The sequence below is a fragment of the Manihot esculenta genome, chromosome 10 (assembly GCF_001659605.2).
Source record: "Manihot esculenta cultivar AM560-2 chromosome 10, M.esculenta_v8, whole genome shotgun sequence".
NCBI classification, from domain to species: Eukaryota; Viridiplantae; Streptophyta; class Magnoliopsida; order Malpighiales; family Euphorbiaceae; genus Manihot; species Manihot esculenta.
The window spans coordinates 20898903-20970991 of record NC_035170.2 but is presented as its reverse complement, the minus strand read 5'-3'; the positions used below and the strand labels follow the sequence as shown (position 1 = coordinate 20970991).

General features: G+C 36.8%; 2 protein-coding genes and 1 long non-coding RNA gene across 3 annotated transcripts; all 3 read right to left on the bottom strand.

The window, feature by feature from the left end:
• Nucleotides 1–36248: 36248 nt before the first annotated feature.
• On the bottom strand, nucleotides 36249–36598 carry LOC110624621. The gene is made up of 2 exons (XR_002489448.2): nucleotides 36419–36598; nucleotides 36249–36318 (listed from the first exon to the last, which is right to left on the bottom strand). It is a non-coding gene; the product is annotated as an uncharacterized LOC110624621 (long non-coding RNA).
• A 214-nt stretch (nucleotides 36599–36812) lies between these two features.
• Nucleotides 36813–39086, bottom strand: LOC110624220. Its single transcript, XM_021769334.1, has one exon. The coding sequence runs from the start codon at nucleotides 39084–39086 to the stop codon at nucleotides 36813–36815; it is 2274 nt and encodes a 757-aa protein (XP_021625026.1).
• Nucleotides 39087–49280: 10194 nt separating this feature from the next.
• Nucleotides 49281–51564, bottom strand: LOC110625203 (adenylyl-sulfate kinase 3). The gene is made up of 6 exons (XM_021770781.2): nucleotides 51105–51564; nucleotides 50856–50996; nucleotides 50616–50765; nucleotides 50141–50344; nucleotides 49974–50020; nucleotides 49281–49556 (listed from the first exon to the last, which is right to left on the bottom strand). The coding sequence occupies exons 1-6, from the start codon at nucleotides 51337–51339 to the stop codon at nucleotides 49458–49460; spliced, it is 876 nt and encodes a 291-aa protein (XP_021626473.1). The 5' UTR covers nucleotides 51340–51564; the 3' UTR covers nucleotides 49281–49457.
• Nucleotides 51565–72089: the final 20525 nt, after the last annotated feature.

The following is a 72089-nucleotide window of genomic DNA, read 5'->3' as shown; positions in this document are numbered from 1 at the left end:
ATATTAATTCACCATGGATTCTAATTTCATTTTTTGTAGTTGGAGAAGAAGGTACCAATAAATTACCTCTCATTATTCAAATTATTCAATTAATTTAAAATTGTTCAAACTAAATGATAACGAATAAAAAATAGGACCCATTAAAATCATGACACATGTATATGGAGTTTAGAAGGTCGTGTGAGTCTCTCCATCTGGTCCGATGGGGCAATAGAAAGCTCGACCTATAAGGTATGAAAATTAGACTACCAATACCCATGATTCTGCTAAAGTCCGTAGCGAACGGGCAAATCTCTTCAAAACTCAGCGGTGAAAGAGGGCGCGACCGACCTCAGTGATCAGAAGGAACTCACCTCTATATAGATCGGTTAAGCCAGGCACAACCCGATGAAACCAAGATAAGGTGCCGACCTCCCACACGTTGGTTATATCCTCGGTATATCACCAGAGTCATGAAAGTAAAACAGACTGACGTGACGTACACGATAGACATGGCATGGGTTAATTGGTTCCGCATTTATTAGCCAACGGCCTAGCCGTCTGACATGCTTATAGGCGGACATCCCCCTCCAGTCCGATGGGATATGACGCAAGGGGTATCAGAATGATTAACTAGTATATATATCGCTGATCTTAGCCAAAAAGAGGGGGGGGGCTCTCTCTCCTAGACTCTCCTCACACTCTCGCACATACCATCAGGAACTTTCTCCTTCTCCTCAATACTCTATTCTTATTTTCTCTTTACTCCATTAAAAAAGTCTAGATCTGACTTGAGCGTCGGATGGTCTTTACCGAGTCATCCCTGGTAGACCTCTGATCCCTTTTTCTCATGTTTTGCAGGCTTCATCCTTAAGATCGAGCATGGAAGAATCCATATGAAATCTCAAGGGCATCCACTCCTTATTGAACGAATTGCAGTTCATTGATCTGCCCAGTAAATCAAATCACAGTCCAGGTATCCGCATCTGGTGATCCCACTGGATCTCACCTCATCAATTAGCGTCGTCTATGGGAATGAAAGAGACTATCCTGTTGCTGGAGTTTCCATAAAAAATCCATTGAGATCCACATGGCAAATCAAGAAAAGCTGATAACAACAACATAAGGGTCTAGGAGGAAGAAAGATGGTGAAATGACCTGATTACAGGCTAAATCTAGAAACCACACAGAAGGTGTTGACTTGACAAGGAGCACAACATGAGGACTGTAATACCCGACTAGACTCTGGTATCGGAATTCCTACCGTCCGGTGGAATCTCGGATGTCGGAAGCCTCTAGTAGGGTAGAAACATGTTTTCATAAAATGTTTTAAAGCATTTCATGGTTTTAAGTATGAAAATTTAATGAGTTTTTGCATGAAAAGTCTTTGGAGGAGAACCCAGGTTCGGCCGCCGAAAGTCAAGTTCGGCCGCCGAAGATGCATGCGTTTTGGAGGCACGTTAGGCCCCCGAAAGCATGGGTGAGGGAAGTTCAGGTTCGGCCGCCGAAAGTCAAGTTCTGCCGCCGAACATGGCATGCGTGCGGAGGCACTTTCGGCCCCCGAACGTGGTCTGGCCAGCCACTATAAAAGGGGCACTTAGCCGAAATGGGCGAGCTTTCTCCCATTTTCGGCCACAGCTAGCTTCCGACCTCCCTCTTCCAGATCTAGTGTTCTTCCACCAAATCCCCACCATTTTTCTTGAGTTTTAAGCTTGCATTGAAGGTTTTAAACTTTTGAAACAAGTTTTGGAGCTTTGGGAACCCAGAAGCTCATTTTCGTGGATCTCCAAGTTTAGGTCGTCTCCCTCTCGATCTTCAAGAGGTAAGAGCCGATCTTAAGCTCCTTATATGTTTTAAGTAAGTTTTAAGTTGTTTTTATGGGTAGAGATGCATGTTTAGGCTTGTTGATGAGTTTATGGGTTTTGATGTTTTGATGATCAATGTATGTTGTTTGTGTGTGTTGAAGTGTTGTAGTTGGGGTATTTGATAGTTTGGGACCCCTAGGTGTGATGTATGGTGTTTATGCATGTTTTAGAACAAGTTTATGCATGATTAGGAAGTTTGGGAACCTTGGAGGCAAGAGGAGCCGAGTTTCTGCCCTTTGGCAGAAACCAGGTTCGGCAGCCGAAGGGAGTTTCGGCCGCCGAACATGGCTTGAGAGGCAGCTTTAGGCTGCCGAAGCTTGCCCCCGAAAGTTGGAGTTTCGGCTCTGTCCGAGACTTTCGGCCGCCGAAGGTGCCGCCGAACATGCATGAGTTTCGTCTCTGTCTGGGAGTTTCGGCCGCCGAAGGTGCCACCGAACCTGCCTGACTTTCGGCTCTGGAGGGACTTCCGGCCGCCGAAGGTGCCGCCGAAAGTGCCCTGTCCAGCCTTTTCTTGCATGTTTTCTAGGGGTGTTTTGAGGTGTTTTTAGGAGGTTGTTGGGGGTATGTTTAGAGTCTTGTTTATGTTTGTTTGGTACCTCATCTAAGTCCACCTGTGTAGGTTCGGACCCGAGGAACCGAGACCCCCGGCAGTGAGGTAGCTGCCTTTGAGTTGTTAAAGCTTCAGTCACCAGGTGAGTGGGATAATTCCCTAAGTTTAAAGTAAAGTAATTGAATGAATAAATGAACAAATGAATGAATCATAAAGCATTGCCCATGCATCATTAATGCCATGCAATATTTCAGGATGTTTGCATTAGAATTCACGAATATGCTGCATTGCATAAATTGATGTTGATGTGGATGGTTGATTGGATGATCCATAGTCCTCGATATGTTATGATGAGATATGGCATGTTATGTATGAAAGTCCAGGTTGTACCCATTCTACGTCCCTGGCACAAAGAAAGAGAAAGACCGGTTGACCCATTCTACGTCCCGGCATATTGGAATGTTATGATATGATGTGTTATGTAAGAGAAAGACCGGTTGACCCATTCTACGTCCCGGCACTTTGGAAAGGAAGAGGACTAATGGTGACAATACCATCCTTGATGTGATTAGCTGTGATGTGTTGCATTTCATGAAAGTATGAAAAAGAAAAAGAAAAAGTTAAAGAATATGATGAACTAATAATAATAATAATAATAATATCAATAAAATGAATAATAATATACCTAAAAATGGAGGAATTAAAGCAAATATTTTTACTTTCTGCTCACTGGGCTTTTTAGCTCACCCCCTCTCCCCTAACCCCAGTCTTGCAGGTGCTGAGTAGATAGAGAAGTCAAGAAGAGTAAGAGAAGTTTATGTAATAGCATAGTTGTGGACATGGTTTAAATGTAATGTAAAGTATTGTAATGTAATGAAAGTTTAGAAATGTGTTTAACTAGTGTTGTTTTAATCCCTTGTATACATGGTTTTCGTTATGAGATATAATGTTTTTATGATGTTCATGTAACCCAAGCCTGCCATATGTTATGTACCCCATTGGAGTATTTGATGAGGACTCCAATGAGGGGTTTATGTTATGAGGTGCATGCACAGGTTAGGCTTGGTAAAGAAAAGTTTTAATTTTTATGTATGTTGTTAATCATGTATGGGATTAAACAGGTTTACAGGATGTATGTTTGGCTTGCTACGGGTCCCGGCGGCCTTAAGCCGACCTGGATCTTAGCGCCGGTAGCGGTCCGGTTTCCGGGTCGTTACAAGGACGGTCAACTAATCGTGAGAGAAAGGTGATGTACGCGAGTTAACTAAGCTGTGCAGTTACTTCTTTAGTTCAAAGTATTTTTGTTATCATGACTTAGTTACAAAAATTAAATCTTAAATGAAATCCTTGCGTATATAAGCATGAGCATGATAGTATCTTAGAGTAGCTTAAAAGCTCTCATCGATAATTAATATTAGAAAAGGATTATTTGTTTAAGCATGCTGCTATGTGATTTGAAAACTGTGAAAGAATTTATGCATGTGAAACATTATTTATTAGATTCTTTGAATCGTATGAGAGGATATAGTTGGTCAAAATTAATATTTGCATTCATTTGAAATGTGAAGTTAAGTATCTTGCATACCACAATATTGAGATAAATGTATTTGATCAACAACGAGCATTCGTTACATATACTCTATGCAAACTTTTATTTTGCAGATAAATTTTAAAAGTAAAAGAAAGACTAATAAGCCCTAAATCGCCAATAAGGCCACAAGTCTGAATCTTTGAAATTACTAGTAAGACCACGAGTCTAAATCTTTGAAATCGCCAATAAGGCCATGAGCTTGAATCTCAGAATCGTCCGTAAGGCCACGAGCCTGAATCTCTGAAATTGCTAGTAAGGTTACGAATCTGAAATCGCCAGTAAAACCACAAGCCTGAATCATCAGAAAAAGAATCAGGACTAAGAGTTTGAAAGCCGACCAGAAAGCCAAAGAGCTCAGATGAAAAATCAGCGCAAAGAGATCAGAAGATACCTAAGAGCCAAAATGGTCAGATGGAGACCCAAAGCTAGGAGCTTGGAAAAATACAAAGAGTTAAAAGCGCTCAGACAAAAACAGATGCACAAGAGTAAAATTGGAAGAATACTCAGGGCTAAGAGTCTGGAAGACGTATAAGAGCTAAAAATGCTAGGAAGAAGACTTAGAGCTAGGAGCTCGAAAGAATACAAAGAGCTAAAAGCTCTCAGAAAAAAACTTAGGGCTAAGAGCCCGAAAGATGCAAACAAATGAAAATGCTCGAAAGAAGACTCAAGCTAAGAGCCTGGAAGACGCATAGAGCAAAAAATGCTCGAAAGAAGACTCAGGGCTAAGAGCTTAGAAGACACCCAAGAGAAAAATGCTCGGAAGAATACCAAGGGCCAAGAGCCCAGAAGCCACCTAAAGGTAAAAATATTCAGAAATAGAACTAGGGCTAAAAGCCCGAAAGACGCTTAAGAGCAAAATACTTGGAAGAAGACTCAGGACTAAGAGCACAAAAGACAACAAAGATCCAAAAGCACTCGGACGAGACCTATGGCTAAGAGCCCGAAAAATGACAAGAGCCAAAGTGCTCAGATGGAAATCCAAGGCTAAAAACTCGGAAGATAACCGATCAAAAGTTTGCTCAGATGGAGACCTAGAACTAGGTGCCCAAAAGATGAAAAAGAGCAAAAGAGCTCGAACAGATTAGGGCCAAAAGAGCCCGAAAGAATACAAAAAGCTAAAAGCGCTCAGACAAAAATTAAGGGCTAAAGAACCCTAAAGATGATATATATACCAAAAAGCTCGGAAAAACAATTCAAGTCCTGAAAAGCCTAGAAGGCCCTTTCTAAAAGAACTACAAATTGATAACACGAAAAGAACAAGTGAAAAAAGTCACAACCTTTTGAAAATTTTAAAACACAGATCAAAGATTCCATACAACAACTTGTAATAGTTTTGTTATGATCTTTATCAAATAGTTTGTCTATTACTCTTTTCGCTTATATGAATCTTACGTATCGTTATCTCGACACCCCATTAGGGTTAAAACAAGTCATAGATGACTTGTCGACCTAACGAGATATTAAGATCTCATATAAATGCAGGGCTAAGTATGCACAATAAGAAAAAGTCTAACAGAAGAGCAAAAAATATCAAACATTGAATAACAATCAAGAAACAAAAGCAATTTCATTAAATAAAAAGATAAGTGTTACAAGAAATTAAAACCCTTTTACCAACAAGGGCAAGGCAAAAACAAGCATGCTACATATTTACAATTACTCTTGAACTTCCTCAGATGAAACAAGTTCACCAGCCAGGTTAGGCTCAACCCCAGAGATGGCAAAAGTAGCACGGCCAGTCTCGACAGTCGTGTCCATAATAATAACATCTCTCAAGGGATAAACTTGCGTATTTACGGCCTCTGGAATAGTGGGATTGACAATCATCCGACTAGCTAGATTAATATCTTTCTTTGGGGCACCTCGAAAAGAAGATACAAAAGTCTTAGAGGTAGAGGTCCTTAAGGTAGGAGTTTTAGTAGGCTTCATAATTGGCTAGTTGAAGAGCACTGAGAGGCTTGCTTAGCTCATTACGACGAGCCTTTAGCCCTAAATTATACCCATTCGACCACTGAAACCCCAGAACCCATTATTTGATTTGGTGATCTTAAAAAAAAGGCCTTAAAAGGAAAGATCTCCCTAAAAAAAGAAAGACATCAAAGAGGAAGGTACTAAAAAGGTCAGGTCGAAAAGGCAAGACCTAGAAGGGCAAAGCACAAAGGTCAGACCTTTTAAAAGGAAGACCTAGAAAGGCATGACCTATAAGGGCAGACCAATAAGGTCAGGTCAGAAGGAGAAGGCCGGAAGAGAAAACCACCGAGGTCAGACCTCCCAAAAGGAAGACCATCAAGGCCAGATCTTCCATAAAGAAAACCCAAAAAGGCAGACCACTAATGTTAGGTCGGAAGGGTAGACCACCAATGTCAAACCTTCCGAAACAAAAACTACCAAATGAATAATTGGTGTCAAATCAACATATCGGATTCCTTTCACCAATTGTCATAAAAGGCATCTGATAACGTATAAAAAATAAGAATCGTTAAGATCATGATACGTGTACATAGGATTCAAAAGGGTCGTGTGAATCTCTCCATCTGGTCTGATGGGGCAGTAGAAAGCCCGACCTATAAGGTGCCAGGATCAGACCACTAACACTCCTAACCCTACCAAAGCTCAGAGCGGACAAACAAATCTCTTCAAAGCTCGACATTGAATGCGAGCGCAACTGACTTGAGTGACCGAAAGAAACCTACCTCTATATAGATCAGGTGAGCTGGGCATGACCTAATGAAACTAAGGTAAGGTGCCGACCTCCCACACGCTGGTCGTCTCCTCAATACATCACTAGGATCATCAATGTGCATGCAGTAAAATAGATTGACAAGACGTACACGTACACGATAGACAGGATATGGGTTAACTAGCTCCGCATTTATTAGCTGACTGCTCAGCCATCTAACACGCTTGCAAGTCCAGTCCGGTGGGACATAATGCAAGGGGTGTCAGAATGATCAACCATTATATATATCATTGATCTAACCCAAAAGGAGTGGGCTCTCTCTCTTTCAGACTCTCCTCACACTCTCGCATATACCATCAGGAACTTCCTTCTCCTCAATCCTTTATTCTTATTTTCTCTTTACTCCACTAAAAAGTCCTAAATCTGACTTGAGCGTTGAAAGGTCTCTACTGGAGCATCCCCGGTAGACCTCTGATTTCTTTTTCCCATGTTTTGCAGGCCCCATCCTCAAGATCGAGCATGGAAGAACCTATATAAAATCTCAAGGGCATTCACTCCTTATCGAGCCAATCGCAGTGTATTGATCTGTCTAGTAAATCAAACTACAGTCCAGGTATCCGCATCTAGTGACCCCACTGGATTTTGCTTAATCACTAAGTATTATCTTTTTTTTTTTTCAAATTGGAAATGTTCTTTTTAGAATTGAAATTAGACTATAAGTTTATAACCTATCTAGTGATCTGAGATTAAGTTAGTTAAGGAGATGTATACATGTGGAAAAAGGCTTAATTCCACGAGGAATTTAATAGATATAGATGGGTGGTTGAAAATTAATAAGGTTGAAAATCAGATTTATGGAGATTGAGATTTGGAGAAGGATCTATTTGTTTGGTGTATCGGTGAAGCTAAAAATCTATCCTTGAATGTGATTGGTGCAGAGGTATTTATACCCTGATCATCTTGGTATATTCTGGTTGACATCCCTTCAGATTAGAAAGTAACGTGTTCTGACTAATATGTTAGGCGACTCATTAATGGTGGGTAGTCGGCTAATAAGTGCCGAGTCGATTAGCCCATGCCCTATCCACCACGCGTGTCATGTTTGTTAGTCCTATCGCATGCGCAATCAGGACCCTAGTGATATCCCATGTGCTTCAGAGGGGTCTACTCGTTGATTCTGGGCTTTGAAGTGGTCGGCCTGCCTAGTCCGGGCGATAGTAAGGTCTAAGGTGATGGGGGTTTGATCTTTATATCCCCTGGTCTGGACTTTCCAATGCTCGGTCGGACCGGATGAAATGGTGCATAGAGTCTTTTCGTATCCTATGTCCACATGTCTTGATCTCAACGAGTCTTGTTATTTCTTATATTATCAAATGCTATTTTGCTTCTCTGAGGGTATTTACGACGGTTGGAGGAACAAATCGTATTTAACACCTTACTGCCAAGTGTAAGACCATTAATTTTCTTTGAGTTATGATGAGCTGTTATAAGTACACATGACACATGCGCACAACGTCCCAGAAGCACTTTAATGGCTGTCGTCATTTGGGTTACCAAAATGTGGTGCTTTGAATGCTCATTAATGCCTGATTTCACGTACAAATAAATGGTTTGCCTTTATTATCCCACTTTCGTTGCTTCTGCATTTTTGCTTGCTATTCTAGAGTCATCCTCACTTCTTCCTTCTTCTTCCAAGCTTTCCGAGTTAATGGTATGCATTCCTCTTCTGATGGCTCCTCTCCTATACCTTCGGGTTGAGAAAATGGTTTCTAGGATCACCTCTTCCTTCCTTTTGGAAACTTTCCCTGAGCATTCCTTTCTACAGAGACTCATTACATTCGAGCTCCGAATTCCAACAAACAGATTGCCTTATTCTTCTTCCCTCTTCCTCCTGACCTGGCAGACGCCCAGTCTAGGAGGAAACTCGTCTTTTATTTGAAGCAGATTGACTATGGTTTTTCTTTCCCCTTTTCTAGGTTCGTTCATTCTGTTTTTACTAGGTCGCGCCACGAATGCTGACCCTTAATGCGATCTTATTCATGAGCACCTTTGAGGTAATGTCTGGAGGTTGGGGCATTGCTCTCTCCTTAGGCCTATTTTAGGCTTTCTTCAAGATTTCAAAAGCCAACAACGGTTTCTTGAGCTTCTGTAGTAGGAATGGCTTGGGCATATTCATCGGCCACAAAGACTCCATCAAGCATTGGGTGGAGCATTTTGCAATAGTCGGAGCCAAGGGGAGCTTCGACTGGGGCTTAGAGTTAGGATGGGGGGTTGTTGACACTTTCTGTAACTCTTTCCCTTTTTTATGAGTGGGAACAACTGTATTTTACTCAAATAACCTCCCTGCCTTTCAAATATGATTTCTTCAAGTGTTTGGATATCCGCCCGGGGGAGGGTTGTTATTCTATTGGTACTGATCATTCTTCTTGGTGTTGCTTTTTTATTGGTTTTGTCATTCTATGTTTCTTATTTGTTTTTGGTGCTTTTTGCAGCTTCCATAGTTCCTATGGAAAAAAATTTCCACACCTCAGAACTTCTCCCTCAAACGGGATGTTGTCAAAGCTTTTAAGACTAGGAAGACTATGGATGTGGTGGTGGAGATGCTGAGGATGGAGTTGATTCCAGCCTAAGCCGTACTTCCTTCGTCTTCTGTTGGGGCTAATGTGGAGTTGACCTTAGTTAGCTCTAATCAGACTATGGTCGCGCCTATCGTGGCTAGGGATGCTCCTACTTTTGAGGGTAGCTTGGAGGTTGCTATTGTGAGAGCAGTGGTAACCCCAGACCAGTCTTATCCAACTGAGGAGGTTGGTGAGAGTTTGAAATGAAAAAACTCTTGGTTGGTTCAGGAGACAACTACTATTGCTACAGGGACGACCAGCAAAAAGAGAAGGCTAGTGAAGGAGTTTGAGCTGGTCTCCTCTCGAAAAGGAACTTCGTCTTTCTTTCCTTCAAGAAAGCCTTCATCGAACAAAGCAAATAAAGGCAAACTTAAGGAGAGCTCACCTCAGGAGACCAGTGGCGATCTTCCAACCGCCTTGATTTCCAATGAGTTAGGGGTACACTTTCAACTGAACCCTAACTCTATGCCTACCTCTATTGCCAAGCTGTTTAGCAATCATATCTTTGAGGCATCACCGAATCTGACTAATCCTCATATGGTGAGCACAATTTTCCATGTAGTTCAGTCCATTGAGTAGTCAGCTTCATTTGCTACAGGGACAGAGGGGGACCTTTTCAACGCATCTAAAAGACAAGTCCTTCTTATGAGTTTTTCTTACTTTTTTCTTACTTGGAGATTTTTAGTCATTTTTTGATTAATCGTTTTGTCCTGTAGCTTCTTGGTGCCCTAACGGAGCTAGAGGGAAAAATGGCTAGATCTTGGGAGGCTGCTCTCCATGATATCGAGAAGGCTAAGGAAAAGGAGGTTGTGCAGGTGACTGCTGCGTTAAAGAGTCAATATGAAGGGGAGATGAATCGACTAGAGGGGCTTATTCAAGACAACTAGACTTAGGGTGAGAAAATTGCTCTTTTAGAAGTGCAAATTATTGAAGAGAGATCTGCCATAGAGGCTAGACATGCTTAAGAGAAGGCTTTTGCGGATTAAAGAGAGAAGAGCCTTGCTGCCTGGTCTGCCCAGCTTAAGGAGGAAATGCAACGGCCGTCTCGAGAGTTGGGGAAGTAAAGTTGGAGTTGAGCAGGGCTCGAGGGGACTTGTGTGCTTTTAAAGTTGTGAAGAGGCAACTCGAGAGCGAGGTCCATGATCTTACTGTTTGATGCAAAGATTATGAGAAGAAGATTATGGATGTTCAAGGAAATGCTGAATTGGTCGTCCGGAGTTAGATTAACAAATATCTCAAGTCTGTCGAATTTAAAGGTAAAGTTTTTTAGCAGTCTACTCGCTTCTATGTGACGGGCTTCAATGATGGCATTCGAAAGGCTTGAGAGTCTCATGTTGTCCCACTCAGTATTCTCCATGCTATAAAGTATGATTCTGATGGTGAAGAGGTGCAATATGATGACTATGCTTTCCCCAAAGTTCATCCTCCTACTCCTCAAGGGACACTAGCCTGTTTGGCAGCTGAGTTTGATCAGGGTACGAGTCAGATTGGTGATGGTCCACTTAAGCTCGAAGCTGCAAATGCTCATATGGATCCTTCTTTGGAAGGTGATATTATAAAAAATCCAATTGTCGCGATTGCTAATGCCCAAAGAACACCTTTGAAGTTGAGCCTGACCTGGTTGGTGACCTTACTTCTTCCTGGGAGAATTGAAGGCTTTCTCCTTTTCAAAAAATTTTTTATTTGTAAATATGCGACAGGCTTGTGTTTCCGTTGCTCCCTTGCTCTTAATTCTTTGTAACACACATTTTTATTTTAATGAAATTACTTCTGTTTTTTATTACAATTTGATGCTTGATACTTTTTGCTCTTTAGTTTGGACTGTTTCTTGTGGGGCATACTTAGCCCTGTCTTTTATATGAAATCTAAATGTCTCGTTAGGTCTGCAGGTCATTTACGACTTGTTTTAGCCCTAATGGCATGTCGAGATAACGATACTTAAGATTTATTTGAACAAAAAGAGTAATAGACAGACTACTTGATAAAAATCTCTTAAAAAACTATTGAGTTACTGTATGGAACCCTTGGTTTGTGTTTTTAAAATTTTCTAAGGGTCGTGAGATATTTCGCTTTTTTCTTTATTTACGAGCATTTTGCCCTTATTGTTTTTCAGGCTCTTTAGCCATGATTCTTTTTATGAGCTTTTTGGGCTCTTAATAAGCTTTTGAGCTTCTTTAGCCTTGATTTTCCTGAGCACTTTTGCTCTTGTCGTGTTTCGAGCTCTTAGCCCTAGGTCTTTGTCCGAGCACTTTGCTTGCGAGCGTCTTCTAGTCTTCTTCTAGGCTTTTTGCCCTTAAGCGACTTTTGGGCTTTTTGCCTTTAAGCGTCCATTGGGCTTTTAGCCCTAATTCCCCGGTATGCCCAGCTTGAGAAGGAAATGCAATGGCTGTCTGGGGAGTTGGGGAAGCAAAGTTGGAGTTGAAGAGGGCTTGAGGGGACTTGAGTGCTTCTAAAGTTGTGAAGAGACAACTCGAGAGTGAGGTCCTTGATCTTACTGTTTGATCAAAGATTATGAGAAGAAGATTGTGAATGCTCAAGGAAATGCTGAATTGGTCGTCCGGAGTTAGATTAACAAATATCTCAAGTCTGTCAAATTTAAAGGCAAAGTTTTTTAGCAGTCTACTCGCTTCTATGTGACGGGCTTCAATGATGACCTTCGAAAGGCTTGAGAGTCTCATGTTGTCCCACTTAGTATTCTCCATGCTATAAAGTGTGATTCTGATGGTGAAGAGGTGCAATATGATGACTATGCTTTCCCCAAAGTTCATTCTCCTACTCCTCAAGGGACACTAGCCTTTTTGGCAGTTGAGTTTGATCAGGGTACGAGTCAGATTGGTGATGGTCCACTTATGCTTGAAGCTGCAAATGCTCATATGGATCCTTCTTTGGAAGGTGATATTATAGAAAATCCAATTGTCGCGATTGTTGATGCCCAAAGAACATCTCTGAAGTTGAGCCTGACCTGATTGGTGACCTTACTTCTTCTTGGGAGAATTGAAAGCTTTCTCCTTTTCAAAAAATTTTTTATTTGTAAATATGAGGCGGGCTTGTGTTTCCGTTGCTCCTTTACTCTTAATTCTTTGTAACACACGTTTTTATTTTAATGAAATTACTTCTGTTTTTTATTGCAATTTGATGCTTGATACTTTTTGCTCTTTAGTTTGGACTGTTTCTTATGGGGCATACTTAGCCCTGTCTTTTATATGAAATCTAAATGTCTCGTTGGGTCAGCAGGTCATTTACGACTTGTTTTAGCCCTGATGGCATGTCGAGATAACGATACTTAAGATTTATATGAACAAAAAGAGTAATAGACAGACTACTTGATAAAAATCCCATAAAAAACTATTGAGTTACTATATGGAACCCTTGGTTTGTGTTTTTAAAATTTTCTAAGGGTCGTGAGATATTTCGCTTTTTTCTTTATTTACGAGCATTTTGCCCTTATTGTTTTTCAGGCTCTTTAGCCATGATTCTTTTTATGAGCTTTTTGGGCTCTTGCTAAGCTTTTGAGCTTCTTTAGCCCTGATTTTCCCGAGCACTTTTGCTCTTGTCGTGTTTTGAGCTCTTAGCCCTAGGTCTTTGTCCGAGCACTTTGCTTGCGAGCGTCTTCTGGTCTTCTTCCGGGCTTTTTGCCCTTAAGCGACTTTTGGGCTTTTTGCCTTTAAGCGTCCGTTGGGCTTTTAGCTCTAATTCTTCTAAGAATTTTTCTTTTGGGTTTCTTTTGAGCTCTTAGCCCTTAAGCACTCTAAGCATTTTTGTTTTTGGGCGTTGTTCGAGCTCCTATCCCTAATTCTACTTTCGAGCATTTCTACTCCCATGCTTCTTCCGAGCTTTTAGCCCTGAGTTTGATTTCGAGCATTTTTGCTCTCGTGCTACTTTTGGCCTCTTTTTCCCTGAGTATGCTTCCAAGTATTTTTGCTCTTGCGCTTCTTTCGGGCTCTCAGAACTCAGCCATGAGTCTGCTTCTGAGCATTGTGCTCTTGGTGCATCTTTCGGGCACTTAGCCTTGAGTCTGCTTCCGAGCATTTTGCTCTCGTTCATCTTTCGGGCACTTAGCCTTGAGTCTACTTCTGAGCATTTTGCTTTCGTGCATCTTCCGGCCACTCATCCTTGAGTTTTCTTTCGAGCATTTTTCTCTTGGTGCATCTTCCGGGCACTTAGCCTTGAGTCTGCTTTCGAGCATTTTGCTCTCATGCATCTTCCAGGCTCTTAGCCTTGAGTATGCTTTAGAGCATTTTGCTCTCATGCATCTTCCGGGAGCTTAGCCCTGAGTCTGGTTCCGAGCATTTTGCTTTCGTGTGTCTTTCGGGCTCCTAGCCCTGATTCTTCTTTTGAACATTTTTGCTTTGCTTTTTTTGAGCTTTTGACCCTTTTTAGCGTCTTTTGGGCTCCTAACCATGATTCTTCTTCTGAGAGATTCAGACTCATGGCCTGACTGGCAACTTCAGAGATTTAGGCTCATGGCCTTTGATACAGATCCAATAGGGTAAATTTCTAACAATGGAGTGGAACAACCTTATATCATTCAAATGGGTCTAAAAGGAGTTCAAAATGATATTCATATGATCTAAATACACTTGAGGTATCCTTCAATTCATATGAGGCAGATTTGGTGCAACACTTACAATCATAGGCTTAAGGAGCCTAATCAAGCCTATGAGCCAAAACTACACAAAGGGAAGCCTAAAATGAATATTAAGAAAGGTTTTTGTGAAGATTCAGGTTTGTCATGATGGGCTTGCTTTGTTTTATTTTTTAAACACTTGCTTTATTTTGGTTTTGTTTGGACTTGTATTCTGGCCAGATTTTATCTTTTGAGTGTTGGGTCATGTTTTGAACTTATATTTTAATACATATGAGTTTGATGTGTTATTTTAGTGTGTGATTGAGCTTGGGCCTTGTGTGTGGTTCGACCAACCTTAAGAAGAATGTCTTAGGATTTTAATTTTCTGCTTACTATATAAGGATAAGGAACACTTATAAGAGGAAACTTTTGAATCAAAATTTTTAGAATTATTCTTCATGCCTTTGGCATGTATTGCTTTGAGTGAGAATAAGGATTTGCTTTCATCAATTGCATCAAGAATCTTGGCTAACTTATCAACTATTCATTGTGGCGTTTGTCGGATTCTCATCTAAACTCTTATATCATTGGTGTTTCTGTTTCTCTAAGTGTGGAGTGCCATAAGAGGCGGGTTTAGCAAATCTTTAGATTTCATATCTACTCGTTCGTGTAGGTTTGAGGCTTATGCTATAGGATTCCATGTCAGTGGGTATCAGAGCACGGTGATAGATAAATTTCTTATTTATCTATTTTTATTTGTTTCGTAATTTTTTTTTATTTTTTTTCAAATTATCTCATTATTTTGTTATTTGAGTTTATTTTACAATTTTTTTTATAAAAAAAAGAGAAAAAAAGAAAACAAAGTTTCATTTCAGTTGTGTGAGATTTAAAAAACGAGTAATAAAAAGAAGAAGAGTGCCTTAGGATTTTAATTTTCTCCTTACTATATAAGGATAAGGAACACTTGTAAAAAGGAACTTTTGCATCAAAATTTTCAGAATTTTTTTTCATGCCTTTGTTGTGTATTGCTTTAAGTGAGAGTGAGGATTTGCTTTCATAAATTGCATCAAGAATCTTGGCTAATTTATTAACTATTTGTTGTGGCGTTTGTCAGATTCTCGTCTAAATTCTTCTATCATTAGTGTTTCAGCTTCTCTAAGTGCATGGTGCCATAGGAGGTGGGTTTATCAAATCTTTGGATTCCATATCTAATTGTGCGTGTGGATTTGAGGCTTATGTCACAGAGTTCCACATATCAGAGGCAAAGTGAGGTAAATTCTAATTTATCTTTTCTAGGGTTTTTTTGAGTTTTTCTTTCTTCTTCCTTGTTGATTTCAGTAAAGTTTCATGTGTCCATGGCTATACCTTTTTGATTGTTTGAAATCATTACCTAATCTCATTTTTGGAAGACAAATTTAAAATTTACAAAAAAAGAAAAAAAATTCCAACAATTACTCTTGTATGGCCAAAAGATTGTGAGATCTTCTTTTTGTGTTTTTTTTTTTACTGAAATTGTGATATACTTCTTATTTCATCTATATCGTCTTATCTTTCTCAATTGATGGATGAAATTTAGGGAAATTAATTTTGAATTTTGAATTGATTTGAATTCAGATTGGAAAATAAAAGAAATTCTGCATATTTTTCTAAAGTACTCATTTAAGACAATTGCACCTAAATTGATTTGATATCAAATCCTTTTTTTAAAACTAGAAAATTCATCCATAATGTTAAAGTTGAGTGAAATTTAATTTTTTTTATTCTATTTGTGGGGTTTTGATACTTGCCTTTTTGGGTAGATTTAAATAGATTCATATTTAATTTGCTCTGAAGTGAATTAAATTCAAACTTTTTGTTCATATTCATTTCCATTTGAATTCTAAGTTTCTGTTTTTTGTTTAAACTTGCTTTTACTTCCTTCACATTGGTAGAGTATTGTTTGCTTGTATTTATACTCTAGGTGATAATTTTCAAGTAGCATAAAACCTTGTTTGTGTGTTACTTTCTAAATTGTCAGTTTCTTCTTTCTGGTTTTTGCATGCTTCCTTCTTTCTTTAAGTTTTCTTCTTTATTTCTTTAAACGCACCTTATCGTTGGTTGGTTGACCTTAGTTTTTGAAGTGTATTGAAGAATCAACAAAAGAGTGGAAAGAGTGCAAACACTTGAGTGCTTTTATTTCTAACAACATATTTACTAGTTCTCTTTGTTCTTTATTAATTTAAGGCATAATGAGTAAAGACAAGAATGTAGTGGATAGTGATGATAAAAATGAACTGGACATGGCTAGTGATTATAAACTCTTCAAAAAGTCAGTTGGTGATGAGTTTAGAAGGCACTATAGGACTCTTGAGAGGTTGACCGAAACTATGGAGAGTTTGAAAGTGTAACAGCCCGGAAACCGGTACCCCTCTTGTAACGGCCCCAAACTGCTCGGCACTAGGATCCAGATCGGCTTAAGGCCGCCGGGACCCGTAGTAAGCCTCTATACATCCTGAAACTTTAGGTATAATCCCGTGCATGATCAAACTTTTCATAAAACTTAAAGCTTTCCATATCCCAGGCTTACCCTGAGTATGGCCTAAAACTGAAAACTGTTCTTATAACTTTACCAAGCTTAACTTTGTGCATGCTCTTGCTCATACCTTATCCCCACTCTGGAGTCCATAAAGGCTGCTCCAATGGAGAATCATTAAGCTTGGCCAACATGAAAACGTTTCATAAAACCATGCCTGCTTTGGGTCAAGGGATTGGAACCCTTTCTTCCCTCACGGGCCATTCAAAACTCATAACATTAAAACATCTCATATAACTTGAAAACATTCTTAAAACATTTCTTATTGATCATGCAAAACCAAGGGATTTACCAACACTAGGCAAAGCACAATTCTATACATCTCATGCTACAACACATGGCATATCTATACTTTTCTTACTTGGCTCTATCTCTTTATAACATTACTCTTTCTATTCTTTCATATTCTTTATATACATAAGGACCATACAACAAGTCCATCTATCATCATGTCCATATATCATCATGTCCACAACTAAACTGTACAAGCATACAAGCATTCATAGCATTACATAACATATCATCTCTTTAGCAAATTACATTACATACTATCTCTATAAACATATACAATAAGCAGCTAAGCTATTACAACCAAACATGGCAACCCATGCTTGAACCTCTTCTATCCCATAGCTCTTTCTGACTTACTCTGGCTTACTTACTCTGGCCCTGCAAAACTGGGGTTAAGGGAATGGGGGTGAGCTACAAGAGCCCAGTGAGTAGAAACAGAGAAAAACATTTGATTTAGTTCCTCCATTTTTAGGTATATTATTATTCTTTATTATAAAGACATTTTATTCTTCTTATTCATGCATTCATGAAATGCGTCATAACACAGAGAAATCACATCATCTTGTCCGTCTCGGGGCTCATGCTATAATTATTCCCCACGGACCCTGGTTTCTGAGAGTCTGTCTGTTTGCATGCATCTTTCCTCTCAGAGGATGGACATGACATCAAAAATACCCTCTGTCGGTGCCCGGCTCCCCCATAGGAGCTCACAAAGGCCTGAAACATACAGGACATGGTGTTTGGTCCACAGAGAGCTCACAAGGACTTTCCTACATGTACTTGTCCGGCTCCCAAAGGACTAAACAAGACTCGTGACAGATATGGGCTATTGACGTCGCCTCGGTCCACCCTACCTCAGCATCAACATCAAATAATGCAATGCAACATATTCGTGAACTAGTGCAATCAACCTACTATACATAATCATGATGCATGCTCATGCTTTAGGCATTAGAGTTTGTGCATAAAAGATTAAGTTAGTTCTACTCACCTGAAGCCTCTGCTCAACAAACTCAGGGTCAACTAGCACTGAAGCTAGACACCTCTCCTCAGGTCCAATCCTACACAGATGGACTCACATGAGGTACTAAACACATTCTAACAACTCATAAGCAACTCCCCAAAAACCCCTCTAAACATCACTGAAACATGTATAGAAAACAGCCATGAAAAGGCTGGACAGGCACTTTCGGCGGCACCTTCGGTGGCCGAAAGTCTCCTCCAGAGACGAAACTCGGGTAGGTTCGGCGGCACCTTCGGCGGCCGAACCCTCACTCCAGAGACGAAAGTCAGGCACTTTCGGCGGCCGAACATTACCTTCGGCGGCCGAAAGTCTGCTTTCAAGCCACAACTCAACTTTCGGGGGCAAGGTTAGGCGGCCAAACCACGCATCCATAGGCACGTTCGGCGGCCGAAACCACTTTCGGCGGCCGAACCTGAGTTCATCAGAACTCAGCCTTCGTGCATACCAGCCTCCTAAACCTCACAAAACAACCCCAAACCTCACATACTCTCTCCCAAGCATGCATACACACTCCCACAAGCAAAGAGAGCAAAGGAACTAACTTAAACTCCTCAACACATCATCACATAACATACATTGGGCATAAAACCCACATAAACCTTAAACATGCATATCTACCCATTCTAACATAAAACCTTCATAAAACTTACTTAAAACTTCATGAAAACTCAAGGGAAACCAAGATCTACACTTACCTCTTGAAGATCGAGGGTTGGTGCGATCCCTAACTCGGAGGTGTGGAGAATCCAAGCTCCAAAAGCTCCAAGCTCCCAAAACTCCTTTTAAAGCTTTAAATCTTCAAACACAAGGGTAGATCTTATGAAAACTTGAAGGGTTTTGAAGAGAAGACACACAAGCAACCAAGGGAGGGCAGAAACTCACCTGAGTTCGAGAATGGGGAGAAAACTCGCCCATTTCCGATCTGAGGGCCCTATATAGGTGGCCTGGTCATCAACCTTCGGCAGCCTAACGTGCCCCCTAAACTCATGCATGTTCGGCGGCCGAACCTCACTTTCGGCGGCCGAACCTTGGCTTGCTCCCACAAGACTTTCGGAGGCCAAAGGCGCTCCCGAAGCCTTCACATGTTCGGCGGCCGAACTTCACTTTCGGCGGCCGAACCTGGCAAACGCCTCCTTGGTCTTTTCTCTTCAAAAACTCAACTCTTTTCTATTTAAAACCATAAAACACTTAAAAACATTTTAGAAAACCTTTTCCTTTACCCTTGCTCTACCCCCCAAAGAGGATCCGACACCCGAGATTCCACCGGACGGTAGGAATTCCGATGTCTGAACGAGCGGGGTCTTACATTCTTCCCCCCTTACAGAACATTCGTCCCCGAATGTTCAAACAAAAACACAAACAAACAAGTAATCAAAACCTCAAACTTGCGCTTGAACGCCACAAGCTTCTGCTGCGCTACTCTGATTCTTCACTCTTTTTCCTCTTTCACTGATCTTACTTTTCTCTGCTATACTCTTACTCTCTGCAGGTGCCATCCCGAAAGGAAAGAGAGAAATGGTTATGGGTACCAAGCACCACCTCTGAACCAAACTCTACCTCCCTGATTGATGGCCAACCTGACACTAGCCTGAAACCTCTGAACACTCGCTCTATCTATGGCACTAGGGCTGGTTCCTAGACCTGCCTGCTGCCCTCTCAAACTCAACTAAAACTCTCTACTAACCATTCCCATACACTCTACGAGCCTGACAGCTGTCATCAAACTCCTAGGCATCCTACTTGGTCCCCTCTGAAGTCTACCTCAGACCCATCCTGCATTTCGATCCCGACCACCTTGCGCTGCAGACGCAAGTATTACCAGTTCCACAAGTAGAAAACCAATCCATCCCCCGGCTGACATCCAGACACTCAAGTCTAGGACCTCATGCACGGGTGGAAGGCATCTACTCTCATCGGACACTGGCCTGAATCTCAGCCACAGATGGATCCTATCCGGTCTACTAACCCAAAGAGAACACTCTACACCCAGAAGCTATTAACTCAACCTCTCAAAGGCTCCTAGAGCCACAACAGAAAAGGGAAACACACTAGAGCACAAACACACACATCAGAACATGAACAAGTGAGCGTACCTGGCATCACTGCGTTCGATGTGTCTGCTCCCCTTCCTGGAACACTGGCTTGAGCCACAGCACCTGAAGCTCGCTGCTGGGACCACACCCTCCTGGGCGCAGTAGGACAATCACATGCGAAATGCCCTTCCTGTCCGCACCTGAAGCATGCCGTTGTCCCAACTCGACAAGGCCCTCTGTGCAACCTTCCGCACCTCAAACATCTTGTAGGACCTCTGCCAGAACTCGAGCCATCCTCAGCATCTAGCCTAAACCTCTTCCACAACCTACCCTTTCTAGTCTTGCCCCATTGCTTAGGGGCTCTGGCTCTTCCCCACTTTCTACCTCTCTTGGTAGCTGTACTCAGCATGGAGGGATCAACTTCTCCTGAACTTGAACTCTTAGAAGCCTTAGACTTTTCCATACTTTCCTCATCCATGTTCACTTGCAAACTAACATCCCTCCTCTGCACCATAACTTCTCTGCAGACTTCTACAGACCCTTCAGGGTCTCTTGCTCTGTCATCTCCACCTGACCTTGCAAAGGGAAAAGGCTCACTTTCCCACTCAGATGGATCTGACTCCATAGAGCTCCTAGCACCTTGCATCTCAGCTTATCTGAAACACAACAGGCACACAAGCACACATAAGCATCACATCATATCATGTGGTCCATGACAAACACATGAACTCACAACACATAGCATAGCATCATATCATATGGTCCATGTGATAAACACATGACCCCTCAAGCAACATATATCATGGATGAACCTGTCACCTACAACCTACAACATAGCAAGACATGCCATGACCAACTGTGCCAAGGGCCATACCTGGTCTCTCAGCTCATCTCATATCAGTACAAATCATGCCATCTTGTAGCTAAGGGACTATCAACATCCATAATACAACATAAATGCACATGCATCACACATGGCATTACACATCAGCATGCAAGACAGGACTCCTCATCCTATCCTAGTGGACATGATCTTACTCTCAATCTTTCTTAATGTGCTTGCCCTCCTAACATCTAGCACAACCTCTTTCCGATGTCTGAGCACCTTCGCATCAAAACACCGTACTCTCGAGGAACCGATGCTCTGATACCAACTGTAACAGCCCGGAAACCGGTACCCCTCTTGTAACGGCCCCAAACTGCTCGGCACTAGGATCCAGATCGGCTTAAGGCCGCCGGGACCCGTAGTAAGCCTCTATACATCCTGAAACTTTAGGTATAATCCCGTGCATGATCAAACTTTTCATAAAACTTAAAGCTTTCCATATCCCAGGCTTACCCTGAGTATGGCCTAAAACTGAAAACTGTTCTTATAACTTTACCAAGCTTAACTTTGTGCATGCTCTTGCTCATACCTTATCCCCACTCTGGAGTCCATAAAGGCTGCTCCAATGGAGAATCATTAAGCTTGGCCAACATGAAAACGTTTCATAAAACCATGCCTGCTTTGGGTCAAGGGATTGGAACCCTTTCTTCCCTCACGGGCCATTCAAAACTCATAACATTAAAACATCTCATATAACTTGAAAACATTCTTAAAACATATCTTATTGATCATGCAAAACCAAGGGATTTACCAACACTAGGCAAAGCACAATTCTATACATCTCATGCTACAACACATGGCATATCTATACTTTTCTTACTTGGCTCTATCTCTTTATAACATTACTCTTTCTATTCTTTCATATTCTTTATATACATAAGGACCATACAACAAGTCCATCTATCATCATGTCCATATATCATCATGTCCACAACTAAACTGTACAAGCATACAAGCATTCATAGCATTACATAACATATCATCTCTTTAGCAAATTACATTACATACTATCTCTATAAACATATACAATAAGCCGCTAAGCTATTACAACCAAACATGGCAACCCATGCTTGAACCTCTTCTATCCCATAGCTCTTTCTGACTTACTCTGGCTTACTTACTCTGGCCCTGCAAAACTGGGGTTAAGGGAATGGGGGTGAGCTACAAGAGCCCAGTGAGTAGAAACAGAGAAAAACATTTGATTTAGTTCCTCCATTTTTAGGTATATTATTATTCTTTATTATAAAGACATTTTATTCTTCTTATTCATGCATTCATGAAATGCGTCATAACACAGAGAAATCACATCATCTTGTCCGTCTCGGGGCTCATGCTATAATTATTCCCCACGGACCCTGGTTTCTGAGAGTCTGTCTGTTTGCATGCATCTTTCCTCTCAGAGGATGGACATGACATCAAAAATACCCTCTGTCGGTGCCCGGCTCCCCCATAGGAGCTCACAAAGGCCTGAAACATACAGGACATGGTGTTTGGTCCACAGAGAGCTCACAAGGACTTTCCTACATGTACTTGTCCGGCTCCCAAAGGACTAAACAAGACTCGTGACAGATATGGGCTATTGACGTCGCCTCGGTCCACCCTACCTCAGCATCAACATCAAATAATGCAATGCAACATATTCGTGAACTAGTGCAATCAACCTACTATACATAATCATGATGCATGCTCATGCTTTAGGCATTAGAGTTTGTGCATAAAAGATTAAGTTAGTTCTACTCACCTGAAGCCTCTGCTCAACAAACTCAGGGTCAACTAGCACTGAAGCTAGACACCTCTCCTCAGGTCCAATCCTACACAGATGGACTCACATGAGGTACTAAACACATTCTAACAACTCATAAGCAACTCCCCAAAAACCCCTCTAAACATCACTGAAACATGTATAGAAAACAGCCATGAAAAGGCTGGACAGGCACTTTCGGCGGCACCTTCGGCGGCCGAAAGTCTCCTCCAGAGACGAAACTCGGGTAGGTTCGGCGGCACCTTCGGCGGCCGAACCCTCACTCCAGAGACGAAAGTCAGGCACTTTCGGCGGCCGAACATTACCTTCGGCGGCCGAAAGTCTGCTTTCAAGCCACAACTCAACTTTCGGGGGCAAGGTTAGGCGGCCAAACCACGCATCCATAGGCACGTTCGGCGGCCGAAACCACTTTCGGCGGCCGAACCTGAGTTCATCAGAACTCAGCCTTCGTGCATACCAGCCTCCTAAACCTCACAAAACAACCCCAAACCTCACATACTCTCTCCCAAGCATGCATACACACTCCCACAAGCAAAGAGAGCAAAGGAACTAACTTAAACTCCTCAACACATCATCACATAACATACATTGGGCATAAAACCCACATAAACCTTAAACATGCATATCTACCCATTCTAACATAAAACCTTCATAAAACTTACTTAAAACTTCATGAAAACTCAAGGGAAACCAAGATCTACACTTACCTCTTGAAGATCGAGGGTTGGTGCGATCCCTAACTCGGAGGTGTGGAGAATCCAAGCTCCAAAAGCTCCAAGCTCCCAAAACTCCTTTTAAAGCTTTAAATCTTCAAACACAAGGGTAGATCTTATGAAAACTTGAAGGGTTTTGAAGAGAAGACACACAAGCAACCAAGGGAGGGCAGAAACTCACCTGAGTTCGAGAATGGGGAGAAAACTCGCCCATTTCCGATCTGAGGGCCCTATATAGGTGGCCTGGTCATCAACCTTCGGCAGCCTAACGTGCCCCCTAAACTCATGCATGTTCGGCGGCCGAACCTCACTTTCGGCGGCCGAACCTTGGCTTGCTCCCACAAGACTTTCGGAGGCCAAAGGCGCTCCCGAAGCCTTCACATGTTCGGCGGCCGAACTTCACTTTCGGCGGCCGAACCTGGCAAACGCCTCCTTGGTCTTTTCTCTTCAAAAACTCAACTCTTTTCTATTTAAAACCATAAAACACTTAAAAACATTTTAGAAAACCTTTTCCTTTACCCTTGCTCTACCCCCCAAAGAGGATCCGACACCCGAGATTCCACCGGACGGTAGGAATTCCGATGTCTGAACGAGCGGGGTCTTACAGAAAGTCTCACAGGCTTCCACTTCTACAAGAATGCCTCAAAGAACTCTTAATTCCAATAGGCCTCAAGTTCGAGATGAAGAGTTGATGCGCCAGAGATTCATTCCTTCACACTATTATAGGGATTTGAATAATAGGTTGGCAAGACTAGTGCAAGGAGAGAAGATGGAAAAAGAAAAGGCTAAAGTTTCAATCTCAACGTCTATAGATATTAAAATTAAAAAGAAAGTTGTAATGCATGAAGTTAATATAGTTACTATTGAAAATTTCATCAATGAGCTTATAAAGGAGGTTGTGAATGATGGTGTATATGGGAAGGTTATGATCGATGAGGTGGAGGAGGCGAATGTGGTTATTTTGAAAGTTATAGAGGAGAATGGGTCACATTCACAAGATCTTTCTATGACTAACATTGTTATGCCTAGTTTATTTGTTTTTAATGTGCAGGCTGTTGAAAACATCCATAACAAAAGTTTCATGCTATTGCCACCTATTCAAGAGGAGGTCTTTGAAGATTCATTAGTTCTTAAAGCTTCCATTCCTGACATGAACATGAGCAAGATTCAAGGACGAATCTTTTCCAAAGAAGGAGGGAATGATACGAATCCAATAGGGTAAATTTTCAACAATGTTGTGGAGCAACCTTATATCATTCAAATGAGTCTAAAATGAGTTCAAAATGATACTCATATGATCTAAATACACTTGGGGCATGCTTCAATTCATATGGGGCAGATTTAGTGCAACACTTACAATCATAGACTTGGGGAGCCTAATCAAGCCTATGGGCCAAAACTACACAAAGAGAAGCCTAAAGTGAAGATTAAGAAAGGCTTTTGTGAAGATTAAGAAAGGCTTTTGTGAAGATTCACTTTGTCATGATGGGCTTGCTATGTTTTATTATTTAAACACTTGCTTTATTTTGGCGTTGTTTGGGTTTATATTCTGGCCATATTTTATCTTTTAAGTTTTAGAGTGTTGGGCCATATTTTGGGCTTATGTTTTAATATTTATGAGTTTGATGTGTTATTTTAGTGTGTAATTGGCCTTGGACCTTGTGTGTGGTTCAGCCAAGTTTAAAAAGAGTGTTTTAGGATTTTAATTTTCTTCTTACTATATAAATATAAGGAACACTTGTAAGAGGGAACTTTTGAATCAAAATTTTTAGAATTCTTCTTTATGCCTTTGGCGTGTATTGCTTTGAATAAGAGTGAGGATTTGCTTTCATCAATTGTATTAAGAATCTTTGCTAACTTATCAACTATTCGTTATGACATTTTTCGGATTCTCATCTAAGTCCTATTATTGGTGTTTCAGCTTCTTTAAGTGTGGGGTGCCATAGGAGGTATGTTTATTAAATCTTTGGATTCCATATCTACTCGTGCGTGTGGGTTTGAGGTTTATGCCATAAGGTTCCATGTCAGCCTTACTGGCGATTTTCGATATTTAGGCTCGTAGCCTTACTAGCAATTTCAAGGATTCAGGCTCGTAGCCTTATTGGCGATTTCAAAGATTCAAGCTTGTGGCATTACTAGCGATTTTAAATATTCAGGCTCGTGGCCTTATTGGCAATTCTAGAGATTCAGGCTCCTAGCTTTACTGGTGACTTTAGGGATTTAGGCTCCTGACCTTGCTAGCGATTTCTGAGATTCAGGCTCGTGGCCTTATTAGCGACTTCAGAGATTCAAGCTCATGGCCTTACAAGTGGTTTCTGATATTTAGGCTCATGGCCTTACTGGTAATTTCAAGGATTTAAGCTCGTGGCCTTACTGATGATTTCAAAGATTCATTCAAAATTTATTATACAAAAAACAAAACTTGTGCACTATATGCTTTTAGGATAATATTCAACTATATTTATATAACTCGTTCCATTTGGGAAGGATTCAGAAGACTTTTTATTTCTTATAAATCCCAAAGTTACACATAGTACCTTTTAAGATGTTGTGCATTCTAGGCTTGCAGTTCTCTTTTTCCATTTAAGTTTTCTAAGCGAAATACTCTCGGCCTAACTACTTTGACGACTTTGAATGGCCATTCCTATGTGGGGGCGAGCTTCCCCTGACCTTCTCTTTTGCCAGTCGTGTCTAACTTTTGTAGGATCAGGTCTCCTGCTTTCATGGTTCTTTCCTTGACTTTTCGATCATGGTATTTGGCCGCTCTTTGTTGGTAGGCTGCATTTCGGATGCTTGTGGGTCCTTTCGTTCTTCTAAGACATCCAGATTGATTCACAGCTTCTCACCATTGGTTAGCTCGTAACAATATTGTACTCAATGAGTGGGGATCTTCAATTTTATTGGCACCATTGCCTCAGTTTCATAGGCCAAGGAAATAGGCGTTTCTCCCGTTGCTACCAGAGGTGAGGTCCTACAGGCCCATACTATGCTTGGAAGCTTGTCTGCCCATTCGGCCTTTGCTCCATTCAGCCTTTGCTCCATTCAGCCTCTTCTTTAGTCCCGTCATAATTGTCTGATTGGTGAGCTCAGTCTTCCCATTAGTTTTGGGATGAGCTACTGATGCAAATCTGTGGTTTATCCCCATGTTCTTTGTGAATTTCTCGAACTATTTGCAGTCAAATTGGGTTGCGTTGTCTGAAATGAGGACATGAGGTACTCCGAAATGACATATTATGTTGCCTCAAACGAAGTTGATCGCGGTTGTCGAAACCGGTCAAAAATAACCTTTCTGGTTATCAACAATTTACAACTGCAGATAGTGGTGAAAGGATCGAATCCACAGGGAATTGAATACTTACCTATTTTTCTTATCAAGACCAAGAGAATTAACTGAAACAAAAATAAAACTGAAAGAGAAATAAACTGAAAGCAAATATAACTGAAAGAGAAATAAACTGAAACGAGATAAAATTGAAAGCAAAAATAACTGAAACGAGATAAAACTGAAAGAGAAATAAACGGAAAGCAAAATAAACTGAAATGGGATAAAACTGAAAACGAGATAAACTGAAAGCGGAATAAAAATAAATTGCAGTAAAAGTAAAATGGGGGGCTTGAGATTGATTTGATTAATAAACTACTGAAAGCAATTAAAATAAGCGAATAATAAAATAAAAGAGAAATAAATAATAAGAAAGCTCTAGTTGAAGAATGAGATCCACTTCAGTTGTTGGGATTGATCATTGACACTTAGTTTCTTTTGATTGATTCAATAGATTAGTTATGAGATGGAAGACGCTTCTCACCACTATGTCTCTCCTTATGATTAAACCAATTAGGGAATGTCCTCTAATTAATTACTAATTAACAAATTGCCAAGGAACGTCCTTGGGCCTTAGGCATCAAAACAATTGTTAATTGCATGAAGAGATAGAGAGATCCAATCCTAACTATTCAAACGCATGAGATGTCGTTAGATCATATAATTTCCTTAGTTTTTACACCAAGTGTTCTTATGTTTAAATAATCTAAGCAATTACGGACTTAAATCATCCAAACTAATATATCATTACTTTGCAATCAAGAATCAACGTAGATCTAAACAACAAAGCAATATTGAAATCAAGCATGAAATTGCACAAATATTGAACAACCAAAAGTTAAACAATATTTGATCAAGTCTCCCAATCCATATAACAACTAAAGTATCACCTAATCATCAACTAGAATAAAAGATTTCAGCCTCTCATGGCTGAAACAAAATTAAAAATAAAAGAAAAGAAGAAAGGTAGAAGAAGAGATGTGAATCTCATAGGTGTCTCCAAGGTGGTATGTAAAAGCTGTGTGGAGGCTCCTTATGTGTCTTTTTATAGTTGAAAGTGTTGCCCTAGGTCATACTTGCTTCCTAATTAGTGAAGAGGCTATCCAAAGTGCTAAAAAGGAAAGAATCGTGTTGCAAATTCTCCAGAAGAAAGGAGGCGCGCAGATTGCAGAAGTGGAAGTGGAGCGCAGTCATTGAATGCAGAAGGAAAAGTGAATCTGTCTAGTCTTTCCTTTTTAGGTGGAGCCTTCGTTTGAATTTTAAATGCTGAACGTAGAAGAGGCAAGTGCGTCTTCATGAGATCTTGCTGCCTAAATAGGAAGATATGACTGCTGCAGTGTGTGCACATCTTTGAATGAGGAAAGAAAGATCTGCGATTTGAATTTCAAATAATCTTCTGACTGAGCTTTCCTTATTTGCTTTTGCTTCTGCACTTCCCTTATTTGAGGACTCTCCTTTTCTGAAAACTTTCCTTATTTGACACTTTCCATATTTGAAAACTTTCCTTTTTTGGCACTTTTCATATTTGTCACTTTTTGGCAGTTTTAAGAGTATTTTCTCCAGATTGTCTCTTTACACCTAATATCTGCAAAACATAATTAAAACCACAAAATTAGGTAGAAAAGGTGTAAATAAACATCAATAAGATCATGATAATATGGACTAAAATATGCTCTATCAGAAGTCAATCAATTGACGCCGTGATGCTTCTAATTGCTTCAGCCTCCGGCCATTTAAAGAAGTATTCCACAACCACTATCATGTACTTCCTTTGTCTAGTGGTTTGGGGCATGGTCCAATGATATCAATTCCCCATTGGGAGAAAGGCCACTATGTCGAGATGCTGGTCTGAGTTGTCGCGAAGGTGTTGATTCCCCTCCCATATTGCTGATATGAAACAGCCTGGCCCAAACTGACCCAAATAACTTTTGGACCCACTTTTCACTTGACCCAAAATGGTTAACCCAAGTTATTTAGTAGTTTCGTGCTAACTATTATATACAATTTCAATTTGCCGTAAACCGCCGATGTGGGATTCTTTTCCAAGCAGATAGCTGAATGTCACATTCTCCCCCGCTAAATCTATGACGTCCTCGTCAGCTCCCTAGATCAGAAAAATTGTGCAGAGCTAGTGGGACCGTGAGGAAAGGGCTACCCGTGTGAGACGAGATGGAGCTGCCCAAGGTGCTAGCGAACTACAATACCCGAGGGTTCGGTTCTGGCTTAGCAATTGTATCCGATACAGTTGCGACGAGGACGTCGCAGATTTAGCAGGGGAGAGTGTAACATTCAGCTGCCTGCTTGTGGGAGAAAAATCCCACATCAGAAAATTACTGATTCAATTGGTAATGTAAAATCTTGACCTAATACTACTAAATAACTTGGGTTAACCATTTTAAGGCAAGTGGAAAATGGGTCCAAAAGTTATTTGGGTCCAAAAGTTATTTGGGTCAGTTGGGCAGGGCTATTTCATGATAGATATCACATTTTCGCACAAATTTCTCTACATCTGCTTTTAAAGTCGGCCAGTAGTATTCTTGTTAGAAGATCTTATTTGCCAGGGTCGCTGCTCCTTCATGGGTGCCACATATGCTTTGGTGAATTTCTTCAATGATGATGGAGGCTTCTTCCTACCCTACACATCTGAGCCAGGGTGTAGACTTTCTCCTTTTCAATAGTACCCCATCTTTGTACAGATAATTTCCGGTTTTGGTTGAGATTTTCTTTGCCTCATTCTTGTCACTGGGCAATTCTCCTTAGTCAAGGTATTTGACAAAAGGGTCCATCTAGCTGGACCCAGAATGAACATTCATGACAGGCGTTGGCCTTTCAAAGCTCGACTGCAGTAAGGTTTCCACGAGTGCTTCTTGTGGCAATTGCTCTAGCTCTTCTTGGGTTGATCATCTCAATAGATCGGCCTCTTCATTCTGGGTTATTGGAATGAGGTCTACTCAGAGGGGGATGTTTTTTATCATGAATTTACATTGCAATTCTCATACCCGGGCCAAATATAATTTCATTGCTTCATCTCAAGCCTCGTATATCCCTTGGACTTGGTTAACGACTGGCTGTATATTGCTGAGTACGTTTAGGTCATTCACTCTTGTCTCCAAGGCCAACTGCATTCCATTGATCAAGGCCTCCTACTCAGCCATATTATTGGTTATAGGAAAGGAAAAATGTAGGGAATTTGAGATGACCAACCCGTTTGGTCCCTCTAGTACTGCTCCGGCTTCGCTCTGGTTTGGCCCGGTCGCTTCATCCACATGTAAGGTCTAGAGGTATAAGTGATTGTCTTCGCTGACCCCTTTCGTCTGTCCTTCCCCTTCTTTTGTCTCCTGGCTGAGCTTTTCATTGCCCTTTCCTTCACTGAATGAGCACTCGACTATGAAGTCTGTTAGCACCTGAGCTTTCATCGATGTATGAGGCCTATACTTCAAACAATAGGATCCCATCTTCACTGACCATGCTAGCATCCGACCTGACATTTCTAGTCTATGCAAGATTCTCCTAAGAGGCAAGTCTGTAACCACAATCCCCTGATGGTTCTCTAGGTATACTTTGAATTTTTGGACAATTAAGAAGAGTGCCAACACTACTTTTTTAATATTGGGATATCTGATCTCCGCCCCCTTTAGTATATTGCTCACATCGAAAATTGACAACTAGAAACTGAACATATTGGGTCCGAGTGGTGGGCGGTGTGTTAGTGTATTTGCCTTAGCCCATTATCTTGGACCTTTTATATATCATTTTATTTATTAATAAAAAAGGTTTTATCATTATTATTATTTGTTTGCATGCTACATAATAATGATTAACATCCCTGGTTACTTATTATTATAATGATAATAATAATATATGACTAGTATGATTATTGATTGATAATTATGAGATGATTATGTGTATATTGATATAAATCAATAATCATAGATACTTGTTAGAGAACAAAGTATTGAATGGACCCACATTGAGATCGCTACATGGGCTATTGTCATAAGTGAATCTCAAGATAGTTATATTTTAATCTTTTGACTTGAGATTGTCATAATTTCCAACATAAGGACTGTTATGTTTTAATATAACCAAACATTGTTTTTAATCAGATAATTATAAAGGTTATGTTGAGTATAATAGAAATTATGTAGAGGATATTGAACAATCAAGATAGAATTTGTCTATCTCTTTGAGAGAGATATCTTCTGGGCCTTTCGATAAGTGAGACTAAGAAATGCATGGTCGTTCTCAAATGACTGTTATATTTTTGATATAACCAAACATTATCTTTAATCAGATAATCATAAAGGTTATGGTTGAGTATAGTAGAAATTATGTAGAGGATATTGAACAATCAAGATAAAATTTATTACTCTCTTTGAGAGATATATCTTTTGGGCCTCTCGATAAGTGAGACTGAAAAATGCATGACCGTGCTCAAATAAATTAATAATATGATCAATATCATTTGGTTTTATCCGTCTATTTAGAGATCGAGAAATCATAAGTTTGAACATTATAAGTTTGACATTGACCATCACTTATGTTCAACTAGATATCATGTGATAAAGGGATTAATACATGTTCTGTTTATTAAGATTTATCGCACTATCGATCCTCATATTAATTGGGTAGTCATAACGTCTTGCTAAAGGCCGCTTATGATTTATGGGCCTTATTGGACTAAACTTATTGCCGATTAATGTGGGCCTATTAGGTCACAAACAATAGAACATCGTTGATGTATTATGTTATATTAATAGGCTAAGAACCCATTAGTATAATTAATAATATTATTAATAAAGATGTTATTATTAATATTAATTATTTATAATTATTATAAGATAATAATATTTGCCGCTGTAACGGTTACAGATAAAAGGTCTTTCCATTTTCTTTTGAAAAAGATTTATCGCACATATATATTGGTATCTGTGATTGTGTGCCTGTTATGATTACCACAACTTTTTTATGAAAAGAAAAGTGTAAAAACGAAAAGTTTTTTTAGAGAAAACGAGTAAATAAAAAACACCTTCTTTGAGAGCTTTACAGAAAGTGTGAGGAGGGTTTTTTGTGATCATTTTCTTCGTTGCAGATTTAGAGCACATAGCTAACCCATCTGTTCAGAGAGTTAGCACTCCAGACGGAAACATTTGTATGGATACTATTGAGTGTGTTCATTTCAGAAGCAATACCATCAGTCCTGATAGGATTTTTGAAACCTAAAAGGTTAGTTTCTTTATCCTTCCTTTCGAATTAAACAAAGCACTCAGATCCTAAAAGAAGAAACAAATATCTTTTATTTTTCTGCTACGTATTTTTGGATTACAGTGATCTCTGGGCTTCCTTACATGGTGTTCCTAGAGTCAGTAACAGTTTGACTTTCCTTTCCACTAGTATGGGCATCCCGCCTATTCCCTTCACTAGGGCCTGGTCTTTTACCTTATCTTTATCAGCTATCTTCATGGCTTTAAACACCCGGTATAGTAAGAGATTTACCTTGCTCCCATCATCCACTAGAATTTTGTGGACTTTAAAGTCGTGAATGATGGCTTCTACCACCAGAGCATCATCATGTGGCATTTCGACCCCTTCCCCATTAGCCGCTGAAAAACTTACTAAGGGATGTGCTTGGCGACTTGCATGACTTCCACCTATTTCAGCTTGCACTACAAGAAAACAGTGATTTAGCGACCAAAATTTTGATCGCTAAAAAGAAAGATTTGGTCGCTATTATGAAATAGCGATCATTTAGCGACCAAAATGAAATGGTCGGTGTTTGGCCAGTCGCTAAAGTTTTGGCGACAATCTGAAAATTAATCGCTAAAATAGCGACCAATCAGCGACCATTTTTTGGTCGCTAATTTGGTGTCATAGCAAATTAAGTATTAGAAATATTAGTCGCTGTGTGGAAGTAAATTGGTCGTTAAATTTTAGTCGCAAAATGGTCGCTGTTTTGGTCGCTAATTTGATCGCAATCTCGTTGTTATTTGATCGCCTCAGGGAAGAGCATTTAGTCGTTGTGTTGAAGTAAATTGGTCGTTAAATTTTGGTCGCGAAATGGTCGCTGTTTTGGTCGCTATTTCGTTGTTATTTGATCACCTCAGGGAAGAACATTTAGTTGTTGTTTGGAAGTAAATTGGTCGTTAAAATTTGGTCGCGAAATGGTCGCTAATTTGGTCGCGAAATGTTCACTAATTTGGTCGCTAATTCGTTGTTATTTGATCGCCTTAGGAAGAACATTTAGTCGCTATTTCGTCGCAAATTAATAGTAAAATAAAAAAATATTTGTTATTTAATTTGCTTTTATGGCTGATTAGTCACTAATAAATGCATTTAAATCTGATTCATATCATTTTTCCAATAAATTCATAAACCTGCTATAATATCAATATGTACACACACATTCCAATATATAAAACATCAAAGACAATATATACACATCAACTTCATTTCATAATTCTGCAATCTAAAAGTCCAAAACATTACTATAGTTCAACATTAAGAAACTTAAAATATCTCAAAATACATAATGGATCCAAATAGTATCAAATTCATATCATAAAATATATTAATTAAGTCAGTGAGAAATGACATCATGCTAATCCATATGTGAATCACCAAGAGATCTATGAGCTGGAGAAATATCAGATGATGATGGCATCAATGAGGAAGACTGCTGTCCCATCTTCGCTGCCTGTAGTTCATCACGCATTTGAGCTATCATCTGATTTTGGTCTTCTACAAGTTTCTGCAAACTATTATACTTCTCTTCAAACTTTGCTTCAATTTCCTTCTTCCATTCTGGTGATTGGGATGATGGAACATTTGTTGATGTTCCCCCAGTTCCTGTTTGAGAGAAGGCAGAAGAGGAAGCACTACCTAAACTATAAACTCGACTTCCTTGCCATCCTCCTGCTGCAGTAATGAACAATTGATCCTCATTAATAGTTCCTCCATCTCCTTCCACATGATCTGATCTCACATACTGGCTTGAATGTTGTTCTTTTAGCTTCATATAATTTTCCTAGAAAATCACAGAATAACAGTTCAATTTGAATACTAAAGTAAAGAAAAATGCTAATACCTACAAGATATGACAATTATAATACCTGCAAGATATCACATTTACAATATTTGCAAGATATCATAATAGAAAAATCAATCACACAACTGAGAATCATAAACAATTTCCTTGTGAGAATCACCTAGATATCAAAATCATACTTGCAACTGAAAATCAATCATACAACTCAAAATCAATCACACAACTGAGAATCATAAACAATTTCCTTGTGAGAATCACCTAAATATCAAAATCATACTTGCAACTGAAAATCAATCACACAACTCAAAATCAATCAACAACTCAAAATCAATCACACAACTGAGAATCATAAACAATTTCCTTGTGAGAATCACCTAGATATCAGAATTATACTTGCAACTGAAAATCAATTACACAACTCAAAATCAATCACACAACTGAGAATCATAAACAATTTCCTTGTGAGAATCACCTAGATATCAGAATCATACTTGCAACTGAAAATCAATCACACAACTCAAAATCAATCACACAACTGAGATATCAGAATCATGCTTGCAACTGAAAATCAATCACACAACTCAAAATCAATCAACAACTCAAAATCAATTACACAACTAAAAATCAATACATAGACATCAAAATCATACTTGCAAGATATTACTTAGAAAGACAACTTGTTTATATAGAAACTTACATAAACAATTTCAGCTCGTTTATCAACAAATTTGTTGCGATCACTCTTCTTTGTATGGGTGTGGAGAAATAACTCAGCTGCTGTTGGAGGAACTTTGTCTGTGTTAGCATTTTGTATGCGTCTAGTATGCTCCTCATGTGTTATGGACTCACCTGTATGTCTAGAAGGACCAGCTCCTTCACCTCCCTTCTCTGTTAGGTGGTTCTTTGAGTACTTCATTGACTTTGCTACATGCTCTAGAGTACTCCAATCTAAATTCCATTTATCCCAAACTTCAATTGATATATAAGCACTCCTCTTTTTTTTCTTCTTTTCATTTGTCAGAAAGTCTTTGTATCGGGTAGCTGCTTTTTTATTCCATGCCTTTCTCACTATTGCAGCACGTCCCTCATCCCAGTGAAATTCTTTCTGTAAATTAATTTAAAAAACACATGTATAATACAACATAGATTATAAGACATTTTATCTTTGTTAGAATGCATAATATATTGCGTACCTCAAACTCTCTGAAATAAAAATATTTTGTGGATTGTGGGATATTCTTCCAGGAAGAACCCTCCTCAACATTGTACTTTTGAAAAATCTTTGTGCAGGCACCAGATGTCTTCTCAGAAGGCATAAGACTGTAATAGTTTAATAATGCGAGCATAATTTATAAATATTCAATATAATTATTTTTAAATAATTAACCAAAATGAAAACTAATAACAAAGATATGTAATACAATGATAAGTAATGTTATACATTATACTTACTTTCTGCTTGCATGCACATAACAGTAGGTCCTAGTAGCATGTGATGAGGATGTATACGAGTAATCTCCCATGCCCGATGCAGATCGACTAGCACTCGATCCAGGAACAGAACTTGAAGAAGTTGGGGCAATGGGGGCAAGTGGAGCAAGTGGAGGGGCTGTAGGGGGCTAAGTATGATACAGGGGTTGTTGGAGTAAGTGCAGGGGCTCTAAAGTCAGTTGAAGAAGGTGCAGTGGCTATAGTGCCTCGACCACGAACAATTTCTGGATCACCTCGGCCTCGGCCTCTACCTGTACCCATTAAAACACCACGATCAGCATTACGTGCATCTTCTTTACCTTTACCCCTGGCCATATCTGCACAAAAAAAAAATATCTAACAGGAGATTAGTATGTTGTAAAAGTAAAAATAATCAACAATAATAAAAAAGATAATTATAGCAAAAAAGTTTACTATACAGCTTAGAGTTGACTAATCTAAGTAATATTCATTATTGTCTGAAGTTGAATAATGATATGTCTCTTCATCTTCTTCTTCTTCTTCAACTAATTCCGAAATAAACACTTCACCACCCGTTGGATCATTTAATGTCTCAGGTAATCCTTCTTCATTTAGGACTAAAGGCTGCAAAGTTACAGTATCTTCTTGATATGCATCTGTTGTTGACGCTGTCGAAGGTACAACAACATTTGGTAATTCAATCACTGGCCTGGCTTTAATTTTTATCACAGATTGCCAATCAGACCTTGCTCGTCTTAAAGAAGGATAAGGAATGTAATAAACTTGTTGTGCCTGGCTAGCCAAAACAAATGGCTCATACTTATGAAATCTCCTTCTTTGATTTACATCCACAATATTATACATTAAATGAATTTTCACTCCAACATTTGGGGTAGGATCAAACCATTCACAGTGGAATAGAACTGTCCGCTTCATAGGTAAAGCCGGGTACTCTACTTCAAAAACCTCTATCAACTTACCATAATAATCACTTGATTGATCACTATAGTTCGTTCCTTTAATGCATACACCACAATTCACCGTCATTCGATTAGCACTTCGTCCCTCAGTGTGAAATTTGTATCCATTTACATAGTATCATGTGTACACATTCACTGTATTTAGAGGTCCTTTGGCTAAATCTTGGATGAGAGGATTGTTCACTGTATTGGTTGGTTCATGTACCTATTACATAAAGTGAACATATAAAATTAATTTTGATTCATTCACCAAAATCAGCATAGTATTGCAAGTATTATAAAGCTTACATATGCTTTGAACCATGTGGGAAAGTTATCCTCCAATGTGATGTCTACCTTCCCATCGGTAATGTTAGGTGATATCCTCCGTAGTTCCTCAATATATATTCTTACATTAGGAGAAATTATACAACTTTGGTTATTTCCATGAATATATATGCATTTTAGAAGACTATTAAATTTATAATTTGGCGGTGAATTTCACTTACTTGATAAATGGCGAAACTTCTTCACAATTTAGTAAGATATATAAATGAGCTGCATTTCTTTCATCCTTTGTCAATATCCTTTTCTTTGATTGACCTATGGGTCTACCCGGATATTTGAATATTGATAAATTTCCTTCAATCTCCTGATCTTCCACTATACCACCATCATCATTACGTGGAACCCGTCGATGCCTTGTAGAAACATGTGACTCAAAATAGTAAGCACAAAAAGAAGATGCTTCTTCTACCAAGTAAGTAATTGATCCTTCAACTTTGGCTTTATTTTTAATATTCTTCTTTAAAATTCCATTGTACCTGTATTACATAATTAATTAGCATACAAATTAAGCATATTAAATAATTGATATATTGAGAAAGCAGCAATGATTAATTATTACCGCTCATAAGGATACATCCAACGATATTGCACTGGACCCCCAATGCGAGCTTCATATGCAAGATGAATCGGAAGATGTTCCATCAAGTCGAAGAAACCCGGAGGAAATATTCGCTCCAATTTGCATAGTATAACCGGAATGTCCTCTTCAAGCCTTTGCATATCTTCCTCCCGTAAGATCGTACTCATTAGTTGCTTACAGAAAATACTTAGCTCGGTAATTGCTTCCCACACTCTCATTGGTAATAATTCACGAAAAGCAATAGGCAACAACCTTTGCATGAAAATATGACAATCATGACTTTTCATTCCAAATAATCTGTACTTGTTCATGTCGACACATCGAGCCATGTTAGACACATAACCATCAGGAAATCTGAGTCCCTTCATCCATTCACAAATAACTTGTTTTGCTGGTTTGTCCAATGCATATATTGCTTTTGGATACCTGCCAGTTTCTGCATTAATCTCCAACTCAGGCCACCGACATATTTCCCTCATATCTTCTCTTGCTTTTGCATTATCTTTTGTTTTACCCTCTATATTCATAATGGTATTGAACAAGTTATCAAAAAAATTCTTTTCAATATGCATTACATCAAGGTTGTGTCTAATAAGCAAGGAACTCCAATAAGGTAAATCCCAGAATATGCTGTGTTTCCTCCATCCACATGTCTTACTAATAACAGCATTAACAACATCTGAACCTGGATCTGTCACTCTCATTAATCCAAGACTCTCTATCTCATGCAAAATTTCCTCTCCAGTCCTTACTAGAGGTGCATGTTCAGTTACAACTTTATTTTTTCTAAACCATGATTTATTCTTCCGCCATGAATGGTTATGGTTCAAAAATTTGCGATGATTGTCAAACCAACATTGTTTGCCACCTCTTGGCAAAGTAAATGCATTAGTGTTATCCATACAATATGGGCATGCAAGCCTTCCTGCAGTGCTCCAACCAGAAAGCATGGCATAAGCAGGAAAGTCACTAATGGTCCATAGCAAAGCAACCCGCATGAGAAAATTTTGCTTCTTATCCACATCATATGTCTCAACCCCCATGTTCCATAATTGTTTTAGTTCTTCGATTAAAGGTTGTAAGAATATATCAATTTTAAATTTAGAATTATTTGGGCTCGGAACTATAACAGTGAGAAACATATATTCTGACTTCATACACAGCCATGGCGGAAGATTATATGGTGTCAGAATGATGGGCCAAGATGAGTATTGTTGGCCAGATTGTCCAAATGGTTGGAATTCGTTAGTAGACAATCCAAGCATCACGTTCCTTATCTCTGATCCAAATAATGGATAACATGCATTGAAGTGTTTCCATGCAGGAGAATCAGATGGATGATGCATGACCCCTTCCTCATATTCATGTTCAGCATGCCATCTCATATGGGGTGTTGTTGCGTCTGATGCATAAAGTCGTTGTAACCTTGGAGTGAGAGGAAAGTAATACATCTTCTTATATGGCTTCTGAACAACTTGCTTTGTCAAGCTGCTTACCGTGCGTTTATATCTAGGAAGCTGGCAAAACTTGCATTCTTGTAACTCAGCATCACCAGACCAATATATCATGCAATTATTTCTGCAACAATTAATCTTTTCCACTGGTAGACCTAAACCCTCAATTAAATTTTTCGTTTTGTAAAAATTATCAGGAAGCACATTATCTTCGGGTGGAACTTCTTTCACAAACTCGACAATCTGATCAAAACATTTTATAGAGAAATGATGCTCCGGTTTCATGTTCATCAAACGTGCCACAACAGACAGTTTTATGTGCTTATTGCATCCTGGCCATAACTCTTCACTTGCTGCTTGTAACATTTCATACAACCTTTGTGCCTCGACATTAGGTGCCTCCATGAATTCAATTTGAGACGGTAAACCAAACCCTTCAAGTACCATTTCATGGTATCGGCCATTAGCCCCAGTTTGAAAATCGTTTTCCATGATAATTTCAGACAATAGCACACTAGAGGTTCCTTGATCATCCCAACATTCACCATGTGCTGTCCACCTGTAGTAATTAGGGACGAAACCATTTTTCATCACATGATATCGTACATCGTCCACACAGAGGAATTTGCGATTCGAACACCTTCTCATACTACAAGGACATCTTATATTCATACCATCCATACATTCAGGATGGGTTGAAGCAAATTGTATGAACTCCTCTAAACCGTTTAAAAATTCAGTATTCAACAACCCATCCTTGAGCCTATTATACATCCACTGTCGATTGGCATTCATTTTCCTACACAAGATATATATATTAAAAATATATAAATTAAATTCATAAAAATGGGAGGAGGAATTGAAGTAAATTGAGATAATTTTGATTATGATTTTAATTACAGTCAATCGGTCAAGTGTTGTTGTGCACAACAGTAGCTCAGACTGCACTTGCAGCAAGTGCTGTTGTGCATAGTGCACTGGCTGCAAATGCATTGCTGGGCAGCATGTGCACCTGGCTGCTGCACTTGCAGCAAGTGCAATGCTGCACTGCACAGCATTTATGCACAACAGATGCTTGTTGTTGCACTTGCAGCAAGTGCAGTGTTGCACAGCATGTGTCGTTGCTGCTGCACTTGCAACAAGTGCAGTGCTGCACAACATGTGCACCTTGCTGCTGCACTTGCAGCAAGTGCAGTGCTGCACAGCATGTGCACCTTGCTGCTACACTTGCATGCCCCATCCCTTTCTTCCACTTAAGGTTGTGCCATTAAATTGATTTTAAGTTAAAAAACAAGAATTCTATATAGAATGCATGCCTCAATATCGGACTCAAGAACACAAGAAGCCAAAAGATCATGAAATTGCCCCCCATCCCAATTTTTCTATTGCCCTCTCCAACAATATTAAAGCACATTGAAACTGAGTCAATTTTCTGAAAGAGTTTTAGGAGAAAACTGGATAACAAAGCTTCATATTCACATGCACCTTACACTGTTGAACAAAAATTTTTATTCAATAAAATTTTTAACTAAACTTAAATTATATACTATTTAACAAAAATTATATACTATTTAACTAAACTTAAAAATCAAATTGAACTTATAGCCAGAATTAACTAAACTAAAGAAAATAGAAAGTAAAACTACAATTATAAATTTTTTTTACTGAAATAGCCACGGTTAACTCTATTGTCAAAATCAACAGCCATATAGTATCGTCGTTCTCTCAAAATTTGATATAGGTGATCTAAATATGAAATTCAAACAAATAACAGCAAGACGCACGCACATCACTAGAAGGGACAATAACAAAGCTCTCGATGATTTTGCGTCTAAAGATGTGTGTATCACTAAATGTAATAATGACAATCCTAAAATATTATCGTTGCTATATGCAAAGCCTCTTGTGAAAAAAAAAAAATTTATTAACAATAGAAATATATCACAAAAAGAAAATTTCCTTCTAACGACAAAGCACCAACAATCTACCAAAAAAACATAATATAAAGAAAAGATAAAGGTCTCTCCATGGAAGCAATGAAGGAGCCACTTGTCAATGGAAAAGTTTAAAAGAAAACAAAAAAAAAAGAAAAAAAAGAAGAAAACAGAGATTGACCCCTGCCCTTAGTCAGGAGAAGACCACCACAATTTAAAAAAGCTATTACAAAATCATGCAAAGTAATCAGATACAGCAACGAACAAAGCCAAAATGTCGTTCATGAACCAATCACCTATTCTACTTCCCTTTTCTCTCTCTGTTCTTCTTAAATTATTTATTTTCTTTCATTGACAATATTTGCTAAAATCATAAAAAAAAATTAATAATAATAATAATTGAGGTAATCCTTTATTTTAATTGCAAATGACAAAGTTTTCTTTCAAATTTGCAATAAACTACTAATTATGCCTTCTATATATATGGTAAAGTTTTCTTTCAAATTTGCAATAAACTACTAATTCTTCTTTCTTTTTAGTTAGACGGCCAAACAAAAACTATAGAAATGCAATATTCCATATGAATAAAAGAATCTCTACTGGACACAACCCTCCAAACCTCAAAACTCCAAAAGAACAAGTACTTCAAAAATATCAGAACCTTGCAAGTATATTATTATTATTATTATTATCGGTCAAGTGTTATGATTCACTAGTCTCTTAATCATACAAAGGGAGAGTGGTTGAAATGTCAATCTGAGCCAACAACTGGAATATTAAGTGAGGTTTATGTAAGATCAACATCCTACCTAAAACTATAATGAATGGCTGAAGTACAGGAAAAAATTATTATTTTCACGTAGAAATAATTTCTCTGTAATGACTAAAATAAACATGAGATGATAATCTAATTGATTTTTTTCTGATTTTTTGGTGTAAGGAGTAAAAAGTTTTAAATTTTATTTTATCTACTTATCTATCTTAAGTTTTATGATAATAACAAATCCACATTTCAATACGTGTAAGGAGTAACAGTATCCAAATAATCCCAATTTTTCTAAAAATCAACAGTGTTACAGTAATCAAATAGCAAATAATTAGATTTTTTAACAATATCCAAATAATCAAATTAATAGTTCATAAATTCTAAAAATCTTTAATAGCAACTAAAAATTCTTTAACAACATGCACATAAAAGATCTTGATTATCAAAAAATTTAATTGCAAACCTGAAGAGAGTTCCAGTCAAAGGAGATGTCGCCGACGCCGATTGGGGAGAGGCAAGGGTTGTCTCCAGCAGTCGTCAGTGAAGTGGGGGAGAGAAGCGTCAATTGAAAAGAGTAGATGTCACTGACTGGGGAGAGAGAAGGAGATGTCACCGATGCCAACCAGGGAGAGGGAAGAGTTGTCTCCGACTGGGAAGTGGGAGATGTCGCCACTGGAGAGAGAGGAGATATCGGGAGAGAGAAGATTTATCGTCGACTGGGTAGAGAAAGGAGATGTCGCCGGTGCCGACTCGGCTGCCGGCAGTCGTCAGTGAAGTGGAGGAGAGAGGCGTCGATTGGGAATTATGGGAAGGGAAGCGGGGGAGAGAGGCGCCGACGGAGAGAGGGAAGTGTGACTCGAGTAAAATAGAAAAAGAAATGAGGGATTAGGGTTAGTTTTGTTAGTATAGCTAATTAGAGATTAGGGATTAGGGATTATGAATTAGGGATTAGGGTTAGTTTTGTTAGGGATTAGGGATTAAGGATCAGGAATTAGGGATTAGGGATTAGGATTAGGGATTAGGGATTTGGGATTAGGGATTAGAGATTAGGGTTTGTTTTGTTAGGGATTAGGGATTAATTAGGAATTAGGGTTAGGGATTAGGGATTATGGATTAGGGATTAGGAATTAGGGATTAGGGTTAATTTTATTAGGGATTAGGTATTATGTTAGATTATATCTTAAATTGTCAAAACGACGTCATTTTGTATACCGAATTGAAATCACTTAATTTAAAATTTTAAATAAAATAAAATTTAATTAAAAATTAAATTACAATTTTAAAAATAAAATGGTCGCTGATTGGTCGCTATTTAGCGACTAAACTAATTAGTCGCTAAATATGGTCGCAAATTATAACATTATATTTCCGCCCAAAAAGTAGTCGCAATTTCGTCGAAAATATCTTGCGCCACTAATTCCCGCTAAATTTAGCGACGATTTAAGATTTGGTCGCTAAATAGCGATCAAATAACGACCAATTTTTGGTCGTTGAGCTTTTTGTTAAATAAAAATATTATTTCATTTATGTAGTAGCAGAATGGTCGCTGATTGGTTGCTATATAGCAACCAAAAATTTTGGTCGCTAATTTTGGTCGCAATTTCACAGTTTTTTTGTAGTGTTGGTGCTCTTTCTCCTTTTCCTGTTAGCCCGGGAAGGTTGCACTGTTTCCTCCCTGACTATCATGTTAATAGTTCTTCTTGATCCATCATTTATGGGCCTTTCCGCCCTTTCTTTGATGAGCTCTCTTCTTTCTTCTAACCTATTCCTGGGTGCTACGTCCTTTTTGACAAAGTTTTTCAAATGTCCCCTCTTGATCAACTTCTCCATTTCATTCCTCAGCTGGTAAGAGTTGTTTGTGTCATGACTATTAGTTATGTGGAATTGGCAGTACTCGTTTGGGTCTCTGGTCTTTGGATCAGGCCGTAGAGGTTGTAGCCATGTTATCAGGTTTTTATCTTATACTGCCATTAGGATTTCCTCCATGGAGATATCCAGAGGGGTAATGTCCCGGTGTGGAAAGGGTCTAGGTCGCCGATTAGCTTCTCTATTATTGTGGTATTTGCCCAGTGCTCCCAATCTTCGGTCAGTCCTTCGATCTACGTGTTCCATCCTCCAATCCTCTAGACGTCCCCTTGTCAAATCCTTTTCTCCTTAGCAAGTCTGCTGGTCATTAGGGCGTCATCCTGCCTAATGTATTTTTCAGCTTGCTACATTAAATTCGCCAATATGGTTGGTGGCTTCCTGCTTAAAGACCTAAAGTGTAATACCCGGCTAGATTCCGGCATCGGAATCCCTACCTTCCGGTGGAATCTCAATTGGAATCGGAAATTTTGATGATGCCATAGTCTTCTAGAGGGGTAAAATGTGTTTCTAAAATGTTTTCACATGATTTTATGGTTTTAATACAAAAGAAATTGAGTTTTGAAAAGAAAAGGCCAAGGAGGAGGAAACCAGGTTCGGCCGCCGAATCTCAAGTTTGGCCGCCGAACATGGGGCTATTTCGGGAGTGCTTTAGGCCTCCGAAAGCTTTGAGGGCAGAAACCAGGTTCGGCCGCCGAATCTCAAGTTCGGCTGCCGAACATGGGAGAGTTTAGGAAGCACATTAGGCTGCCGAAGGTGGTGAAGTTGCGGAAGCAGCTTAGGCCGCCGAAGGTGGTTGACCGGCCACCTATAAAAGGCCCCTCAGACCGAAAATGGGCGAGTTTTCTCCCCATTCTAGAGCTCAGGTGTGTTCATGCCCTCCTTTGGCTGATTTCATGTCTTTTCTTCAATCTTCCAAGGTTTTTATAAGTTTTATGGTTGTTTTGAAGAGTTTTAAAGCTTAGATCGAAGTTTTGGAGCTTGGAGATCTTTGGAGCTTGGATTCTCCATATCTTCAAGTAAGGATCGTACCAACCCTCGATCTTCAAGAGGTAAGTGTAGATCCTTGCTTTCCTTTATGTTTGATAAAGTTTTAAGTAAGTTTTAAGGAAGTTTGAATGCTTGAGTATGGGTAGATATGCATGTTAGGGTTTATGTGAGTTTTATGCCCAATGTTTGTTTATATGATATTATGTTGGGGGTTTAAGTTAGTTTATGCCCCTATATGCATGTGGGAGTGTGTTTGCATGTTTGGGTGAGAGCATGTGAGGTTCTGAGTGGTTTGGAGGTTGGTTTTGCTTGTGACAGATTCGGACCTGCTGTTCAGAGGGGACCAGGTTCGGCCGCCGAAGGTATGTTCGGCCGCCGAACCCTGAATGGAAAGCAGCTTTGGCCGCCTAACGTGCCCCCGAAGGCCAGGACTTTCGGATCTGTGAGAGGCTTCGGCCGCCGAACCTGCCGCCGAAGGTGCTAGACTTTCGGCTCTGGAAGGACTTTCAGCCGTCGAAAGTGCCCCCGAACCTGCATGGCTTTCGGCTCTGGAAGGGACATTCGGCCGCCGAAAGTGCTCTGTCCAGCCCTTTCTTGGGTGTTTTCTATGATTATTTTATGATGTTTTAGGGGGTTTTTGGGGAGTTATTTATGAGTTGTTTAGAGTGTGTTTGGCACCTCATTCGAGTCCACCTGTGTAGGATCGGACCCGAGGGACCGAGGAGGCCAGCAGGGTTAGTTGTTGCAGAGTCAGTCCAGCGTCTGCCAGAGGTGAGTAGAACTAACTCAAATGTTTTAAGCATGTTTCACGCATCATGAATACCATGTATATGTAATAGGTTGCTTGCATTAGATTTCACGAAGATGTTGCATTGCATAATTTGTTGTTGATGTTGCTGGACCAAGGCGACCCCAATAGCCCTAACTATGTTATGTTAATGAAGTCCTGAGGAGCCCCACCGAGGGCCGGGCATAATGAAGTCCTGAGGAGCCCGAAGGGCCGGGCACCATGTTATGTTACAGACAGAGGGAGTTTTGGTGGTCATGTCCATCCGAGATGTGAATTGTTTGTGCTATGACGCATTCCATGATAGCATGATTTATTATTGTTTTCAATGTTCTGCTCACTGGGCTTTTTAGCTCACCCCTTTCCCCTAACCCTCAGGTTTGCAGGTCAGAGGTAGCCCAGGAAGACGTCAAGGGTAAATGTCAGGCTTATGTAATAGATTAGTACTGTTAGTGTGGACATGATGTAATGTAAACCGATATAATGTATTGTAAGATAATGTAATGTAATGAAACATAAAGTAGAGTTATGTTATGGATTAGTATTGTGTTTGGCCCTAAATCTTGGTTAGTCCCTTTTTAGTACATGATGTATGTAATATTTTAGTGTTGAGTTGTGTGTGAACCAAACTTGTGGCATGTGATGTTTACCACGCTAGGGTATTTGATGAGAACTCTAGTGGAGGTTTTATGCTTATGGTTTTTGATGCATGCACAGGTTAGGTTTTGGTTCATCGGATGTGATCCAAGCTTGATGTATGTAATGTTGACCCAGTTAGAGCATTTGATGAGAGTTCTAGCATGGGGTTCTTTTATGGTTTCAGTTATGTAGCATACAGGTCAAGCCCGGTATATAAATCAGATGTTTAAGTTTTTATGTTAATGTTTTGATCATGTATGGGATTTGACCAGGTAATAGGAGGTATGTTAGGCTTGCTACGGGTCCCGGCGGCCTTAAGCCGATCTGGATCCTAGCGCCGGTAGCGGTCCGATTCCCGGGTCGTTACATAAAGAACTTGGCAGAAGTGGTCACCTTCTACATTGCTTCTATAGCTCTAGACTCATCCAAGTTTAGAATCTAGAGAGCTTTTGCATTAAAGCGGGCAACGTACTCTCACAGGGTTTCATCTTTCTTTTGTCTAATAATCTCCAGGTAGTTGGTTTTCCTTTAGCTGGGATACTGGCTATGAATCTTCCCATGAACAAGTTGGTTAGGTCACAAAAGGTCTTTATGCTTTAGGCTTCTAAATTGTTAAACCAGGTCAAAGCTGCCCCAATCAAGGTAGTAGGGAATACCTTGCAGAGTAAGACATCGGAGTGAGTTTGCAGTTTCATGAAAGTTTTATAATTGATTACATGGTCGCTAAGGTTTCCTGTGCCATTGTATGCCCCTATGGTTGGCATCGAGAACATTTTGGGGATGGTTTCCTCTTGAATGTAGGCCACAAACGGGGAGGTTGTTCTCAGACTTGCATGTACTCTAGTTTGGTTTTTTAGTTCAGCCAATAACTCTTCTTTTAGCCTTTCCAGCTTCTCAACCACTCCTCCTTCTTTCAAGTCAATTTTCCTGCCATTCATCAAGGTTTTCAAACTAGTACCTTCTTCTTCGCTTTCTACTTCATATCTCTCCAGTATGTCAGCATCCTCTTCTATCACGCTCCTTACTGTGCAGCTCCTGGATTTAGCTAGAGGCTCCCTAATGAGTTCGTCTTCTCTTCTCTTTCTGGTCAAGTGAACTGTGGTCGCTTGATCATGATTTTCTGTTTCTGGAATGAAAGTTGGTGTAGGTTTTTTGCTAGGAGTTGTGGTGAATATTGAGTGTTATGGCCATGGGTGAGGTGAGGCCCCTTTGTTGCATTATTTAATTCATCCACATCATGGTTTGTTGTAGCTCCATTGATATGGCTTGTAGGTCTTAGTTTGATATGTGAGTTTGGGGAATGGTGTTTGCTGGAGTGGGGTTGCTGGTAGAAGATGTGTTGGACATTATTTGATTGGAGAGGAGTGGAAATAATGTCATAGGAAATCCCTGAGGATCAGGAGTTTCTGGAGTTGGGTTTTTGTTTCCAACGGGTGTCAAGTGGATATTTTCTTGGTTAGCCATATGGACCTTAGTGGATTTTGTTTGAAAAACTATGGTGATTGGATAATCTTCCTTCGTTTTCCACAAACGGCGCCAATTGGTAATCTGAGATCCGGTAGGTTAAGGAGATGTATACACATGGACAAAGGCTTAATTCCATGGGGAAGTTAATAGATATGGATGAGTGATTGGAAGTTAATAAGGCTAAAAACCGAGTTCGTGGACATTGAGGTTTGGAGAAAAATCTGTGTATGGTGTATTGGTGAAGCTAAAAATCTGTCCCCGAATGTGATTAGTTCAGAGGTATTTATACCTCGATCATCTTGGTACGTTCTGGCGACATCCTCTAAATTGGACAGCAGCGTGTTGTGGCTAATACATCAGGCAGTTCATTAATGGTGAACAGTCGGCTAATAAATGTTGAGTCAGTTCTCCATGTCCTATCCACCGTGCTTGTTATATCTGTCAGTCCTATCGCACGCGTTATCATGACTACAATGATGTCCCGCATGCTTTAAAGGGGTCTACTCGTTGACTCCAGACTTTGAAGTGGTCAATCTACCTAGTCCAAGCGATAGTAAGATCTAAGGTGCTGAGGTTTGATCTTTATATTTGCTGGTCCAGACTTTTCAATGCATGGTCAGACCGGATGAAACGATGAATAAAATCTTTCTGTATATTGTGTCAACGTGTCACGATCTCAACTAGTCTTGTTATTCTTAACCACTGTCAAATTTGGACTGATTAAAATCACTATGTTAATTCGAAGTGACTAGTTTGATTTCAAGTCAAACAATTTTTTTTCTTTCAAAAAATAAAATAATTAGGAATTTTTAACCATTAACTTTTTTCTTCTAATTATCTTTCGGTTTTTGGTTGATTTTATGTATGGCTTATGATTTAACAATTAGATACAACTAATAAATGATAACTGATAGTTGTTCCTGATAACGGATAGTCAATGTGTTCACGTGTCGCGATGTCAACGAGTTTTGTTATTTTTATGTTATTCCTGTCAAATTTAGACTAATTAAAATCAATATGTTAATCCGAAATGACCAGTTTGATTTCAAGTCAAACAAATTTTTCTTCTTTCAAAAAATAAAATAATTAAAAATTTTTAACCATTAATTTTTTTTTTTAATTATCCCTTCAGTTTCTGATTGATTCTATGATATAACAATTGGATACAATTAATAAATGATAACCGATAGTTGTTTGTGATAATGAATAGTCAATGTGTTCACGTGTCATGATCTTAAACGAGTATTTTTATTTTTATGTTACCGTTATTAAATTTAGATTGATTAAAATCAGTATGTTAATTCGAAAAATAATTTTTTTTTCTTTCAAAAAATAAAATAATTAGAAATTTTTAACCATTAACTTTTTTTCTTCTAATTATTCCTTCAATTTCTTGTTAATTTTATGTATGGTCTATGAATTAATAATTAAATACGACTAATAAATAATAACCTATAGTTGTTTCTGATAATGGATCCAGTTGAAATATTCTAAGCGTTTAACAAAATATATATATATATATATAGTTATTGTTTTGCTTAGATAAAATATATATAGTTGTTATTATTTAGATGTAAATAAAGAATAAAGATATACATCATATTATTTATTTATTATTAAAATATACATATAATTAATAGTTATATAATACATGTATATATATAATTTAAAAATATAATTGTTAAAAAATGTAATTTGTATGTACATATTTGCCTTTAATATATAAAAAGTAAATATTAGTATTAATACAATTGTTATAATATTTTATATTTATAAATAAATAAAATAATAATAATTAAACATAAATCGATATGTTGAAATAAAAAAGAAAGCTCATGAAATAAAAATTGTAAATCATTAATTAATATATTACTATTTATTGGAATACAAAAATTTTATAATTAATATATACTAAAAAATAATATTATTGAAATAAAAAATAAAGTAAAAAAACTCTAAAATTAATCTCGATTTAAAATATATTTAGTTTGAAATATACCTATCAACTAGCAGCTACCTTTTAAAAATTCAAAAAGACTAATTGAAATATCAGCTATCAACGGGGTAAAAATTTAAACCAAATGCTCTCGTAGTGAAGGATATCCTACGTAAAATAACAATTCAATAAAGTGAAAACAATTATATATAAATGAAAAAAAATTATCTTACGAAAAATATATATATATGATAAAGTTTGGTTAGGCTTTGGCTTAATTAAAGAAATAGATCAAAATTAGTCTCCCTATAATTGATCCAATTCGAATTCAGATTGATTCAAATTCAAAACCTGAGCTGATCACTCGCTGGATCTACATAAAGAAAATCTAGCCAAATTTGAAGAAATTGAAATGTTAATTAAACCACAAGAAAAGTGGAAATGCAACGCAAACAATTTGTTAGAAAAATAGGATAAAATGATGAAACTTAACATGAAAATTCTTTTATTGCATTAAATAATAATTACAAAACAAATTAAAGAGAAAAAAAAAGGGAAAAAGAAAAACAAACGTAAATTGTATAAACATTACAGAATGCTATCCGGACAGGATAATGGCCACTTTGCTACATACAAAAATATATATATATATATATATATATATTGGATAAACAAAGGTGACATTAGTTATCAATCAATAGACAATACCTGGTGAAAAGTTGGCATAGTTTCACGTATTTGCATGCGTAGGTGCATGGCCAAGGAGTAAATAAAAACCTTTTCTTTATGCATGGAGATAGCCATTCTCTTGCAGGTAACAAATCACTTTCTCAGCCATAGAAGAAGGGGAACTATAGATTTCATTGTTGCATTCCAATGTTATCTGCAAAAGCTTCAATTAGTTAGTCCACCGCCTTCCTCCAAAAAAAAAAAAGTGGCCATTATCCTGTCCGGAAATTCAATTAATGTCTTTAATTTATAAAATTTATAAATTTAATAAAATTAAAATATGAAAATTAAAACATTTATAATTAAAAGATCAAGGAATACAAGTGCTAATTTGAACATAATCGAGTATGAAAAAGTAGTATTTCTTTTAAGGATACTTTAGTAATTTACTATAAAATTAATTGAAAGGACTAAATTGTTGGAATTTAAAAATAGAGAAACACATATATTAATTTTGATATAATTCAAGGATAAAAAAGTAATTTTTTTTCTTATTATTATTAGTATAACTATTATTATTGAGAGAAATGGATTTGGCATTGTTAATCTAAATAGATTTTGTTTTTAATACCTCACAATTTACTGGTGGCTCATAAGGATCATCGATGCCTGTAAAGCCTGTAAAATAGGGAGAACATTAAGGAAAATACAAATTTAAGCCAAGAAGACTTTTTAACTTTAAAAAAAAAAAAGAAAAAAGAGAGCAGTACTATTACGTATAGATTTCCCCAAGAGTACCTTTGATCTTCCCAGCTCGAGCAAGCTTATACAGACCCTTAGGGTCTCTGGACTCACAGAGTGGAAGAGGAACATCCATGAACACCTCAATAAAATCTCCATTTGGCAAAATTTTACGACAAGCTTCTCTATCCCTTCTGTATGGAGAAATTAGGCAGGCAATGCATATCACTCCTGCATCTGAGAACAACTTTGCCACCTCCCCTGATCAACCAAATAAGTATTACTCTTATTGATTTCCATCAACTCATAATTAAGGGATTTAGAGTAGAATACCATTCTTTATTTCTTTCCATGGGTATTAGATAAAAAAATTTTAAAAATTTAAAATAAATATCAAACAAATAAATTATATGTCAATTATATCAAAATTTAAAGTTTTTTAATTAATTTAACCCATCCAAACAAATCTTAAACGAATGCTATTAAAAGCGAACAGTGTATCTTTCATCATTAAATGGTGCTTTCAGCTTACCAACTCTCCGTATATTCTCTGCACGATCTTGTGCTTTAAAACTAAGATCACTATTTAGACCATGTCTGATATTGTCTCCGTCAAGTATGTAAGTCAGTTTTCCCATTTGAGTCAAGATTTTACTCATGCAACATGCCACAGTACTCTTTCCTGTAAATTTATTTTCAAAGTATAATAAGCATTAAGGAAAAAATTAAAAATTAAAAAAAAGGAAAAATTACAGAAAAAAAAAATATATACCTGAACCACTGAGGCCTGTGATCCATATAACACAGCCTTTCTGATTGAGCAAATTTTGTCTATCATTTTTATCAATTGAGCATTCATGCCACTTTATATTCGTTGAATTTCCAATCTTTGACAATGAGTTATGACTCTTCCCTGTTCATAAATTTTTAAATTTGTTTAGTTTTAACCACAAATTGATTTTCATTTTCAATAAAGACGAGCGGGAAAATTGAATTTTAAACTCTTTCTCAACTTACTTACCATTACCAGCAAATTCATTAGCTAAATTTGAATCCAAAGGCGATCCATTTGATTTAAGCATATTGAACTTGGCTTTGCCATTGCCAGTGCCGTTAAAGTCCACTCTCACCGCCTGCTGCAATCCTTCCACGGCGCTGACTCGTAAAACTTTCCTCGCTTTCGCATTACATGGGAAACCGCTGTCGCGCAAGCCTCCAAATCCGGGCAGTGGCTTAATACTCCCAACGGTATTCATCTCTCAAATCAATTAATCAAACAAAATCAAATTGAAGTATTACAGAATGAGAGAATGCAAAAGGCAAAAGAGTGATATTGGGAGCTTAATTTTTGGAGTAGAAAGGAGTATATAAATAAGAAATGATGTCGAGATCGTGTTAAAGGAACGTTGCCTCTGACGGCAGCCAAAGGAGACCGTTGATCTTTGAACAGTGACCGTTGATTTTGGAAAAATGGGAATTTTAAGGGTGGAAATGTGAGGATGAAAAGGATTACTACGAAGTGGAATGATTCTAAAAGGTCATAATCAGAGTTAGCATAGTTTAAAAAATTGTACATAATTTTAATTCTCTTTAGAACAATATTTTTAACTAAAATAATCAAATTCTTTCGTATAATTAATATAAAAAATTAAAAAAAATTACTATTTCATATCTATATTATAAAAACATTCATTAATTAGTTATTTTATTTTAAAAATATATTAAAATATTTTTAAAATTTTTAAAATTTATTAATTAAACTTTTCATTAAATTTAATTATTAAATATTATGAAAAAAATTTAAAATACTCTTAATACATAGAGTCTAATTAGTATATTTTTCATAAAACTATATGATAAACTAATGAATTTATTAAAAACACATCAATTAAACACTTAAAGTTAAAACTAATAAAATGAGTAAAGATATTTTAATATATTTTTTAAAATTGAGATATTAAATAATTAATTTTATTGTCGTACACAGATTAAATAGTAATTTTTTTAAAAATTAATATAATTAAATTTTTATGAAATTTTTATTTTCAAAGAGAATATAAGTGAAAAATAATTATATTTGGAGGAAAGTATTTTTTAAAAAATAAATTATTTTTAATTTTTAATTTTAATTTAAAAATTAAAATTTATTAATGAATTTAATATATATATAAGTTCTAATAAATATATTAAAGTGTGAAAAATAATTTTATTTTTTTAATAAAAAATATTTTTAATTAACTTAATTTTTTATGTGTTTTAAATATTAAAAAATATAAAAAATATTTTTATAGAAAATATTTTTTTTTGAAATAAATAAAGTTCAAATATTAAAATTTTTTGTTAGTTGCAGCTGTAGAGGATCAGGACATCCATACAGAGATAAGAGCACTAAAATATAATATCGCTTTTTATTGAAATAAAATTATGTTTATTCCTAATATTAATAAGAATGAATCTCACCCATTATGAGAGAATAGATAAATCGTATCCAACTAATTTATAAATATCCTGATTTTCCATCTATAAATATAAATTTATGAATTTCTATTAAATGTGGGTATAAATTTTAAGATTAAAATTTACATAAAAGTCATATAATTATTTTTTATTTGCACCACTTGCTGCCTTCATTGGTTTATACAAATAGAATAATTCAAATTTAGGTCAAGAATTGTATTCAGGTAAATTTCGATGAACTGTAGCGATTTCAAAGTTCAAATCTCTAATTAAAATTCAAATATCTAATCTTATATTTTTTATTTTTATTGATTCACGCGTATTAATCTTTACTTTAAAATATAACTTTATGTGATTATTATTGATGTAACACAATAATCATTTAAAATAAGTCATAAATTGTGACTATAAAATAGAATTACGTGACAAGAGTTTGATAAGCTGATACGCGGTTACACTTGTAGAAAGAAAAATCCGGATACCGTAAGCACTCGATTTTTTATCAAGATTTATCCTCTTCTATATAGATTGAGTCTTCTATATAGATTGAGTCTTCACATAATGTTACTGTTAGCAAGTACAATCCAACAGATCTTCATTACGCTTGTAATCACAGGACCCCCGATCAATTAGCTAGTGAGATCTCCTATCAATTAGCCGGTACCAACCGAATTTTTAGGAAATGGTATATCTTCTTACCGTATAAAAGCTAATGATCACAAAGATAAAGCTACATATTATGTTACATAACTATTCTTGAGTTCTATAGAAATAGAATATTTGTTGTATATTATAATAGAGATTATAACATATTTATACATGAGAGGTTGTATTTAGAAAGGAAAGGAAATCAAGCTTATCATTATGCAATTCTTAAGATTAAGCAACTCACACATCTATCAATATTTATTTCCTATATTAACATATTTATTTCCTATAACTTATAACACTCCACCTCAAGTTGGAGTATAGATGTTAATCATGTCAAACTTATTACATATATAATTAACTCAAGTTCCATTTAGAGTTTTAGTGAAGATATCTCCTACTTGTTCTCTAATTTAGATATCTCCTGTTGAGATTATCTTTTGTTGAACTTTCTCACGAACAAAATGACAGTCAATCTCGATGTGTTTAGTCCTCTTATAAAATATAGAATTGGAGGCAATGTGAATAGCTGCTTGATTATCACACCACAATTTAGTAGGTACTGAATTTGTGAACCCAATCTCTTCCAACAGTTAACGTACCCACAAGATTTCACATACGACTTGTGCCATGGCTCGATATTCAGATTCAGCACTAGAACGAGAGACCACGCTTTACTTTTTATTTTTCAATGAGACCATGTTACCTCCCAGAAAAATACAACACCCAATGGTTGATCTCCTATCAACCTTCGAGCTTGTTCAATTAACATCAGAAAAGCATTCAATATTTGAGTGCCTATGGTTACCATAGAAGAGGCCTCATCCTGGGACCCTTTTCAAGTAACAAAGAATATAGCATCCCACTGAGCAACGGTAGGAGAGGACATAAACTGACTTACCACACTCACTGAATATGTAATATCAGGACAAGTCACCATCAAATAATTCAGCTTGCTAACTAATCTTCTATACATTTTAGGATCTGCAAATGGCTCACTATCTTCTGTGGTAAGTTGAAGATTAAGGGTCATTGGTGTATTACAAAGCTTAGCATCCAAATTTTTTATTTCTACCAACAAATCAAGAACATATTTTCTTTGAGATAATAAAATGCCTTTATTATACCGCATAACTTTGATGCCAAAAAAATATTTCAACAAGTCCAAATCCTTTATATGAAACTGTATTTTGAGAAATTCTTTTAGGGATGTAATGCCAGCAACGTTATTTCATGTGACAACAATATCATCCACTTATACTATAAGCAAAATTACTTCACTATCAGAATTTCTATAAAACACTGAGTGATCGCACTTACTCATCTTCATTCAAAACTGTTGGACCACCTCACTAAACCTGCCAAACCATGCCCGAGGACTCTGTTTCAAGCCATAGAGAGATTTTTGAAGTCTACAAATCTTTCCTAACTCTCCTTGAGCAACAAAACCAGGTGGTTGCTCAATATAAACCTCTTCCTGAAGGTCACCATGGAGAAAAGCATTTTTAATATCCAGTTGATATAAAGGTCAATCATGTATAGTTGCCAAGGAAATAAACAATCGAACAGATGTGAGCTTGGCAACTGGAGAGAATGTATCAGAATAGTCAATTCTATAAGTTTGAGTATAACCTTTGGCCACTAAACGGGCCTTGAGGCAAGCAACAGATCCATTAGAGTTTACTTTTACTGCAAACACCCATTTACACCCAATAACCCGCTTTCCTAGGGACAAGGACACTAACTCCTAAGTACCATTAGTGTCTAGGGTCATCATTTCTTCTTCTGTTGCAGCACAGCAACCAGGATGTGATAAAACCTCAATAATAGTTTTGGGAACTGAAATAGAATCTAAAGTAGTGGAAAAACAACAAAAAGAAGAGGATAATTGACCATAAAAGATAAAAGACGAAATAGGATGAGTGCAAGTACGTTTACCTTTACGAAGAGCAATGGACAAATCCAAATCAGACGGGGAAGGATCGGTGGGAGCAGCTGTCGATGAAGAAACTGATAGCAAAGCAGAGTCAGAGTCCTCTAAGAGTCTAGAATAAACATGAAAAATGGGAGGGTGACCTGGTATATGAGCGGAAGGTGCAGGAAGCGTATGAGGAGACAGAGAGCGAATAGTGTATAACAAGAGGTCATCTTCCTTCCCATGGGTGTCATAAATAGATGATGGTAGAAGGAATGGTGTGGACTAAAAGAATGTTACATCAGCAGACACAAGGTACCGATTAAGATCAAGAGAAAAATAATGTTTTTTTGAAGTCAAGAGTAGCCAATAAAGACACATTTGAGTGATTTGGAATCCAATTTAATAATCTATGGACGAACATCATGAATAAATTTCAAATCTCTAATTAAAATTCAAATATCTAACCTTATATTTTTTGTTTTTATTGATTCACGCATATTAGTCTTTACTTTAAAATATAACTTTATGTGATTATTATTGATGAAACACAATAATCGTTTAAAATAAGTCATGAATTGTGACTATTAGATGGAATTACGTGACAAGAGTTTGATAAGCCGATACGCGGTTACACTTGTAGAAAAAAAGATCCGGACACCGTAAGCACTCGATTTTTCATCAAGACTCGCCCTCTTCTATATAGATTGAGTCTTCACATAATGTTACCGTTAGCAAGTACAATCCAACAGATCTCCATTACGCTTGTAATCACAGGACCCCCGATCAATTAGCTGGTGAGATCTCCTATCAATTAGCAGGCACCAGCCGAATTTTTAGGAAATGCCACATCTTCTTACCGTATAAAAGCTAATGATCAGAGAGACAAAGGTACATATTATGTTACATAACTACTCTTGAGTTCTATAGAAATAGAATATGTGTTGTATATTACAATAGATATTACAACATATTTATACATGAGAGGCCATATTTAGAAAGGAAAGGAAATCAAGCTTATCATCATGCAATTCTTAAAATTAAGCAACTCACACATCTATCAATATTTATTTCCTATATTAACATATTTACTTCCTATAACTTATAACACTCCACCTCAAGTTGGAGCATATATGTTAATCATGTCAAACTTATTACATATATAATTAACTCGAGTTCCATTTAGAGTTTTAGTGAAAACATCTCCTAGTTGTTCTCTAATTCAGATGTCTCCTGTTGATATTATCTTTTGTTGAACTTTTTCACGAACAAAATGACAGTCAATCTCGATGTGTTTAGTCCTCTTATAAAATATTGAATTGGAGGCAATGTGGATAGCTGCTTGATTATTACACCAAAACTTAGCAGGTACTGAATTTGTGAACCCAATCTCTTCCAACAGTTAACGTACCCACAAGATTTCACATACGACTTGTGCCATGGCTCGATATTCAGATTCAACACTAGAACGAGAGACCACATTTTACTTTTTACTTTTCAATGAGACCATGTTACCTCTCAGAAAACCACAATACCCAGTGGTTGACCTCTTATCAACCTTCGAGCTTGTTCAGTTAACATCAGAAAAGCATTCAATATTTGAGTGCCTATGGTTACCATAGAAGAGGTCTCATCCTGGGACCCCTTTCAAGTAACAAAGAATATAGCATCCCACTGAGCAACGGTAGGAGAGGACATAAACTGACTTACCACACTCACTAAATATGCAATATCAGGACGAGTCACCATCAAATAATTCAGCTTGCCAACTAATCTTCTATACATTTCAGGATCTGCAAATGGCTCAATGTCTTCTGTGGTAAGTTGAAGATTAAGGGTCATTGGTGCATTACAAAGCTTAGCACTGAAATTTTCTATTTCTGCCAACAAATCAAGAACATATTTTCTTTAAGATAAGAAAATGTCTTTCTTCCACCACATAACTTTGATGCCGAAAAAATATTTCAACAAGTCCAAATCCTTTATATGAAACTGTATTTTGAGAAATTCTTTTAGGGATGTAATGCCAGCAATGTTATTTCATGTGATAACAATATCATCCACATATACTATAAGAAAAATTACTTCACTATCAGAATTTTTATAAAACACTGAGTGATCACACTTACTCATCGTCATTCGAAACCGTTGGACCACCTCACTAAACCTGCCAAACTATGCCCGAGGACTCTATTTCAAGCCATAGAGGGATTTTTGAAGTCTATAAATCTTTCCTAACTCTCCTTGAGCAACAAAACTAAGTGGTTGCTCAATATAAACCTCTTTCTGAAGGTCACCATGGAGAAAAGTATTTTTAATATCCAGTTGATGCAAAGGCCAATCATGTATAGCTACTAAGGAAATAAACAATCGAACAGATGCGAGTTTGGCAACTGGAGAGAATGTATCAGAATAGTCAACTCCATAAGTTTGAGTATAATCTTTGGCCACTAAACGGGCCTTGAGATGAGCAACAGATCCATTAGAGTTTACTTTCACTGCAAACACCCATTTACACCTAATATCCCGCTTTCCTAGGGGTAAGGACACCAAATCCCAAGTACCATTAGTGTCTAGGGCCATCATTTCTTCTTCTGTTGCAGCACACCAACCAGGATGTGATAAAACCTCAATAATAGTTTTGGGGACTGAAATAGAATCTAAAGTAGTGGAAAAACAACAAGAAGAAGAGGATAATTGACCATAAAAGATAAAAGACGAAATAGGATGAGTGCAAGTACGTTTACCTTTGCGAAGAGCAATGGGCAAATCCAAATCAGACGGTGAAGGATCGGTGGGAGCAGCTATCGATGAAGAAGCTAGTAGCAGAGCAGAGTTAGAGTCCTCTAAGTGTCTAGAATAAACATAAAAAGTGGGAGGGCGACCTGGCACATGAGCGGAAGGTGCAGGAAGTGTATGAGGAGACAGAGAGCGAATAGTGTATAACAAGAGGTCATCTTCTTTCCCATGGGAGTCATAAATAGATGATGGTAGAAGGAATGGTGTGGACTAAAATAATATTACATCAGTAGACACAAGGTACCGATTAAGATCAAGAGAAAAACAATGATTTTTTTGAAGTCAAGAGTAGCTAATAAAGACACATTTGAGTGATTTGGGATCCAATTTAGTAATCTATGGACGAACATCACGAATAAAACAAGTACAACCAAACATATGTGGCTCATAGGAAACAAAGATTTAATGAGAAACAAAATGTTATAAGCAATATCACCATGAAGGATAGAGGAGGGCATGCGATTGATTAAAAAACAAGCAGTGGATACAGTATCAACACAAAAGCATTTAAGTACTTTCATTCGGAATAAGAGAGCTCTGACTACTTCAAGGAGATGTCGATTTTTCCTTTCGGCAACTCCAGTCTGTGAAGGAGTGTCAACACAGGAAGACTTATGAAAAATCCCTCTTTATAAAAAATAAGATTGAAATTCCTCAGAAAGATACTCTTTAGTATTAGCACTTTGCAATATTCAAATGAAAATATTGAATTGAGTTTGGATTTCAGTATAAAAGGCATAAAAGATAGAGAATAATTTTGAACGACTCTTTATTAAAAATAATCTTTATTAAAAATAACCAAGTAGTGCGAGAGAAATCATCAACAAAAATAACAAAGTACTTAAAGCCAGATTTAGACATAATAGGACAAGGACCCTAAACATCTGAATGTACTAACTGAAAGGAGGACAAAGCACGTTTATTGACTCGAGACGCTATAGGTAAACGATGATGATTGGCAAATTGACAAGACTCACAATCTAAAATAGACAAAGAGTGAAACTGTAGACATAACTTCTTCAAAGCTGAGAGAAAAGGGTGCCCCAAACGATAATGAACATCAAAAGGTGTTAAACTCGTGGAACATGTAAGAGATCTAGGTAGTTGCTGATCTAAGATGTAAAGACCCTCCGATTCATGCTCTCTACCAATAATCTACTTTGTCGAAATATCCTGAAAAACACAATGATCATGAAAGAACGAGACACAACTATTTAGTGCACGAGTGAGTTTACTAACAGAAAGCAAATTAAAGGAGAATTTAGGAAGACATAATACAGAGGATACAGAAAGAGAAGGGGTTAAGTTGGCATTTTCAGAATCTATGATAGAAGATTTAGTGCTATCAGCAAGAGTAACATAAGAAGATGATGCATGAGACTTAAGATTGGACAAAAGGGTAGAATTACCTGATATATGATCGGTAGCACCAGAATCAATAACCTATTTGGAGGATGAAGATACAAGACATACAGTAAAGTTACCTGACTTAGCAATTGCAGTGATAAAGGAGTTAGAGGATACAAAAAGTTTTTTGTATGCCCAGGCCATAAGGCGGGGTATCCACCAGGCCACATGACCAGGCGTTAGTTCGCTTTTTAAAAAGTTTCTAAGGCATTGTATACCCAGGCTATAAGGTGGGTATTCGTCAGGCCACATGATGGAGTGTTGATCCCGCTTCATAGAAAGTTTAAGGCATTGTATGCCTGGACAACAAGGTGAGTGTCTGCTAGGCTATACGACTGGATGATAGTCCCATTTCACAAAAAGTTTGAAGCATTTTTATGTCCAGGTTATAAGGTGGATAACCGCCAGGCGAGTCTTCGGGCGTTAATCCCAAAAGACTAAGTTAAGTTTCTACCAAAAAAGCGACGCTAGGATAATGAACGGGTGTCAGTCCCAATAAATAAAATCCTTTAAAACATTATCATAACTGAGTGTTAAGTTTAGTTTATTATTTTTTCAAGTTATTTATTCCATGAGCCATGAGACAAGTATCCGCCAGGCGCATCACAAGATGAGGGGGTAAGTCCCATTGAAAAGTTTAAAGTTATCTTATGACAAAAAAGGCAGAGGATGCTACGTGCTTGGTCGGGTGTTAACCCTATTAACAAAATTTTTTTAAAGAAATTATTTTAAATCTTTATTGGCAATGGTCGGATGAGGGTTTGGGACAAGTATGAAATATGTAAACACCTAGTGAAAATAATGACATTAAAAATTACAAAAGATTATATGGGAGAAGGGGTGTCTGCAATTTCCTCCTCCTGAGTCTCTATTTCATCTGTATTTTCTACATCTATTATATTATCTACTAAGGCTCAGTTGGTGGAATTTTTCTCAATTTGTCCATCTTCCTCTTGCTTGTCCTCATCCCCCTTCTACTTCGAAAAGACATCGTCTGTCCAGGTAAAGACTTCAGAAGGGAATTGCTTCTCCAACTACCTTCCTGGCCTTGCCCTCAGAAGTAATCTTGCACAATCTAACCTACTCCCCAAAAGTCTTGGCACTGGGAACTATTAGAGAGGTAGAGAGGCCAACACCATGGCCAGCATAAAGCCATTTCACAAGTTTAATATAGTTAAGCTGATTGCAGTTCTCAGCCAATATACAGAGCTAGATAGCATGTTTCTCCATCACTATCACACTATCATGAAGACCTGCCTTCAGTTGCTCTTCATAGACCATGATGTATCCTCCGTATGGGTCTAGTCATCCACACAAACGCTCAGAGATAGAGCATAAACTCAGAAGATTTCTTAAGAGACACAGTATCGGTTGTGAAAGAATTCTATGTCCTTAGTTAGTATAGGAGGGATGTCATTGATCAGGGTGCTTTCGCTCTATGTCCAGGAATCGTCACCTTCGAATTTAAAGAATCGAAGATCTGTGTGGGATCTCTGATGTAATACAACAATCGCCCAAAGTAAGTCATGAGTTGTCATCATAAGACAGGCCTACGTGGTAAGGGTCTGATAAGCCGATATGTAGTTTCACCCGTGGAAAGGAAGACCGGAACACCGTAAGCACTCGATTCTTCATTAAAACTCACCATCTCCTAAATAGATAAAGTCTTCACATAATATTACCGTTAGCAAGCACAGGACCCCGATTGTTGTGTAATGCACATCTATAATCACGGAAACCCGATCAATTAACCGATGGGATTTTCTATCAATTAACTAGCACCAGCCGAATTTTTAGAAAATATTATAATTAACTCCATTTTCTTACAGTATAAAAACTAATTATCACAGAGACAAAAGTACGCATTCTCTTACATAACTATTATTGAATTCTAACTAATTTCTTATACTCGCCTTATTCTGCAGTTTACTGACTTAAATATCAGAATGACTACCGTAAACGCCAACCATCTCACATTCTCTTTCTTACAGAATTGAGCAATCATAGCACAACTTTATTTCGATTACATCAATTATAATTATTATTTAAAATATGTGTATACTTTAATTGATTTCATATAATTTTATAATAAATAAGATTAATATATTTTTATAAAAAAAATATAAAACGATAAGATGTAATTTAATTTAGTAACGAAGTGTATTTAAATAAAATAATGAAGAGAGAAAAACAAAATATCCATAAAAACATCTCCATCAAAAGAAGATTTTTTGTCAACCTGGTTAGGTACAGTAGAACGAACAACATGCTCTTTAATTAAAATTATGAGTTTAAATTTTATAAATAAAAAATATTCTGTTGAGATAATTTTCTCATTTGAATCTGACAGCAACTCATTTCTAGATTAATCAGAATCAATGTAACACTCTTAACACCAAAGGAGACTATAAAATTAATTTAAAAAAAATTATTTTCTTATTACACAACATGGTTTTTTTTTTTCTTTAATTAAAGAAATGACTGAAGAGGTCGTTGAATTCGTCTACTGGCATGTCTAGAGAGTAGAGCGGTGGAATGCGGTGGAATGGAATTTTGGAATTGGGAATTTGGAAATTTGGAAGACAGACTTCAAAAGGTCAAGTCTTCCCTATTTATCTAAACAACCTAGAATTTATTTAATATTATAGTTCAGAAAAGCAGTTTTAAATATATTAATTAACAACAACTCAAAATTATTAAATTTAAAAAGGTTTTTCTTAGAAAAGACTCGAAAATATAAAAATTTCTCATTTTTTGGAAATGTTAAGTGGTTAGAAGCAATTTTAATTATTAACAACATAATAATTATATCTAAAATTGTTTTCAATGTTAATAACACATTATTAATAATCTATATAAATAAAATGACTAAATAGTTAATAATTTAAAATGAAAAGGGTTAAATAATTAATTAACAGTTTTAAAGAAAAGAGTTTATTTAATATATTTTTTAAAATAAAGTGATTAAATGGTTATTTAGATTAAATCATAGGATTAAATAGTTAATTTATTAACCCACAAAACATCTTCTAGGAGAAAGAATGAAACAAGTCTTTCGAACAAGTCTTATAAGAAATGCTTAAATTATATTAGAATAAAATGGGACAGCAGTCCAAATTGAATATGACATTTCAAACTAAATTAACGGATTAAATAAAAAAATTCCACTTCTAATAATATATCAATAACGGTTTTTCATGAATACCTCACGCAACTTGTTAAAATTTTCAATTAAGGAGAAAAGGAAAAAAAAAAAAAAAAAGTAGGTAGCTTGACTAACTACAGGACTGCATATGAATTAAGCCCTTTGTGTGATGACATGATAAAGATTCAGCAGACTGTTAGACAGCGGACACAACATTTATAATTAGAGTTCATTGGGAGATAAAAGTTATTAACATAATATTTATATATTTAATAAGTTTAAAATTCAATATAATTATAATTAAACTTAATAAAAATATAATTTTAATTTATTAAATTTAAATTTGTTAAATTTTTATTTAATTAAATTAATAAAAAATTAAATTTTTAATTTTTTGAAATAAGGAAAGAGTTAAACATAATGATGTATTAAAAATAAACTCGCATTCAATCTACTCCTACTTTTTTTTTTTTTTTTTTGAAATGGAATCTACTCCTACTTAAATGTTGCAATTTCAAAGGGGTGACATCCTCAGCCTGCCTCAACTTAATAATTTTTTTTTTTTTAAGAATGAGAGGAGTTAAACATTACATTATATTAAAAATGAATTTACATTCAACCTACTCTCAATTAAAAATTAAAATTTTAAAAAGAGGTGACGATCTCTACCCGTTCTTTTTAGATTCGCCACTAAATATTAAAATGAGTGATTCAACACTTTTTACTTTAGTTAAGGTTGAAAATTTAATTTTCATTCATAAAGTAAATATATATTCGCTGAAAATATTTTACCGTTTAATTAACAAACTTAATGAAAGTATAATTTAATTTTAGTACACTGAGTTAATTAAGAATATTTATGATTAAAATAAATATATAATACTCTGACCGGAAGACTTTATTATTTAGTTCTAGTTGCTTTTAGTCTTGAAAAAAATATTATATAGTTTTTGTGTTATAAAAAAATTTATTCATTAATTTTTTTATTTTAAAAAATATATTAAAATGTGACATATAATTTTTAAAAGTTTATTAATTAGTTTCTCTATTATTTCTAACAGTTAAGTATTGTACAAACGTCTAAAATGCAATCAATATAAAGAAGTTAAAAAATAGATATTTCTATAAAAATGAATAACTAATAAATGAGTTTTTTCGTAGTATTAGAAATTAAATAATAAAATATTTAATAGATAAAATTAAAAAAAAATAATTAGTAATTGTTTTAAAAACTTATAAAAAGTCTTAATATATTTTTTAAATTAATAAATTAATTAATAAATTTTTCTTAATATGAAAATAATAAATTTACCCTTGATTATTGTTATGAAATGCTATTTCTTTTGTTTCATTTTGTCCCAAGTTGGTTTTGTCTTGCCTATTCCTATTTAAAAATTGCAATTTCAAAGAGGCGACTCTCCCCGTCTTAACTTTCTAAATGTTTTTTTTTTTCTAAGAATGAGAGGGACTAAATATAGTACGAAAATAAATTTATATCCAATCAACTCTTTAATTAAAATTTGAAGAGGAGGCAAGACTCATAATTGTCTTAACGTCTTGAAGTTATATGGTTGTTCTAAAAATGGCCAAATAGCTTCTGAGTTCGTTGTCCCATCGAATTTATCTAAGCTGAGTAACTTAAAACTGGCAGGAAAATTTTTGCGCTAATATTTCTTCTGAAAGAAGCGAGACACCATCTAAACTAAAATTTTTTTCTTGTTATTTTTAGTATCTTTGCACGACCCATACTAACTTTTATGCTACTACTGGTGTCTGATTTCGGCATGATTACTTCCGTTATAAAAATTATATTGAATATTAAATATTAAAATGAGTAGTTTAACACTTTTTTACTTTAAATGAAATTGAGATTTCAATTTTTATTAATAGAGCAAATGGAAATAGAATTTAATAATGCGTGTCATGCTATATTTTTTTTTAAATATAATGAGTAAATTATAATTAAAAAAAAACCTACAATTTGATTAAAAAAAAAACCCACAATTAAAATAAAAAAGAGACTTTTGTTTCTAGGATAACTTAAACTTAGCTTAAATTTTACATTTATTTAGTGAATGGAAGCTTAAATGAGTTGAATTCGAGTCAATGAATTAACACTTAGAAATTCATTTATTTAATAGGTTCTCAAACCAGCTTATTTAATTAAAATTAATTTTCTTTTAAACTTATTATCTTAAACTGAAAACTCATAGTTGGTGTGAATGGGAGAGCGACAAGAATAAACTGGGTGGTGTTTTTGGCTCGATGGTTGCATTTGATATAGGAGAAATCTGCGGGATCTGTGATATGCATATGAATCAGTTTTTAAATGGTGATTTAGGTCAAAACCAGCAAATCCTTAGCATTTTGTAGTGTGCGGCTCAGGTTGAATCAGATCATTTAACTTTGAAAATAAATTAATCTATTTGACCAGATCTTGAAAAAAAAAAAAACCAACAAATTTCCATTTTGTTCTAATTTTTTCATGATCATTAGTTAGCTACTTGTTTATACTTGTGATAACATTTTATATAAATTTTAAAATTTAATCAAAACTACTTATATTTATTTTAAATTCGATTATTATTAATATTATTTGAATGTATTATCAAAATTGGTTTATTTTTCATGCATTTTAATTAATATTTTATAAAATTTTAATAATTTTATAAAAAATTAAAATTTATCCTTTTAAGTACAAGTGTTAATATCAAACTTATTTTAATTGAAATTAAAACATATTATACCATATCATATATTAAAAAAAAAATTTTTCTCTTATGGCTTTTTTTTTTCTATAATAAAAATATTGTATGACTGTCGTCTCTTAAGATAATCCTTTCAAATATAGTTTAGCTATCACATTTGTAAAAGAGTTAAGTTGACGAAAGGTAATTGAACAATATTTACTGAAATCGAGAACATATATCTAAATTAGCTATTACCGTAATCTTAATATCCTATGATAAAACATATTACAAATGTCAAAGAGTCTCATACAAAGTTGTAGAATTTGATTCGCACTTTTATATATGAAAAATCAAATTTAGACGCTAATTTTACTCCTGCTAGCATGACTCATACATCCTCTATTGTAGCTAATAAATATCAAACTCTCATATCATTTCACTTATTATTATTGTGATAATTACAAATAGTAAACATTTATTAAGCATTATTTATAAAAAAATGCATTTCAATGAGAGAAAAATTTGTCATTAAAAGTTAAAAATTTATTGTTAATTGTCATTAACAATAATAATTATCTATCGTTAAAGTTGTTGTTAAATGTTTTCTCTTTAACGACGGTTTATATTAACAGTCGTTATTATAAAAAATAAAAATATGAAATTAGAAGTTAAATATACACTATTAACGACTATTGTTATTTTCATTACTAATTATTTTATTGTTGATATTTATTAACGATAAAACTATTTGGTTGTTAAAAAATATTAACCATTAACAAGAGATAATATAATTGTTAAATTTAAATTAAATAACCGTTATTTCAAATTAACGGCTACTTGTATTATCGTTAATATTTATTAACTATAAAAATAATTGATCATTCAAAAATAATTATAATTAATGAAAGATAATATGATCATTAAATTTTAATTAAATAACCATTAATATTAATGTAAAAATTTATTTTAAAATAATAATAACGATGAAATATAATAATTGTTAAAATAAATAATGACAAAAAAATTATTGTTAAAAATTATTAATATTTAGTAAAAAATTTCATATTAATTATCATTATTTAATTATTTATTTTTAACCTAACTGAAATTCAAATACACAATTGATGTGCTCAAATTATTTATTTTTTCAACAGTCTTTTTTCTAATGTGCTCAGCAAACAATCAGAACAGTTTCTAGAAGTAGCAGACTCCTTCTCCCTATGGTTCTCCTCTCCTGAGTAGCTGCCATCATTACAACAGCTTCTAAAAATGCCATGTTCCTTCTCTTGATGAGTTTCTTCATTTCAACTCTCGTTTGTGTTGATTGTGCGAGATGTTGAATGCACTAATCTTGCAGCTTTCTTACTAGGTAATACTGTCTGGCTTAATATTTGTTAAACTGTAAATATAATCTATATATTATTATAGGAGATTATATAATCATAAGTTAATTGATTGATAGAGAATTTTTAGGAGTTAGTCTTAATAAGACACCTTATAATCTGTATATATATACGTTTATTTCAATGGAGAAATAGACTAATATTTTGCCTAATTATTCTTTATCTTATTACATAGTATTAGAGCTATTCTTGTAGAGAATTAATTTTTTTCCTCTTCCGTCGAGTTTTAAATTTTTGGAGATTTAAGACTTCTGTTTTTTTGGGTTACCCATCTAAGGTAATATTTGTCTCTCACCATCAATGTAGGGAGGATATCAAAGTCTCCTTTCAGCCCCCTTATCAGATCTATAGTTCATTTGTCGTTTGAGTATTGGGTGGAGACATTTTTATACTGTTCACGTTGGGTACTATTCACGAAGGCTACTGTTCATTGGATTAGGTTTTGTTATCTTCATTTAATTCTTTTGAAGGTATTTGAAGGTATAGGAGTATAGGGTTTTAGTTGAAATAATTTCTAACAGTAAAACCCATATTATTAAAATTATCCCAACGTTTTCAGTAGCGACTGAGACAGGTAAAACGTGTCTTATTTCCTCTTCATATCAATGAGTCATTGATTCTAGTGTCACGGATCACATGACAGGTAATTCTCATATTTTTACTAGCTTTCAATCTCATAAAGCCCCTTCTCCTGTTATTATAGCTGATGGGTCAATCTATAATGTTGAGGGTTCTGGGACTGTTAAACCTACTCCTTCTATTACCCTATCATCTGTGCTAAATTTACCTAATCTCACCTTTAATCTAATCTCTGTGAGTAAACTTACCAAAGACCTAAATTATTGTGTTTTCTTTTTTCCTGATCATTGTCTCATTCAAGATCTTGTAACGAAGCAGATTATTGGTAAAGGACATGTATCTAGGGTCTCTACATTTTGGATGCATAGGTGCCTCGGTCTGTTGCCTGCTCCAATATCATGTCTCCGTTTGAAGTACATTGTCGATTGGAATACCCTTCTTTACCAGTTTTGAAGAAGCTATGCCCTCAATTTTATAAGATATCTTTACTAGAATGTGAGTCATGTCATTTTGCAAAACATCATCGAAACTCTTTAAGTCCTAGAGTCAATAAACGAGCTGAGTCTGCTTTTGAATTAGTTCATTCAGATGTTTGGGGCCCATGTCTAGTTGGATTTAAGACTGGATTCAGATATTTTATCACTTTTGTGGATGATTACTTTAGAATAACTTGGATTTATTTTATGAAGTATCGTTCGGAAGTGTTTTCTCATTTTTCTGTCTTTTGTGCTAAAATCAAGACTCAATTTAATGTTTCTGTGCAAATTTTGTGGAGCAATAATGCTAAAGAATATATGTCAGAATCATTTCAGGCTTATATAACTCAACATGGTATTCTTCACCAATCTTCATGTGTTGATACTGTAATACCCGGCTAGACTCCGGTATCGGAATTCCTACCATCCGGTGGAATCTCGGATGTCGGAAGCCTCTAGTAGGGTAGAATCATGTTTTCATAAAATGTTTTAAGGTATTTCATGGTTTTAAGTAAAATGGAAATGAGTTTTTGAATGAAAACAACCTTGAAGGAAAACTCAGGTTCGGCCGCCGAACATGCATGCCTTCGGGAGCGCCTTTAGGCCCCCGAAAGCATAAGTGAGGAAAGTCCAGGTTCGGTCGCCGAACCTCAAGTTCGGCCGCCGAACATGGCATGCATGCGGAGGCACGTTCGGCCCCTGAACGTGGCCTGGCCAGCCACTATAAAAGGGTCCCTTAGCCGAAAACGGGCGAGCTTTTTCCCCATTTCCGGCCAAGGTGAGTTCTCCGCCACCCCTCACCGATCTTGAGTCTTTTCCTTCAGATCTTTCGAGTTTTTCACAAGTTTTTACTTTGTTTTGAAGATTTTCGAATTTTAAGCAAGTTTTGGAGCTTTGGGGTTCAAGAACTCAAAAATCTCCCACCTCCGAGTTTAGGACGTCTCTCTCTCGATCTTCAAGAGGTAAGAGCCGATCTTAAGCTCATTTCATGTTTAAAGTAAGTTTTATGCAAGATCTATGGGGTAGAATGCATGTTTAGCTCTTGGTTAGGTTTATGGGTTTTATTTGTGTTTTTGAACAATGTGGCTTGCAAATGTATGTTTGATGTGTTTTAGATGGGGTTTTAGTTAGTTGATGCCCCTAGGAACTTGTATGCTTGTGTATGAGTGTTGTAGAATAGGTTTATGCATGTTTGGATGAGATTGGAGGCACAAATGCATAAGGGAGCTGAGTTTTTGCCATTCTGGGAGAAACCAGGTTCGGCAGCCGAAGGAACTTTCGGCCGCCGAACATGCTTGTGGAGGCAGCCTTCGGCTGCCGAAGCTTGCCCCCGAAAAGAGACTTTTGTCTCTGTCTGGGAGTTTCGGCCGCCGAACATGCATGAGTTTCGCCTCTGTCTGGGTGTTTTGGCCGCCGAAGGTGCCGCCGAAGGTGCCGCCGAACCTGCCTGACTTTCGGCTCTGGAGGGACTTTCGGCCGCCGAACCTGCCGCCGAAAGTGCCCTGTTCAGCCATTTCTTGCATGTCTTTCTTTGATTGTTTCATGATGTTTTAGGGGGTTTTTGGGGAGTAGTTTAGAGTTAAGTTCATGTTTGTTTGGTCCCTCATTTGAGTCCACCTGTGTAGGTTCGGACCCGAGGAACCGAGGACCCCAGCAGTGAGTCAGCTGCTCCAGTGTCTGGTCAGAGCTACCCAGAGGTGAGTGGAATATCTCAATATGTTTTAAAGCAAATGATGGACTTTTTTTTAGCATGATTCACGCATCATGAATGCCATGAGATGTACTAGGTTGTTTGCATTAGAATTCACGAATATGTTGCATTGCACATTTTATTGTTGATGTGGATGAATGTTGGATGATCCATAGCCCTCGATCTATGATATGACGATGTGATATGTACGGTACGGAAATGTAAGACCAGTGGGATCCATTCTACGTTCGCTGGCACTATGTAAGGGAAAGACTAGGACCCATTCTACGTTCTGGCACAGTTGGACACTGTTATGTTATGATATGTAAGGGAAAGACCAGGACCCATTCTACGTTCTGGCACAGTTGGACCATGTAGAGGGCTATTGGTGACAGGTTCATCCTTGATGTGATTAGCTGTGATGTGATGCATTCCATGATCCATATGATTTAAATGTTTTTATTATTCTGCTCACTGGGCTCTAGTAGCTCACCCCTCTCCCAATTTCCCCAGGATTGCAGGTACAGGGTAGACCAGGAGGTTTACAAGAGTAATAAAGTCTGATGTATGTAATAGATAGTGTGGACATGATAAATGTATTAATGTTATGTAAAAGTATAGTTTCAGTCATGTAATGATATTGAGGATTAGAGATGGTGCTTGACTTTATGTATGAGGTATCCCTTTTTATACATGATCTTAAATCTTTTTATGATGTTTATGTAGACCAACTCAACATATGATGTTTTGCCCATTGGGGCATTGATGAGATCCCACAGAGGGGTCATGATTATGATTATGAGTATGTTCAGTGCATGCACAGGTTGAGTTTGGCATATGAATGAAAGAAAAGTTTTAAATTTTTATGTATTTTCTTGATCATGTATGGGATTAAACAGGTTTTCAGGATGTATGTTTGGCTTACTACGGGTCCCGGCGGCCTTAAGTCGACCCGGATCCTAGCGCCGGTAGCGGTCCGAATTTCGGGTCGTTACAGATACACCCGCTCAAAATGGGGTAGCTAAAAGGAAGAATCAACATCTCCTTGAGACTGCTCGAGCTCTGTTGTTTCAAATGCAAGTTCCTAAGCAATTTTGGGTCGATACTATTTCTATTGCATGCTTTCTCATTAATCGCATGTCCTCTACAGTACTAAACGGTAATTTTCCTTATAATGTCATCTTTTTTAAGAAGCTATTATTTTCTCTCGAACCACGACTGTTTGGTAATACTTGCTATGTTCGGGATGTTAGACCTCATATGACTAAACTTGATCCTAAAGTTTTAAAGTGTATTTTTTTGGGATATTTTCACCTTCAGAAGGGGTATCGGTATTACTCTATAGACCTCAAAAAATATATGGTCTCAACATATGTAACCTTTTCTAAGCAAATTCCTTTTTATCCTGTTGCACAAATCTCTCCTGATCAAGAGGAGGAGGATGAGTGGCTCATCTATAGAATCATATTTGATGGTGGGCCTCTTCGAGTATGCCTTATGCTTTACAATCTAATGGTAACATTTCTCCTAGTACTCAGCCTCCTGTTAAACCATCAGTTGTTCAAGTTTACTCTTGGAGACCAATTCTTGATGATACATATCCTGCACCAGAATCTTTTTTGCCATTAGATCCACCACCGAGTGACCTTGACCTCCCCATTAGTCTTCGTAAAGGTAAACGATAGTATAAATCTACCTATTCTATTGCTAACTTTCTATCTTATGATTGTGTCTCCTTCTTCTACCTCGTTAATTGTCTCTCTAGATTTCATTTATTTACCTAAGACAATTAAAGAGGTTCTGACTCATTCTGGATGGCGAGATGCAATGTTTGAGGAAATCAAGACTCTAGATGAAAATCATATTTGGGAACTAGTTGATTTACCCTTAGGCAAGAAGGTTATGGGCTGTAAATGGGTTTTTGCCATCAAAGTCAATCCAGATGGTTCCATAGCAAGGCCTAAGACCCGTATTGTCACCAAAGGTTATGCCCAAACCTATGACATTGACTATTCTAACACTTTTTCTCCAGTGGCAAAAATAACCTCAGTTCGCTTATTCATCTCCCTAGCAGCTTCTCAGCATTGGTCTTTACATCAGTTAGATATCAAGAATGCATTTTTACATGGTAACCTCCAAGAGGAGGTGTACATGGAGCGACTACCAGGGTTTGTTGCTCAGGGAGAGTATGAGAAAGTCTGCTATTTGAAGAAATCTTTGTATGGTTTGAAGTAGAGTCCCCGTGCATGGTTTGGCAAGTTCAATAAAGTTGTTCAAAAATTTGGATTGAAAAAAAGCAAGTGTGACCATTAAGTCTTCTATAGAAATTCAGATACTGGTATTATTCTCCTTGTTATATATGTTGATGATATTGTCATTACAGGGAATAATAGTATAGGGATCTCTTCTCTCAAAAACTATTTGCATACGAGTTTTCATACTAAAGACTTGGGTCAGCTTAAGTATATCTTAGGAGTCGAAGTCTTGAGGAGTAAAAGAAAAATTTTCCTTCCTCAAAGAAAATATATCCTTGACTTACTTGCAGAAACTGGAAAGATGGGAGCTAAACCATATAGCACACCATGAGTCCTAATATATATCTTACAAAGGATGACGGAGACCCTTATGATGATCCAGAGAGGTACAGCAGGTTGGTTGGAAAGCTGAACTACCTTATGGTGATGACTCAGCCAGATATTGCTTTTACAGTAAGCGTTGTAAGTCAGTTCATATCTGCACCTACGGTGAAACATTGGGCTGCTCTAGAATAAATTCTATGTTATCTAAAAAGGACTCT

What these genes read in the sequence shown, in the direction of transcription:
- LOC110625203 (XM_021770781.2), bottom strand. Translation starts at nt 51,339, where the DNA reads ATGAATACCGTTGGGAGTATTAAGCCACTGCCCGGATTTGGAGGCTTG. An exon ending in TAATGAATTTGCTGGTAATG is followed by an intron (nt 50,997 to 51,104) that starts GTAAGTAAGTTG and finishes ATTTATGAACAG; the next exon opens with GGAAGAGTCATAACTCATTG. An exon ending in AGAGAATATACGGAGAGTTG is followed by an intron (nt 50,345 to 50,615) that starts GTAAGCTGAAAG and finishes TTGGTTGATCAG; the next exon opens with GGGAGGTGGCAAAGTTGTTC.
- LOC110624220 (XM_021769334.1), bottom strand. Translation starts at nt 39,086, where the DNA reads ATGAATGCCAATCGACAGTGGATGTATAATAGGCTCAAGGATGGGTTG.